Genomic DNA, 72,089 nt, shown 5'->3' on the forward strand with positions numbered 1-72,089 from the left:
AGAGATCTGAAATTTGGTACAGAGTTAGGGTTTAATGACCACATAAAGAGAAAACTATAAAAACTAGGATAATCGAAGATCTGGAGTACCTGGTGACCCTGATTAGAAAACACAAGAGCCCAACCAAACGATGAGAGATCGACATACCGCCTTTACAAAAATTATTTAACTTGGTAGGCCGCTTCATTTAATGTCCAAAATCGAAGGACTGAAGTATCTGATTTTCATATTTATATTATTATTATTATTTAAATTTTTAATTTTTATTTTATTTTATCTGATGAAGAACTTACAGCTGGTCTCAGATGTATAAGAGATATGATAACGCCCCTTCTACTATTGGTACATAAAAAAATCGACTGTCATTGCAAAAATCCAGCGTAATTACATCATCTAATCTAATTTAACCTAGCCTATAGCGTTTTACTGCTGGGCGAATGACTCCTCTTCTGCTTTTAATACGCATATAAATAAAATTAAAGAAAAACTCTAGATAAGACTAGACTAGCTTTTATACTTATACTTACAAGTTTATAAAAAAATAGTCGAACGATTAACTTTATATATGCCCACGTTTCTACAAAAAGAAGTGAAATCCCACCAAAAACATTCTGTCAAAACTAGTCAAGTCTCGATGCAGCTGCTTGTTTATTTCTAAAAAGTATTAAAATCTAGATAAAGTTGTACCAAGTCTTTCAATTTCACACAGTTTCTGATGAAGAGTTATGCAGATAGACAACGCAGCTCTTCAAAATATGACAGCAAATCAACCGCAATTGCTGCTAACGCATAAACGCATTGTTTACCCAATCACACAACATAACACGTACTTACGCTCGAAATGGCTACGCAGACGTTTTCAATATATTAGGTACACCCGCATAATTATTTAGTAAATTTTTTTTGTTTGATGATTTAATCGCAGATGGTAGTGGGCTAACCTGTTTGGGTTATGGCACCCCCAATTCAAGTCCACCAATCCGAATTTGGTCAGGTGGTGAACTACGGCCCTTCTCATTCTGAGAGGAGACCCGTGCCCTTTAGTAGACCGGTAATAGGTAAATGAAATTGATGATGATGATGAAAACTTACTTTACACTATTTTCCACTTTATTCTCTTTAGAGTTAAGTGTGATTTACGCGACAACATCATAGAACAATTTTACTGTATTTAATAAGTTTAGAAAATGTAACAATTCCTCTCGTACTGCGCATTATGAACGTTTTCATTAACTACCTACTTACTGCAGCTGAGCGTGATATTTTACTGCAGCTTTACAATTTTCATTATGTCATTTCTGCTGCGCATAAAATTAAATGACGATTTAATATCGATTCTCATAGTTCTATTTATCATGAAAACTTATGTACAATATAACCTTGACCTCATCGTCCTCTTCGAACGACACATGTATGGGAGGGAATGAGATAGAATACATTACACATTGTGTGTGTCCTATTAGAGCCATAGCACACGGCGTATTTTATACGCGCAGGCGACGCACAGATGACGCGCGTATACGCGCTTCATACGAGATTTGAACGCAACCTTCTAACCTTAAGCACACGGGGCGATCGTGAAACGCGCCTCTACTGCGCGTATACGCGCTGTAGTCGCTCGTAGCTTTTGCGTTTTGATCAGAAACTCCTCGAATTCAGTGTTATCGAATGTCATATCCGTCATTCCAAGAACTTTTTTTGTATCTAAAACCGGAGTTAACTCGCCAAAATACAGTAATGAGATCATGTATATCGGCAGAAGAACGTTTACTCATCACATTGAGGTAAGAAAACAACCAGTATTTATTTATTTATTATGTACCTATTTATTTATTGACCAGTTACAGTTCTAAATCAATCTTAAAAAGACAAGTGCACTTTGATTATTAATAAGAGAATAAGATTTATTTATTCAATATCATCATACATGTCAGATATGATATCGGAGTCATTTGTAACCGATTCATTGCTATCCCCATTTAGGAGTGAACTGCCAGATTCATTTCTTGACGCTGATTGATTACTAGGATATTGTATAATGTAAACGCAACAATCAGCGTCTACGGCGCTGAAGACGCGCGTTCCTAATACGCGCGTCGTCTGCGCGTTAAAAATACGCCGTGTGCTTACGCTCCTAAAGTAACCAAGGAAACCGAATAATATCTAGATAAAGAAACAAACACAAAAATGTATAGGACAGAGTGAGATAGAGAACATTGTAATTTTTTTTACCTATTCTAGTTACCATGGAAACTAAATAATAAACCTTACATTTATTCTAATAGTTCTGATACTCTACATCCACTTCAATCTCTCGTAGGCTACTTTTCAGAAGTTACACTTCACAATAAATTGCAAAGGATTTTTTTTTAAGTAATAGTTGACCGACCATGCTAATGGCCCATCTGGTGGTAAGTGTAAAATAATAGTAATAACTAATAATACTAGTATTACACTCTCTGGCTAGCTATATCCATAAGCATACACCGCACGATTCGTTCCCCAAACTCAGATCCCCAGTTCCCAGTTGAAAGTCGACGTCGACAGCTGACAGCTGGCATTTGACTCTCGTCTACTAGAACCTTTTTCTACAACCTATACACTAAAGTAAGTGCCCTGTGTCCATCTACCTTAGGCGTTAAGCCTTAATTATACGATATTTAAGAACGGATAGATGAAAAAGGATGTAGATATTAAAGCTCAAAGAAAGTATACATGCAAGCGAAGCCGTAGTTCATATCTAGTATTATATACTAGATATGCACTACATATCTTGCATGAACAGATACCTTAATAAAACAAACATCAACAAATGGTAAAGTTTTTTTCGTACTGAAAGTGCTAAATTACATACCTATGATATTAAGATAGTATTTCAACATATTTAAACACACGACTGGGGTGACAACGAATATTAAATATATTTTCTTGCTCTTGGAGCTTTAATCACCCACTATTTGATAACGTTAATCTAAATCAGTAGATGGATGGATCCGTGTTTAGAAGTTTGAAAGAAAATTTGATATCCATCAGTCTTAACTCTTATGATTAACAAAAGACAAAATTCGAGCCGTAACAATTTTATTGTAAGTATGGATAGATTATACTTGTATAATTAAGTATCATAAATATATTATTTAACTTGTCTAACTGTGTGAAATCTAACAGGTGCTACGCATTAATATTCAACTACTCCCATATACACCTTATTGTGTGGCCTGGTATCATAATCTACTTAGTACACTCTATTAAACAAAGATGTATTAAGATTAGGTACAATAAGTAGATTATGTAGGGACATCATGCATATACCATGAACGAGTTTACTATAGCACATGCTATGAACGTTTTACTAACCTATAATATCATAGAAGAGTAAAGAGTAACAGCATCTATATACGAGTAAGTAAATTAGTATAGAAGATATAGTTTTAAAATACAGTGGTGTGATAATATAATCAAATATGGACGTACTAATTCGTAAGTAGACGAGTTAGTGAACTAGTGTGAAAACGTCCAAATTTGATTTATTAGGCAGCAAAAGTTTTCTTATGTTTGTTATACTTAACACAGTTTTTCTTTTAATAAGAAACACTATCTCTTTTAGGAAAAAAAGTAAAACAGTAGTAATGTTTCGTTGTAGTATCCAACGAAAGTTATTGTTGCCGCCAGGCAAATTTTAAATTCAAGCTTGGCTAAAGCCCAATTTTTTAGGGCATACATAGCCTTCACAAGGCGTTTGACAAAGTAAAATATTGTATCAGAATACAATACAGTTTATAAAACTTGGTATTTGAAACAATATACCGTTTGAATGAATTAATAAAACTAAATAATCTAAATTTAACAATGTTTTATTAACGACATCTGAAATGTTTATTCCGATTGCCGCTCGGGTAAACGTTTTCTGGACTGGTATCAAGGTGTAGGCAAACTCTGACCTGACTTACAAATAACTAACCAATAGTGAGAACCAGATAGATGTGGATTGCAAAGGTATATTAAGGTTATATTGGGTAAATGATCATAAGTCCTACAAGCAAGTACTCATACAGCCGCATAGCTTGGAAAGGACTTTGTTTTATCTTTCATAATTATTTACTAGCTGCACCCCGCGGTGTTTTCCGCGGTGAATCAATTGTTAAATTGCTTTGTTGGGATAATGTTTGAACGTATTTAGTGTAACTCTGTAAGTGTGTAACCTTTGAGTAGAATGATTTTTCAGGAGCAAAAATAGCCTATGTTACTCTCCGTAATTTCAAGTAACTATAGCTACGCCAAAAACCAAGTTGATTGGCTGCTTAGGTAAGGTGTGAATAAAGGACAAACAAACGAACTAACGAACAAACACACTTTCACATTTATATTATTATATATAAGTATTATAGTAATCTCGTAGTTATTTCTTAGATTTATAACACCAAGCAGTGCAATGATCAAGTAAAAATAGCAAAATTTAACTTGATCATAGCACTAGAAGTTAGTCAATATTTACAAAATGTAAGAAAAAATTCTGTTTCAACTTTACAATGCTTACAAGCTAATTTATAAAACCATTAAAGCAATCTGGGCCAGGGGCATTCATGGTAATTTATAGGAACATGAGAACATTAAAAACGCATTACGAAAACATGACTTTGTGCGGAAAATTGAGCAGGCTGTATAACCTCGAGTAAAATAATATAGATATATAGTTAAAATATTTTTTTGCAACAATTAAGTTATACGAACTGCTACTCGTGTCTTTGTCCACGTTTGTTTAATATTTTTAAATTCCCGCAGCAAAATGTTTCCTATGCTCATCTCCGGGATGCAGACTACTAATATGCAGAATTTAACAAAAAAAAGCTGTAAAGCCATGCGCAGGTAATAAATGGACTTCTGTCAAAAAAAAATGCGACAAGTAGTTTTATCAGTTCTCCTAACACTGCCTAAAGAATTCTGAAAAGATCAAAGCAGATGGAAATCTGAAGGCGCATGGTATATGGTGGATGCATTAGCACTTCCTAGCCAAACTCTCCCAATTTTTGCTGAGTGGCTAAAGATGTAAGTGGTCTAGCGTTGTCGTGATGATTTTTAGAAAAATTCAAAAAATTCTAAATTTATTTATTGCAAGTAGGCCTAATATTTTTAGGCCTTCCTATAGCTTTTAAAACGTCAAGTATGTCTGTTTGTAGTGGCTCTACCACTGGTTGGGAAGGCAGATTCTACCTAGAAGAACCTGGCAAGAAACTCAGTAGTTGCACGTTTCCAACATCACTTTATAATTTAACAATAATTGGTTCAATCAAGATTTTCCTTACTTTCCTAAAACGTTATGCTTATATAACTAATTTATGACCGTTTCTATTAAGTCGATTGTTAATATCTGCTTTTTTTAAATAAAGATTAATGTTTTGTTTTACAAAGATTAAACTGTTAGAAATATATTGCGAAGCTACTGTAAGTATACCTATTTCTTTGAATATTTCACGGAGATATTTGCGTGATCTAAGTTTGTATATTGATCAGACAGCTCTTTTTTTGTAATAAGTATAAATATAGTATCTGTCAGCTGCTTTGCCCCATAGCAAGATCCTGTATGACATAACACTATGAAGGCACGCAAAATAGACAAGCCTAGCAGTTTCAACGTTTGTAAACTGTCTAATTTTTCGGACTTCATAGGCAGCTTAGCTAAGTTTACCGTCTAATGTCTCTATATGGGCACCCAACTGAAGCTTATAATCCAAGGTCACTCCTAGAAAACCTGTGGAATACTCCATTTTAATCGATTCTCCATTAACCATTATATTTTTATCAATCTTCCTCACATTTGGTAAAATAAATTCTACACACCTAGTTTTTTAAGCATTTAAAAGTAAGTTATTGACAGTAAACCAGTGAGACACATGCGACATTTAGACGTTTACATCGTCAGAATTGTCTTTACTCCTATCAGTCTTAAAAATGAGTAATGTATCATCTGCAAACAGTACAATGTCACACGTGTTCACAAAGAGACCCAAAATGGTGGACTGTGGGAAACCCATTAAGAAAGGCAAACCCTGCCACTTTATGTCTTTTTATGCATACCCTTTGGGTTCTATCACTGAGGTAAGAGGCAATCAAATCAAGTGCAAACTTATTGATTTCATAATGGCTTAGCTTAAGTAACAAGGTTTAATGTTCAACGCAATCAAATGCTTTGGATGGTTCACAAAACACACCAATAGCATTCTGTGAATGTTCCCAGGCATCGTAAACATGCTTTATCATCCGTTGTGCTACGGCCTATAGTAAAGCCTATATAATAGCCTAATATATATATAGACTAATATATATAGCCTAATATTAGACTTTAAAATGTTGTATAATATATTTATTTCTTGCTTTTTAGTTGTTTTAAAAAGTCGGTTCTCTTTTGTGAATTTTCCTTTAGTGTCACCCTTTCAATGTCATCAAAACCAGCCAGATACAAATAGTAGATACAACAAAAGAGAGATTTTATTACAATCATATGCGAAAATACTTTTAGCCCTGATCTAATTTTATCTAATATAAATATCTGGATTCGCACCGGAGTCTTCTAGTGTCTAAAAAAAAAGGGGAAAAAAAATTATCTGGACTTAAACTGGGGTCTTCTGGTTTGGGGACCGAACCGAGTTCTAATGATATTGTAGCAGTTTTTCATTGCCTGGACAGTAAAATAATCTTTGAAACACATTTTATAATCATTTAAATGAATTATAAGGTGTCGTTGTGATTTAAAAGATAAGTGAGAATATGGATTGAGTGACCTACAAAATGTCTCGTGTGACATAATATCAAGTATGCGGTATCCCTTGTGTGACTTACCAATCAATGTTTGTGACCTACCCAAAACGTCTTTGTGACCTACTAATATTTGTGTGACTTCTTAAGTAGCCTCTGTGATCTATGACAGTGTTGCATAAATTTAATTAGTTAGTTAAAAGTAAAAATAAAACCGTCATATACCCTGACAAAAGCCCTGTTACTGCTGGACTTCATTCTGTTTCCAGGTTACTGATATTGAGCAAACAGAGATGTTGCTAGAGCGTTGCGCTGCCGTGGAACGCGGCTGTTTCAGGATTGCCGAGTATTAGCAATTGAACCTACGCTACGCCATATTTCATGTTGTGACGTCTCTATAAGATTAATTGAACTTTACTTTCTTTAATGATTTGCTTTGTATAATTTGTTATAATTCTAAAACTTCTCTTCACACTTCACTTCTTAGAATAATTATAATAATATAGTTTGTTAAATAACTTACCGGAAACTAATATCGTAAAATGTTATTATGGGATCGTTTTGTGCTTAACATTATGAAAGGTATCTGAGCCGTATGAAAGTACAAGCATTGCATTGCCGGACTTTGATTTGTAATAAATATTTGTTGAGAAAACTGTCTAATGTGTCAATCCAAGCTATAAGTACCTGCAGCATATGAATAATGTAATCATGTACTTTCATGGCACTAAATCAATCTCTGGTCACTCAAACAAAGGTAAAAGGTTACATGTAGCAATAAGGGCCTGGCATGCCTAAAATGTTTTGTTTTTTTGCGTTGTCAGTATTTTGTATTTTTTGCGTGCAATGGAGTATTTCTGCTTCTTAATCACTACGTTAGTAGTTAATCTTTATGCGGCCTGTGGCTATGCGGATAAGCTTATTCTGTAAGGATTGAAAGCTCTTGTAAGAGCTGTGAGGGCGATGGGTGATTACTACACTAGCGTATATCATGATTGGACGTTTGCACGTTTTATACCAGGTTAATTTGTGAAGGAGGGATATAGTCCATAATCAATAGTCAAATATTTCTTAATTCAAATAGGCACATAGATGGCATTTTTGATGCGTTGATTATATACAAAATGTGTACATAGCAGTGAGTAGAGATGGCGATAACTACATTCGTAAACATAAAAGTAAAGCTACGAGGGTTCCAAGCGCTCCCTGTTCTAAGAAGAAGCCCACTACTGACTTAGCCGGGTGTTATTTTTGTTATCACCATCTCACATGGTCATTTGAAAATATGTAAGAAGCAACCTGGTTAGAGAAATTGTTCACACCCAAGCTTATTATCGTTTACGTATTTAATCCTTAATACTATAATAGGACTTTTCTATGAGCTTACGCTTGATACAAACTTTGAACTTTTTTTAAGACATCTCAAATATATCAACCGGCAATTGATTGTAAAATTGTACTAGTGTACTGCACTGCAAATTTATTTTTGCTTCTAACGATCAAATTATTGCAGTCACATTTTCTCTTCAATTTTGATATATTTTTGAGAACATACATTAAATTTTCAAATATGTTTTGGTCATAGACTGTAATTATTTTAAAATCTTTAAATTTATCTCTTAAAGAGATAAATTTAAAGATCCATTTTATAGATTGCATGAACAGCCTTCTTCTGAAACAAGAATAATGCCAATATCAGGAGCAATACCCCGTAAATTCCATATGACAAAATGCTATGAAAGTAGCTAAAATGGACTAGCCTAGCCGTTTCTATGTCTGTCAGGTGGCGTATCTTCTTTACAGCATAGGCAGCTGAACTAAGCATGTTTGATAAATTATTTACATGAGGGTCCCATAGTTTTCTTTGTAGGCATCGGACAGAGATGACAAACCACAACACGGCCTTGTTATTGGCCTTGCGAATGTACGCGCTATAGCTCATCGTATTATGAAACGTTACACCCAGGTAGTTGGCTTTGTCTTGCCAAAGGATAGGATGCCCGTAAAGGGTTACCTCTGCGGGATTTATCGAAAAGCGGGTTTTCGGTTTTGCTCGTCAAGAGCACTACTGCGAACTCGTAGGGGTTTACCTCGATCCTCCAGAGACAACTTGCCCAGCAGGTGGATCGCCTTTTGGAGTCGACTGGCAATGTTGCCCATTATTGAAGTGTATCGCACCGTTATTTATATCAAAATATCCACCAACAAAATGTCTTGAAAACTTGCTCAAATATAATTTAAAAAATAAATAAAAAAATGTGAAACTCTGTAACATACTTTGTAGTTAATTTAATAAAGTATCTGGGGCATATCAAGTTATAGTTACCAAAAATTTTATTATTTACCCACTTTTTAAAATAACTGTAACCATTACAGTCTGACACATGTTCATTTAAGACAATTGGGACATAACAAAGTCCTCATAATTATCGATTATACGTAGCTAAGTAGGTACAAGCGACTAAGTTATTGGACCACATAACGCACCTTTTTATAAATCCTTTTATGTAAAATACCCGTTCGTGTTTAACTTATACTAGTTAATGAGTTAAGCGAAATTGGACCCTAAAACAAACCGTCAGGGTAGGATTTTATTTGTTTACTTAAAAGATCGCGTGCTGCCTCTCCAATTAAGGGGCAGGCAAAGTGCGACGAGTGCACGTAAGCAGGTCGACGTTATGATGGCTTCAAAACAAGACTGGCTAGTTTCATGAGGTTTTAGTATTATTTATATTACACACGAAACAATATCAAATCCTAAACTGAACCTCGAATTAGTGGTATAGGCTATTAACGACTGAACTGCAAATCAGTCGATTGCGCAAATAAACGCTTGTCAGAATCGGTAACTATGTAGGTACCCACAGAATACGTTAATACCATTCTCTGTAGATACCCTGAAAAAGTGTCGCATTTCACACCAAGTGTAAACACACTGATGAAGAAGCCTTTCAGCCTGACTCCTTTTTAGATTTTAGCAAAATTCGCCCCTAATCGGATATCGAAGTGCACTTGTGCGACCGACGTGGCGGCGTGTGTCAATGCTCTGATTCAACAGCCAAAATATATTAATAAGTATTAATATTAATGTATATTAATTTATATTATGAAGATATCTCCTCAAACCTTACACTCCAGATCAAACAGATCGTCGGCAATGTATCGCACGTTTCGCTCCGAAACCGGAGCATCTTCACATGTTGACTTGACAATGAATATTTGTTATGTGAAAAATTTGCCAAATGTGTCGCCTTTTATAGCCTTCTTAATACGATCAATAGATTCACAGGCACTTATGGGGTGGGAGGGGCTGAGATAGATTACGTGGCGTTAAGAAAGGCGACACATTTGGAAATTTTTCACTCAACAATTATTGATTGTAAAATCAACATCACCTTGGAGGATTCTTGGATTCGGAGCAAAACGTGTGTAGAGGGTACATTGCCAATAATCTGTTTGGTGTGGAGTATGGAGTTTAAGGATCGAGGGGATTATAAATTACACCGTACAGATTCTCCTGCTTTTCGCGGAGTGTAGCAAATTAAGCTTAATTATCATAATATATCATAGACTAGCTGACCCGTGCAACTTCGTCTGCACCAAATCGGTTAATACAGGTTTGGACAGAAACAGAGAGTGATTTAAGGTCTGTTAATAAAGGGACAAATGGATTCTTTGACACGTAGCTTAGGTATAGCAATAACCCGCAATATAATAATATAACTATAAATGCCAAAGTGAGCTATCTTAAAGAAATTTGTCCGTATCTTTCTTTCTGGAGAAGGGCATAGGAACCAACGGGATATTTTCAAGCTCACAGGAAATACGAAATTCTGCGCTAACAAGGAGACGAGCATTCGTTTAAGTCACCCTGAGGTGCACACTACTAATACACATTATTTCGGAGTTTTTCAATCAAAATGAAAGTATTAAGCCATTAATGTTTGTTACACCACACATTTTTTTATCGAAAATAACAATTAATACTTTTCATACAAATATTAACAATATTTTAATATTATTATTACCACCTAAGTATTTTGTCACGTACGATGTTCCAAACGTACGCTACCGCGACAAGCGCGCGAGGATACCTACCAACTAAGCAAGGCGAGTTAGATCTAAAACGCGATTAGGTGACGAACGCGCAAACCTCCCAAATCTTCGACTTAAAAGTCGAAGATTAATTTGATTAATGTGTTCAATAACAAAACATGATTTTATAACTTTTCCTCGCCTGTTTGTTCGTTCATTAATTCTGATTTACCATTTTGTAATCCGAACTACTGGATTTTTTTTTCATCAGTACTGTGACTAAACATTCCATTGAGTTCAAGAAACTTCTCTAGTTTATGTCTTAAATACCAGTAGCTCTGTACAACTATTTTAGACACTTTGCCTATTAACAGAGCAACATTTGGATAGGCATGCCAGGAACACGCCCTGCAACGTGCCGCCCTGTGTCTGTCAACCTAAGGCGTAGGTAGTCAGCCTTCATCATATCAACCATTTACCACTACAAGGCACGTGTCTCCTCCCACAATGAGTAGTGTTTAAGGCCATAGTCCAACACCACCACTGGCCCAGTGTTCTGGTTGGTTGGTTGGTTCTCTAAATGTTTCAAAACTACACCAAAGTTACATAAATATGATATTCAGGTCATGATTTCCAGTATTTGTTTGTAAAAGTCCTATTGAAAAATACTTTTTGCCACAATTTTTGTACCTAAAGCGTTTAACATGAATAACCAAAGTCAATAGGACGAGGTTCAGCCACGGTTCGTTGCGGTCTACATTCAATTTACGATTGTGCTTTGTATGCAAAAGCTTTGAATAAATAAAGCAATATTTTAGTACAAAGTTTCTTGTAACAAGGTCCCAATTAGTTGAATCATGTATTCCGGTTTGTACAATTAATACGTATTGTGACCGAAAATAGTCACACAACTAATTAATTATTTTCTTCACTCAATTTTCTTTGCAATTATAAGTTTAAATTAAACGTATAATTCCAAAGAAAATTGTGTGAAGAAAATAATTAATTAGATTATTTATTTACGGAATTTCGCGGATTCTTAGGAACCATCGAGTCGCTGGGATGCGCTGGAAACAAGCATCCCAGGACCGTGGATCTTGTAAATCCCTACAAAAGACCTATGTCCAGCACTCGACGTCACTCGGTTGAAGTTTTGATAAAGGTGGTAAGTAAATTAATTCAACATGAGTGTTCACGCTTCCTCTCAATGGCGACTCCCGCCTCCAGTCCACACCTCTGCACCAAAGAGGTACATAGCAACCTTTATTAACGTTCAAATTCTATAATGTTCTCAATGGCGACTTCCGCCTCCAGTCCACACCTCTGCACCAAAGAGGTACATAGCAAACTTTATTAACGTTCAAATTCTATAATGTTGCCAGCGACAACATCCGGCCGTCCTGGTCACGCATTCCTAATGTCCATGTGCCTTAATAGTTACTATATACTCGCATTAATCCCCCACATGCCAACATATCAGCATAACATGACATTTAAGTCCAAAATAATACAAAACTATTAATTTAATTGATTTTATAAATTTATTTTCGTAGCTCAGTAAATCCAGTCTTAAAGTGTCCAAAAAAATCAATGTAAAATTATACAAATGCATGTATTTTTTTAAATTTACATGCTGTGTTTCAAAAGACATATGACTCATAAGTGGTGATGACCTAGTTGGTTAGGCTTCGGATTTCCTATCGTGGAGACCGAGTTTGACTCCCGGCACACACTGACTTTTCGGAGTTTATGCGTTTTTTACTTTAAGCTATTTAACTATCACTTGCTTCAACGGTGAATGAAAACATTGTGAGGAAACCTGCTTACCAGAGAGTTCTCAACATTTATTGATACATATATTGTTGCATTTACGCTCCCCTATCATGTCCTGTAAGGAATACGTCGAGCTACCAGTATTTCTGTATAAGTTGTGTGTTTCTTTATAGTAATTGCTTCGATTGTAGTGCTCAACTTAGCCGTCCGATGCCAGCATTTGATGTCTAATAAGGGATCATGCTGGGATCACGAAGTTTTACTTAGCTATAAAGCTAAATGATCTTAAATTGTAGCAGAAATATTTGTAAACCACTCACTGAATCGAGGTGTTTCTAATTAAATGCCTACCACGGTATATAATATCATATATATAATATATATATCTATATATATATTATTCTATGTTGTAATGATATAATAACATATCAATAACTAAAATCTAACTATTATTTCCGTTATAGGGCTTTCATTTTGTTTCATAACAACGAAACCCGCAGTGAGGCGGAGCGCTGCAAAGTTTATAAATCTGTGATGAGAGAGCAAAGTTAGAACCACGGCGCGAGGGTTCACAGGCAGTCTTTTATTATGATTTTTCGCATAAAAAAGTACGTCTTTTAACCATAAGGCAGTCTAAGTACATATTTTAATGAATTTGAAGTATGAAATTAAGGAGATGAATTAAAATATATTCTGTACGCCTCTTTTTTTTATACTCGCAAGTAGGTAGTTACTAATTTCACTAAATAATACAACAAACTAAATAATTGATCATGATTACATTTGGTACAGTGTTATCCTGCAGTAAAACATAAACTCATTGTGAACGAAGTTACGGGCGACAAGTATGTGTACGTAAGTTTAATCATGATTAGGGTATATCTGAACAAATAGGAGCCGCGACGGAACGAAGACTCGTGCTATTGAATGTCTTCATATAAATAATAATATACAAGCATATAAGTAATACTTTTGCGAAAAAATATGTAACTCGTCATTTTGTGGCGGCGGCCATCTTGACCAATTCACCTTTCAAACAAAAAACAAATAAATCAAAATCAGTTCAGCCGTACGGAAATCCGATTCCACAGATAGACACACATACTTACGCACATACACACACTCATACACACACTCTAACACACACACACACATATACAAACACTCGACATTCATCGATTTAGATAGATCGTGGACTGAGCGTGGAGTGGTACGGCCGTAAGCATGATGGAGCCACGACATAAAGAGAGCGATGGAAGGTAAATGGGTGGAAAAGAGTAAGGACCAGGCTAAAAGGCTAGGCTAAAGTATGGGGCTGGTTGTTACTTGTCATACAGAAGAACGAACTCAAAACCCCCTTGTTACTTTGTTGATTTTTGCTAATTAGGTGAAAATAGACCATTTTTTTGTGTTCCATGTACTGTCATGAAGTGAAATAAAAGAAACTCGAGTTAGCACATATTATGACCTGCGCGATTTCTTTATTTTACGCTGGCAATATCGGTCCCATAATATAATTCGACCAAATATGAATGAGTGAACTATGAGTGGAACAATTTTATACGTCTCTATTGCCCTACAACACTTTGTGTATTACTGTCTCATATATTTTGTGTTTTAGATTCGTTTCGAAAGACATTGCAATGTCAACTTGCAACAAAGGCTCTCCAATACTAATTATTTTTTGACATTACTAATCCTGAGTTAGTAATTTACCCTCAAATATTGGTGGGTTAAAAATTTAAAAATATAACTTATTAGTTTCTAAGGCTGGCCGCAGACACTCGTTTTTCGTATTCAATTCCCAAATGCGTAAATTCGATTTGGTTTTCCGTAAGACTAGCGCAGACTTTAGTTTTTGACACCGGTCAGAAAAGTGAATATGTGATTCAGTTAATGTATTTTATATTGATTCTATGTATCCGAAATTCAAATTCTAAATTCTAAATTCATTTATTTCAAGTAGGCCTACTTTATAAACACTTTTGAAACGTCGAGTATGTTTGTTTGTAGTGACTCTACCACCGGTTCGGAAAGCAGATTCTACCGAGAAGAGCCGGCAAGAAACTAAGTAGTTGCTCTTTTCCAACATCAACATTTATAATCATTTTTCTATATTGCGGGAGATGAGAGCGAAGCTGGCTGCTTCCAATCTACCTTGTCATTAAGAAATTGATCAAATGTATAGTAACCTCGCTGGATTAGATGTGGTTTTACACATTTTATAAATGTATGTATTGGTAGATTTTGTAAAAGCGTATACTCAACCCAACAAAGGAGTTCTGCACCTTTCGCAGACGATATGCAGATATCACTAATTTATGACCGTTTCTGGTAAGTCGATTGTTAATATCAGCTTTTTTTTTATAAAGAGTAATATTTTGTGTCACAAAGACTATATTATCATGAATATATTGCGAAACTACTGTAAGGATATTTTATTTATTTATTTAAACATCTTTATTGCGTAATAAAGGAGAAATAACAAATATACTTAAAAAAAAATTTAAAGCAAAAGGCGACCTTATCACTAAAAGTGATCTCTGCCAGGTAACCTTAACGATAGTACACAATAATACATGAGAGACGGGAAATCGCAATTAAAATAAACAATACATACATTTACACACTTAAGTACATACTACTTATAACTAATATAATAAATTATTAAAAGAGATAAATAAAATAAGATATAAATATATATACAATAATAAATGTTTATATATATTTACTATAGATACATAAGTACACATATACGAACAACAAATTTATAATGACAAATAGTGATGTCTAACACGGCTTTTGAAAATAGCTAGGGATTTAGAGCGACGAATATCGTCAGGGAGTGCATTCCACAGCGTTGCAGCTTTTATTGTGAAGGATTCCGAGTAACTTTGAGACTTACATTTCATGATTCGGAGAATATTCTCCCTAGCAATATTCTCCCTGCTTTCTGAGTCCAAGGCCGTGGGTTCGATTCCCACAACTGGAGAGTGTTTGTGTGATGAACATGAATGTTCTTCAGTGTCTGGGTGTTTATCTGTATATTATAAGTATTTATGTGTATTATATTTAGTGTATTCATCAGCTATCTCAGTACCCATAACACAAGCTACGCTTACTTTGGGGCTAGATGGCGATGTGTGTATTGTCGTAGTATATTTATTTATTTATTTATTTATTTAGCAGAACGCTGAGATCCTTGAGACGGATACGGGCCAAGGAAATTAAAGCGTTGTTTAAGGTAGAGTGGTGTCCAAGGATGAAAAAGAGTAGAATACAGGATTGAAAGGACATGCAGATTACCTATTTGCTTAAATTTTTCACAAAGCGATCCGTGTGATCCAAGTTTATATATTGATTGTACAGCTCTTTTCTGTAGGAAAAATTTTCAATATCGGCAGCTTTTCCACACAACAAGATTCCATATGACATAATACTGTGATAGTATGCAAAATAAACAGGCCGAGCTATTTAAACATCGGTAAGCTGTCTAATTTTCGTAATTGCAGATTCAGATGTCCGAACATGAAAAACAAATTCGGAAATCGAATACGGAAAACGAGTGTCTGCGGCCAGCCTAACGTAAGGCATAGTTGTAATTTATATCTACAATTTTTTTTTTCACTTATATACACCATGTGGTTTGTTTCAGAGGCAAGTTCTATAAAATGGAAAGAGCATGCATTGGAAGAGCAATTGTAACTAACGAATGCCCTCCGTGAACTCAAGTCATTCAAACAAGTAAATGCAAAACCACTGTGTGTAAAAGATGACAGTGAAGTGGAATTGAGAGTAATTATTGCCAGAACTCCCAGCTGAAGGGCGTACTAGCATACTAAAACAAAACAGTGCACGCACTCTGGTCATAGAGGAGCGCGATTTTGTACTATAGAGGTCATAATATGTGTTTAATTTTGCCCAAACTGTGGTTGGAGATAGAGCACAGAACTCCTCAGCGGATAGCGGCAAACCCCTCATTTAAGGTTTAGCGATAATGAAACTTAATTTTTTTTTAGATCTACAACTAAATTTAATGTCACATAAAAAAACAAAATCAAACGCAGACGAAGTCGCGGGCAACAGCTAGTTAAATATAATATTAAATATAAAACCTTGCTTCTTAAACTAGCCCACTATGGTATCAAAAACGTTGCACTAAATTTGGTTGCCTCTTATCTCAGTTTCCATAAAAGACATTAAGTCGCAGGGGTCAGCTACGTCAATGGATGTCCCACAGGGTTCAATTTTGGGTCCCTTTCTATTTTTGGTGTATATAAATGATCTACCACACCATGTCAGTGAAACCTTTGACATTGTACTGTTTGCAGATGATACATCTCTAATTTTTAAAACTGATAGAGGTAGAGATAACTCTGACGATGTAAGCCGTTCTTTGTCGCATGTGTCGCACTGGTTTACGGCCAATAATTTACTTTTAAATTCAAAAAAATTGCAAAATGCAAAAGAATTTATTTTACCAAATGTAAAGGTAGTTAATAAAAATATAATAATAAATGGAGAATCACTAAAAATGGAAGATTCCACAGTTTTTCTGGGCATGACCTTAGCTTGTAAGGTAAACTAAGCTCGGCTGCCTATCGCCGTCAGGAAAATTAGACAGATTACTGACGTAGAAACAGCAAGACTTGTTTACTTTGCGTACTTTCATAGTGTGATGTCTTATGGGATCTTATTATGGGGCAAAGCAGATAATATTGAAACTATATTTATATTGCAGAACAGAGCTGTACAGTCAATTTATAAACTTAAATCACGTGAATCCCTCCGTGAAAAATTTAAAGAAATATGTATACTTACGGAAACCTCACAATATATTTATAACAATATAGTATTTGTAAGACAACATATTAGTCTATATAAACAAAAGTGGATATAAACAGTCGACTTACAAGAAATGGTCATAAATTAGTGACATCTGCATCTGCAAGTCATTTGTGGGATTGATTATTGAGTAGTAGCTTTTATAATATGATTCCTAAGGTAATTTTGGACCTAACAATGCATAAGTTTAAATAATGTGTTAAAACACATTTATAACAGCGAGGTTATTATACAATCGATGAATTTCTTAATAACAAGGTTGTTTGGAAGCATCCGGCTCCGCTTTCATCTCTCACAAGATAGAAAAATGAATTTTAAAATGTAAATTGTTTATATTGGAAAAGAGCAACTGCTGAGTTTCTTGCCGGCTTCTTCTCGGTAGAATCTGCCTTCCGAACCGGTGGTCGAGTCACTACACACAGACAGACTTGACGTTTCGAAAGTGCTTAGAAAGTGCCTACTTGCAATAAATGAATTTTGATATTTTTTTTTTGTGCCCTGTGTACTGTACTTTTTAGCCCTAGGTACCTACAACATGGCTCGCTTTGAGTTATTAGGAAATAAATGCAACTGTACTCAGGAGATACTTATGGCTGGCTAACCGAAAATTAATAAATGTATTATCTTCCAACAAGTTAGAGAAATGCCTCTAGCAGTGCACAACTGTCATACCAACCCCTTCACCCTTATATTTTACCTTAACAAGTTAGCCTTAATTACAAACAATTATGATTTCTGACAAGTTAGGTAGAGGCTTCGGTCCTATTTTGAACCGTTACTTTGATCACTCGGGGACTAATAGATGTTCACCGGGGGCTGCTTAGATTATCTTATTAGGTAATAATTTGAATAGTGAAAATGTTATATTTGCCTAACCCAAATATGAAACGAATGCTGATATTTTAAAGTCTCTCAAGTTTATTAAACTGGTCTTCAGTTAAGTTAACATAGCTTGCGTCAGCGTTATCAAGAATAGGAAGGATGAGAGTCTGTGCTAACCTAATCTTGATAAGAATAGGAGTTATTGTTCATAACATAAGTAAGTATAAAAATATATAACTAGAATTATAGGTACATCTGACCTCTAATTCCCGTTTCTTTATAGGGACTTAATCGAAACTGTATCAAATGCTCTGGGGAGGTCTCCTATACAATGTTTATTAGATAAGCTACTGAGGTTGAAAGTAGCAGATTAGCTACTGGGGTTGAAGGTAGAAGAGTGGCGTTATCTGCCGATTTATTTCTTCTGAAACCGAATTGATACTTTGAGATGATTGTTCAAGATTATTAATTAGTCTTTTATTTACAACCATCTCCAATGAATTTGGTAAAACTCCAAGCAGTGAATTTAGGCAACAGTTCTAAGGTGTGTCCTTCGGTCACGATTTGTTTACTAGGCATATGAATACGGTTTTCCAAATTTCGGGAAAAGCTCCGGTTGAGATGCTTATTGCTTACGTTTAATATAATAGTTCGAGGTTTTATGATTTCATTTATAATTTGTTCGACAAAGTCAATATCAACGTTATTAATAATAATGATAATATTTTTTTTTATTTGGTAACCCATCTACACTATTCTACAGAATTAGAAATATTCTAGAGAATCACTATTCTCTAGAACACTTAAAAACTAAACTTAATCAAATTTTGAATTGAATTAGAATTCTTGAATTTTTTTGAATTTTTTGAATTTTGAATTTTGAACTTATATGAAATATTAATATAAAATATACAAAAAGTTACAAATTAAAATTTCTGCCTCCAGGCAGCCCTACGTGGAGTTTAATATAAAGCTTGTGAATCGGAGAGTCGTATCTATTTATTAATGCTTTCAGAAACGTTATTTTTATCAAGGATGCTATTCGTATGAGCCCTCGCGAACATTTCTGATACACTACGATAACGTGGTAAGCCCAACAGTATTCTGAAACCATCGTTATTATTTCCCGGGGCTTTTTTGTTACAAATTTGCACGATTAATGCTTCTCTTGGGCGTTTGGCTAACTATAGAAAAAAAGTTAATGTTTTGCTAAAAAAAGGTAAGCTAATTTTATTGGGGTTTTTTTTTTAAATCTTTTCTCTCATTTGTGCCTTAATGTAGCATAACATTCACCACTCTTAGTCAGTGAGTGCATCCTGTCTCCAGATTTTTCAGGTTTAGTAGTTCTACTGGCTCTGACCTAGCTTTTTTTGTATAGCTTAAAATTGGCTTTTAGGTTACGTAGAACCCTGTTAGAGAAGTTGATTTTGCTGTTATATATCGCATAAGACCAGGTGTTGTCCACGGTCTTATGTTATTTTTAAAACAGCATAAGTTTGTCATCATATTGTGGTTATTAATTACGCCCATCAGCAGATTAAAGGATAGTGACTGCCTCATTAATGTAATTGTAGCTTGCAATTTCGGACCAGTTTGTATTGAAATGTTCGTTTTTATTTGCACCTATTTTTCTTTTACACCTTTTGCGGACTGTGAGCAACTATGCCAGAAACTTGAAACTAGTTTTGACCATACTGGACCAAACTAGGGCCCACCCTCTTTGGCAGTATAATACATGTTCTGCCTTGAGGCATAAATACTATGGATTGATTGCAAAGCTAGGTGATAAAATGTTTATGTTAATGACGCCGCATAGAACTCAGTTTGGTTGGTCTTTTACCGAATTTATCGAGAATCCGCATCCAAGGATCTAAGGATTCTAGAAATTTGACAGATTGTTAGTCATAGTTAGCATTACGCGTCCTGCATAGACTCACTGTATGAATATACTATGCATATAACTGCTCCACTATTTTGATTCCTAATCATGCTGGTATTATTCGAGGTATTATAGCCAGTGATTTGATGTATGATGGAGAAGAAAAAGTAAAAATTAAATATGGAAAATTGACAATTCAATTTAACATTTATCAAAACGCTCTTCGAAACGATTATTTAGAGATTTAAATAGAGTTCGAAATCTCAGATTAGAGACTATTAAGTCTCGTGGAAGTGTGACCCCAAAGATCGTTATGCGGGATAATGAGCTGTCCACTCAGCCTCCCTTGTAATATGTAAATTGAATTCGGCTTTCTCCGTACATACGGTCGTTCTTGTCAGCAATTCCTTTATTGTTTGATATTTGCATTTTTAATTTATGCAAGCACACTTTCACCGTGTTCAGCCAGTATTAAATACCTACGGTGTGAAAATAAATGATAAACGAAGATTTTAACAAAGCTTTTATGCTATCTGTTACCTGTGACTTAACCGCACAATATATATTATACTCAACCTACGCTGTCTGTCTGTCTAGAATCGTTAAATTCAAAAGTGCTCAATAACTTTTATTTGAAGATGTTTATAATAGATGGAAGTTTTATCATCATGATTATCAACACACAAGGGAGCACGGGTTTTTTTAGAATAAGAAGCAATTAGGCTGTAGACCACCACGTTGATTAAGAACTCAGGCATGCAGGTTTAAATACCATGTTTTTCATTACTGTCAAATCAAATTATATTTAACGCACATTACTCCGAAAATTAAGAAGGTTTATGCCGGACGTTACACGTTACACCGGACGACACAAAACTTTTTCATAGGAGATTCATAGCGCGAACGCCGGTTTTAGTTATTTGGGCTATAAAAAATTACACACCTTACAATATTTCGGACAGACCCGATTCGAGCCCGTCCGTAGCCGAATATGCCAAACCGTGGGGAAGTCAAATCTGAAATATAATATAGCTAACAATTATTTCGCTTCTCTCTTGAGAGATTTGACTGACAGTAGGTATCACATGTTCGTGTATTATATCAGCGATATAGGTGTCGTCCAGATTTGGACGCTGTTGGCGACATGCGACAAGGACGCGGTTGTGTCGCTCTATCGGATACTTGTTCACCGAAGCTGGAGGTTGTTACTTGAACGCTGAACATTCTAAAATACGAAATGCCCTTAAATATTAACATATACCATCTTACCTTGAATTTAATCTGTTCTATATGAAAAATAATGTTGGAATTTAAAAGTTAACATATAATAGTATCTTTATATTAAATAATATAAACTAATTTTTAAATAGTTAGTAATACTTTATAAAAATGTTCTATCCAGTCTTACCGACTTTAAGTGACGGACTTTGTTCTTCCTCTTCTTTCCCTGGGCTTGTCTTCATACTTGGTCGGCTGGAACCTTCCGTTGTAGTAGTGCCACTGATACGGCTCCCGGCTGGGTCACTCCAGCCAGCCGAGCTCACTCCAGAAGCTTAGCAGATCGCCAAGCGATTCAGGCAGTGATGCTGGGAAGGCAAGGTATACTGCGTGTTGGTCTGCTACTCCTCTTCATCGGAGCATTACGTGTGTCGATGTTTCATCTGCTTCCATACATGCTCTGCACAGAGGACTGTCGGTTATACCTAAAATGAAAAGGTATTTATTTAATTGGCAATTGGCAATGCCATGCTTACTGCCGTCCTTAGTTTGTTCCGACTTAGTTTTAGTAGTTTGGTTGTCAGTCGTGTGCTAAGGTTTGGAAAAGTCTCCTTTGTGTGTTTTGCACTCGTTTGCTTTAATCCATAGCTCTGATTGTGTGGATTATTGGACGGACCTTTTTATTTTCGGTACTGTTGAATATATGTATTTTAACAAGCGCAACAATGTGCAGTTAAATTTGTTCGCCAACGAATCCACGTGTTAAAAAAACGAAATTCTAATTAAGTAGTTCGTTTGTAGATACAATTGTAAAAGTAGCTTTTATAACATTAAATTAAAGACAAATATTGACGCCGCAAAAAAACTCCGCAGGCTTCGCAGCTAAGTGGTTTCCTGGAAGATTATGCTAATTCTATTAATTAGTGTCGAGTCGCACAGTGGAGAAAAATACGTCGGCTGGCGGTGAGTTATGGATGACATTAATATTGTCAGCACTTCCCTCGCTAACCGCCTATTTACCAGCGTGGAACTAATCCCAACAGTTAGGTAGCACAAAGGTTTCAGACGTCTGGTCTTGGGAAATATTATTAGCTTATTATGACGTGTATGGTTAGTGTTTATGCATACACAAACACTGAACGATATATAAACGCACAACCTAAACCGCTGGGCATATAACCTCGAAACTTTGAGAATAGATTTCTTTATAACCTACTAAAAAAGTTTATTTTTAAAATTCATCCCCATGGATGTTAAATAGGGGTTGGAAGCTCGACATTTTTCAAGTTGTATCCATGACACTTGGTTCTTTGACTTTTTATTTAAAATAATTAAGAAATGTGTTTTGCACGGTTTTTATGTATCCCGAAGGGCAATATTGCATGGTGTAAGCTGGAATTTGATGAGTTTGTCAGTGTTTCTTCCTTTTCATCTGTATACAAAGCGCCCCAATTCGCAATATAGAATATTTAGAAATTACACCCCTAAAAGAGTGAAAAAATACAACCCCCCATGGTGGTATTTTTTGCGAAAGTTGGTTGACTCGAAACTTGGTACACATACTTCAATTAAAATTATAAGAAATGGGTATCACAGTTTTTTTCAAAGTCATCACCTGTATATAATACTAATATGTATTATATAGGGTCATTATGTTATGTTCAATTACCATTCGGTACCATACAACTACATTCACATTGTAAATATAGGTATATCCATGTAATTGGGATTTGGGCTTTTGGTTAGAAGTAAAGAATGGTATTCCAGTTTTTCACAGTTAATTATTTTAAATAAAACAAGTAGTCAACTTCAAAAACTACTAGTAAGTAGCTAACTTCAAAAACTCAAAAAGTTCTGCAATGATCGGGCTGAAATTTTAGCATGATATATAATGCGCATCAAGGATTGTTTTTATCTATTTTTCTCAACCATTCAATCACAATGTGCCACAGCGAAGCGTGGCAGGGTACAACTAGTAATATTATAAAACTAAGAATTGAATTGAGAGGATTGTAAGGAATTCCGACTATTATTAAGAACAGGAACATCGCTTCAAATCAAACATTGCTTTTATCTTTGACCAGCTTGTTCACGCAAATTCGTCCGAGTTTTAAAGAATCGTCGTCGAGTCATTATGCAATGTCTATCTCCAGGGTTCAAGGTATATTGGTGCAAAACTTTCTCAAGATCGGTCTTGCAGCGAAGCTGTTTAAAAATAGCACTTTTTTAACCATCTAGACGAAGGATATGTCCTTATTCTATGTTTGTGCCTAATTCCAACAAGGTCGACGAAGGTTGAGCCTTACATACATAATAAACAACAAACAGACAAGTTTTCGCAATCTAGATTACTACGGTGTCATCTTACCTGTTATACGTTTCACTTCCTATCACATTATTTACTATTTATTTTAATTCTATAGTTTGAGGTATGTGTGAGAGTTTAGCGTACTTCAGTTTGAACGTCGAACACCAAATACTAATCATTTAACCAAGACAATACCTGCAATTTTCTTATAAAGATTTGCGGAAATGTTTTTTTATAATATGTGGCATGTGTGTACATATTATAAAGCAACGTTTATTCTTAAGTCATTGCGTTGCTGCGGTCTGCTGAGGATTTCTGTACTCTGCATTTTATAATATCGAGTAGATTTTCAAAATATTTGGGCAGAACTAAACTGATGATACAACCTTGCCAATAGAAAATATATTTTATAAAATCAGTTGAGATATGGCTGACTTATGGTGTAATATCGTCTACGGTGGGTCGCCGACCCGTATATAAGTCGAGGTGATGGCGAGGCCCAGGCACATAAGTAGCGCGCCACATCTAACTTTTCTATAGAATAAACAGGCAGGGCGCTCACTAACAGCGTCCCGGCACGGGCGTCGTAAAGTCGAAGAGGTGGTGTGGTGCCTCTTCTTAGATTATGGGTGTAAGTACCCAAAATCGGTCAGTAACTTGTATAAGTGCAAGTGATTCTTCATCCTAATGACGACATGTTGAATGTAACTTCTAAAGCAAGCATAACCGCTGGCGACTCGATTCGGTCTAAAAACTGCGCTCTGAGAGTACCGTCGCGACGTTCCATCGACTGAGTATGAAAGCTGAAGCGTCGTAAAGTCTTTCATCCCTTATCCCGCAGAAACCCTACTTTTTGGCATAAAAATAGCATAATAAAGTGTTGACTGGGCGTATCAGCTATACTGAAATCCATTCAGTAGTTTCCAAAAATGCGCTAACAGACAGACTAAAATAAAAAAAAATCGGCTGGTCTATCGATACTTAAGCCTCTCCTGAATCTCCCCTGATTAAAATATTCCAATAAATATCGACGATAGACAGTTTTATTATAAGTATTCAACCCCACATTTCACTCTCTTAGGGGTGGAATCCAGAACAAGCCGATTTCCTAAAGGGTTTCATACCACATATATACGCTGCGGCAAGTTATACAGAAGGTATAACCAGCCACTGCTTAGCATTTGTTGACTATGAGAAAGCCTTTGATTCAATGAAAACTTGGGCTGTGTTAAGGTCTCTGCAGAGATGCCGAAATGACTACCGGTATATCCAATGATGAAACAATTTAGGCCCGTCTTGGAAATTGAATCCAGTACATGGTAATCCATAGTAGAACATCCTTACCATTATACCAATAAGGCAGTTATCCTGTTAATTAGCCTCTGCCATGTTTAGTTAATGCCGTGGAGAAAAATACGTCAGCTGGTGGTGAGTTATAGAAGACATTAATATCAACCGCACTTCCTCTCACTTACCGCCCTGCACCGACTTGGCTGTTTACTCCAGCCGCTGAAACAAATATTAAAAACATCTCCGACAAAATAAATTGTAATGAAAGTCCTCATTTGTAATCTTTTTTTTTATTTAAGTTGTGCCAATATTATTCATGAACAAATAATCAAAATTGGTATTCTATATAGTAGAAACTAATAACTAGTTACAATAAATAGTTTTTATGGGCTAGTTCTTTTAAAATTTCATCATCTTCATAATAAAATAAAAATATGGAAGTCAACTGTCCTAGGTTAATAAAATCCCAACAAGCTAAAAAATCTGTAAAATTGTTCAAAACATAATCTATACTTATAATAAAACTGTAACTGGAAGTTTTCTGTACATTTAATATATTTTGAAAAATTTGATTGTGGGATGCTTTATAATCGATACCGAGTCCAAAAAAAATTTTTGTCTGTCTGTCTGTCTGTCTGTCCGAGCATCACGTGAAAACTACTGAACGGATTTTAATTAAATTTGGTGTCACACAACATTAAATAAAGAAATCGCAGTAAGGATCTTAGTCTTGGCACGACTTTATCTAGATTTTATTACTTTTTAGAGCGAGAACACTAACATATATAAAGCTAATCGTTCGACTATTTCTTCTTGTAAACTTGTAAGTGTAAGTATAAAAGCCAGTCTAGTCTTATCCAGAGTTTTCCTTTAATTTTATATTAAAAGCAGAAGGGAAGGCATTTGCCCAGCAGTGGGACGCTATAGGCTAGATTAAAGAAGATGTATCCCTACGTTGGATTTTTGCAATGACAGTCGATTTTTTTATGTACCAATTAGATAATGGGACGTCTAAACAAGCTATATTTTACAACAATTTGTGGCTGCAATTATTGGCAAACATTGCCCAGCCATCAAAAAAACATTTTAGTGCATTTTATGGCTGAGCAATCAATTGCAGGCTACATGTTGCAATATGGCTGCAATAGTATGGCCTTTGAATCAGAACCCTTTAATGAGCCACACAATCCAGCAACAATGGCCGACGAAATGACGCTCATCGCAGCCGCTTACATTGTTTTGGCAGAAAAACGAAAAAAAATGACACGAATGTGGATTCGACCCTACCTAAGTAGTATTTTACAAGAATGTCTAAGAGCGACTTCGAATGTGACTTGTGAACAGAATTGGACCAAACATACAAAGGCAAGATACAAACATGAGGAATGCAATACCTGTAACTACAAGATTAGCAATAACTCTACGGTGTTTAGCGACTGGAGATTCTTTCAAGAGTTTAATGTACCTTTTCAGAGTGTCCGCTAATTCAATTTCAACTATTGTCCCAGAGTCCACGTCTCGCAGAAAGTGAAACGCAAAGTACTTCACGTCGCAAGGGAGAAAGGGACGCGCATATGTAGTAAAACAGAACAACAATATAGATGGCCCAGATATATTGCAGTATTTTCGATTGCGACGCGATCGTTCGGCCACACTCCGGCTACACATAAAAACATTTTGACATACCAAAAAATAGGTGTTATTAGTCTTTTCTAATACATACCAACCCTCGCAAAAAATAAATAAATAGTAGCGTATATTTTATGTTCAAGGATTAGTTTATTTCAATAGAAGATGAATATTCAGCTCATTTGAACATGCATTTAAACTGAATTCGGGTTGTTGCGTGACATTCGAAAAAAATACGAGTATTTCTTTTTAATGGAAAACTTACATGATTGCAATTCTTTGCTAAAACATAATGTAACTGCACAAATTTTGAAAATACTGACTTTACTTTTGATGTGAAGTTTATTATTTACCATACAGATGCGCAAGTACAAGATCCAAAGTGTGATCAAGATTGTCAAACTCTGGCGAAACCCTGACAATAAAAATATCTACGATGGGGTGGTCTTTGTTTATCTTTTAGGGTTGTACCACTTAGCGAAACTATAATTATATTCGTATGTACGTTTTTACAAGTGCATCAAAAGTACCAAGTTCCATAAATATAACATTAAAATTCGTAGAGTATCATACCAACTTTCAATCCCTGTTAAACCCTCTTGGGGATGGATTTTTAAAAGATCCTTTCTTAATGCGAGTTTACGTCATAAAATAAATCTACTGTCAAAATTTCAAAGACTTAACCCCATCGGTTAAGGCTTTACGTTGATATTTCTGACAGTGAGAGTCCTATGTATTATATCGTTTTTTTTGTGTAGTGGGAGGCTACGGCCGTGGTTATATACAACCCCACCGACAAAGACGTGCCGCTAAGCGATTAAGCGTTCCGGTACGATATCTCGTAGAAACAAACCGAATAGGGGTTTAATATAACTGCCACATAACAGGTTAGCCTGCAACCATGTTAAACTGCATCATACTTATTATCAGGTGAGAGTGCAGTAAAGGGCTAACTTGTAGTAGAATAAAAAAAAAGATTTTAGTTTTCATAATAGCGAACGCTTAACTTTCGCCATTCAAAAAATGTTCTACCAATGAGGGAGAATTTTCACGTAGTATTGTAATAATAAACATAACAATCAAATTAACACTGTAACACCTGCCATGGTTTACAAATTTATTGGTTTATATCGAATTCCGGTACATTTTCAAATTATATTGTTTTAAATAAGTACTTCGCGGTATAACCAAATTGTATTTAAATTAGCCTATGGCTACTTGTATATACAGTGATCGGACTACATACATACAAATATTAATATATATATGTGGTAGTGCCAGAAAAAAATTGGTCTCCTGGTTAGAATGTGTGACTAAATAAGATTCTCAGGTTGAACCCAAACTATTTATTATTTAAAAACATTTTAAGTAGCTACTCTGTGATGTCAACCCTATTGGCCAGCACGATTTTATTCAGAAAGCTTTTGTTCACTGTTATAATTACTAAGATATTATTATTCTGAAAGCGATTAATTGTTAAAGTTTTCAATCCGTAACGTGCTGGATTTTTATTTATTTATAGTCTTTATTTTTACACCACCAGACAGACACCTCATCTACGTAGTAGGATACAAAGGGTAGCCTTATCACTAAGTAGCGAACTATGCCAGGATTAGGATTAGGAAAACTAAAAAGAAAACGAAAAGGGGGGGATGCACTTGTAAAAACGTACATACGAATAACTAGATATAATAATAATATATAAACCAGGCTACACATATACAACAATACTATTGATAAATATAAAAAAACAACCTATACATATACTTTATCATACCTTAAATATTTAAATATGAGTAAGAGTAAATAAATAAAAGTAGTCTTTATTGAGCGTGATAATGAACAGAATTTTTAAATATGTTATTCATTGCACAATTCACAATTCAGTACCTTTAACAGTGAAAAATTGCTTGTAAAACAAAAAAAAACTCTCTATATGGGCCTATATTCATATATTTGAGTTACGTTATTGTTCACAAAAAAAGAGTGCCGTGTAAAGCTAATAAATTACAATGACGGATTTTGTTTTTAAGTGTGGTACATCATTGTTGGAAAGTTGAAGCCCATTTTTAGGTGGGTTTGCCTCACTGTCCTCTCATATAATTTAGAGCCATCTCTTCTTTTAGAATGTGTGACTAAATAAGATTCTCAGGTTGAACCCAAACTATTTATTATTTAAAAACATTTTAAGTAGCTACTCTGTGATGTCAACCCTATTGGCCAGCACGATTTTATTCAGAAAGCTTTTGTTCACTGTTATAATTACTAAGATATTATTATTCTGAAAGCGATTAATTGTTAAAGTTTTCAATCCGTAACGTGCTGGATTTTTATTTATTTATAGTCTTTATTTTTACACCACCAGACAGACACCTCATCTACGTAGTAGGATACAAAGGGTAGCCTTATCACTAAGTAGCGAACTATGCCAGGATTAGGATTAGGAAAACTAAAAAGAAAACGAAAAGGGGGGGATGCACTTGTAAAAACGTACATACGAATAACTAGATATAATAATAATATATAAACCAGGCTACACATATACAACAATACTATTGATAAATATAAAAAAACAACCTATACATATACTTTATCATACCTTAAATATTTAAATATGAGTAAGAGTAAATAAATAAAAGTAGTCTTTATTGAGCGTGATAATGAACAGAATTTTTAAATATGTTATTCATTGCACAATTCACAATTCAGTACCTTTAACAGTGAAAAATTGCTTGTAAAACAAAAAAAAACTCTCTATATGGGCCTATATTCATATATTTGAGTTACGTTATTGTTCACAAAAAAAGAGTGCCGTGTAAAGCTAATAAATTACAATGACGGATTTTGTTTTTAAGTGTGGTACATCATTGTTGGAAAGTTGAAGCCCATTTTTAGGTGGGTTTGCCTCACTGTCCTCTCATATAATTTAGAGCCATCTCTTCTTTTAATTATTTAATAATTTATAATTGTAAATAATGTTCAGAGTTTTGTAAATCTTGAAGTAGGTAACTATCGCGGTCGCATGCACTTTAACGCCCCGACGCGAACGTGAGGAAACCTGCATGCCTGAGAGTTCTCCATAATGTTCTCAAAAGCGTGTGGATCATTCAATCCGCACTGGGCCAGCGTAGTGGACTAAGGATTATTTATTAGGGATTATTAAGATTTGAGGTGAAGGGAAATATCGTTGGGAAACCTGCTGGGTTGGTAATTGGTTGATAGTATGACTAATAACAAACCAACCCTTGAAAGGTAGGACGGTATCTTCTATCCAAAAATAATCTTGACAGACTTTTATAGTTTTTGTTGTTTTAGAAAGCAAGAAATAAGTAAAATTTAACATATCTAGTATAAATATACTTTGTATAAAGTATCTACTAATCTTATACAAATGTATAAGATTACTTAAAATGACGGATTATTTTATACAAATGTATAAGATTACTTACCAACTTAAAAATGTTGGAGAAAATATTTTTTTCTTGCTTTTTAATTGTTGGTTTTTATGTCAAAAATGTTGTCATTAAGTGTAACTTATACTTTATTATATAGTTCCAGTGGCCAGCCGTGGTCTTAATTTTTTTTATTCGAAAGTTATTCGTAGTAAGTCGAGAGTGTACTTAGTTATGTTTGATAAAAATCGGTCCAATATGGCCCCCGCCACAAAATGACGATTTACATTTTTTTTACGCAACTCAATATGGGTTTCAAACGAAAGGGCTTAACTAGTAGAATTATGTACACTATATTAAAAGTCAGAGGTTTTTAAATATTAATTTATTTTTTTCAAATTAAAATACTTTTGTAGTTTCAATAACTACCTACTATCCCAAATTAACACGAATTAAATAGAGGTTCAAAGTACATATTACATCGTATTTTAACGCACACTATAACCGTGACTGTGAAGTCACGGTTATAATTAGACAGTATTTGAATATTTGTGAAGTCTCAGCCGGTCACCTTGAAGACCGGACCTTGTTTACTATGGACTATTTGATGGTCATTGATGGATGACTAAAACTTACTTTGAATCACATTTTTATATTATAATTTACTATCTTCTCTGTTTCTTTCCAAAGTCTCGTTGCAATGTCTGGATCTTGAGATGTTTTAGATGGCTTATTTTCTTGACAATTACTAAAATATCTACCGGTTACGTCTTGCACTTCTGATGACACAGCTAAGTAGATAGACGTCTGTGATGCTTCCCAAACACTCTGGTAAATAAAATTAAGACACATTTCCACTAGATACCGAATTATGCTATTGTTAATGTTCCTAAATATATTTGTTACTGCGACACCGGGATGTAGAGCATTAACTGTGACACCATTACCTTTTAACCTTTGACTTAGCTCAAGTGTCATTAAATTTAAATACAACTTGCTGTTTGCGTATACTAAATAATCACTCCAGTATTTTTCCATGTTTAAATTTTCGTAGTCTATTTCCCCATATTTATGAATAGCAGAAGAAACATTCACTATTCTACTCGGAGCGGATGATTTCAAAAGTGGCAATAATAGATTTGTTAACAAAAATGGTCCAAAATAATTCACTTGCATTCCCAAATGATTTCCATCTTCAGTCTTCCTGTTTCCAAGTCCACCAGCACCGGCATTGTTGATAAGAACATCTAAACGTGATTCGGTTTTATAAATACCATCACAAAATTCACGCACAGAACGGAACCTAGATAAGTCAAGATGGCGATACAAAACATTTTTATTTCCAGTGCACTCGATGATTTCTTCTGCCGCTTTTGTACCTCTTGAAATGCTTCGGCATGCAATGATTACTCGAGCGCCACGGTCTGCCAAATTTTTAGCCGTCTCAAACCCTATACCACTATTACCACCCGTCACAATTACTACTTTTCCCACCATATGAGCACTTGAACGACAAACACCACAAGTTATTTTTTGATATAACTTTAATGTGAAAACCACTAACACAAAAACAAATACGACTGTCCATATGATCATATTAACTAATATCACTTTTCAAGTGCACCGATTTAAACTTGTCACACTATTGATTTGTTTCAATTTATAATAAATATATCTAACTAACGTTATCACGTAGCGAGGTCGTATAGTCATAAATATTATGTCACGATCAGTAGCAACCGCGTATCTTTTCGTGGAGCAGCATTTTATAAGATAAGACGATCGTTTATCTGTGTAGATAGTAAGAAACAACGACGACTATTAAATTATGAAAGTGTCCGAGTAACGTGTGCTCATTATTTACGGCACCAATAGTAGCCAAGAATGCGTACGCGACGCAGTCTTCCGTGTGTATAACAGCTATCACTGTTTTTGTAATAAAACTCGATAACATGATTTATTTCTTATAATTTTGTCAGATTTTTTGACCCTGATCTAACTTTGATAAGTACCGTCTCGTGACTCTACTCTACTCTTTGTGTTGCGTGTGTGTGTATGCGTAACGAATAGTAGATGTGCTTCAATTTATTATATAATGCGCTTAAAAAGGATTTCCACACCTTCGTAACTAAGAGATGAGAGGTACTCAACGATATTTTTTGCAGGCTTGTACGTTTAAGGGATTTATATTGAGCTTCTTATAAATCTAATTATCCCGAACTTGATTACCGTTGGAATTAATTACGGGCAAATTTAGTCCTGGCAGGATGTGTTTTGGCTACAATATCTTTACGAAGACTGTCTGACTGTGAAGAGTATGGCAGAGTAGTAGTAAAGTAAGGGAGTATGCTTTTTTAAAAATGTTCAGCTTTCTTACTGAAAGCAGCTCAGATATGCTGTACAGCTGTGTAGTGGGAAACATATAATTTTTAAAAAGCATTAATTTTAGAAGAGAACGTTGAGCTCTCTCTAGATCTAAAAACGTTGTTTTAGCAGCCCCGCCCCACGCAGGAGGCTGTATGTTCAATGATCTTTCAGTCTTTGTAATTGTTTTAATGAGCTTTATTTATTATATTATTGGTATAATATCATAATAGTAACACATATCAATGTATTAGTAAAATTATAAAAACATAATTTTTATTTAAAAAAGAGAAAAAATAATAAATTTCTACTTTTTTGCCAGTTCCTCTTAGTTCTCGGAGTCTTAAGTATAGCTTTATATTTTAATTCATATGTGAATTTTTAATAAGAATAATAATAAGAAAGTGTCCATAAATCCGCACTGGGCCAGCGTGGTTGACTAATTTTTACCCTCTATCTACGTTTACTTAAGTAACTTCGAAACAAGGACCATGATGAAGTAACTCCTATTGATTCAATTTTGCGTAGAAGAATGGGGACAGAAACAGTATCGAAGGCCTTTTTGAGGTCTAGAAATACTGTGAGTCATTTGTTTTTTTTATCTAACTGTTCTGTTATCAAACCACTGAGAGCTAGGCAGGATAGCATCTTCAGTAGATTTTCCACGTCTGAAACCATATTGGGAATAAGATATAATTTTACGTTGGTCCAGATAAAGAGTTGTTATTTATTTTTTCTAATATTTTTGAGATAACAGGCAAGACCTAGATGGGTCCATACTCATTCGCTCTCATCATCACTGTTCCCACCTTATACATCGTTTTCAGCGCAGCAGGAAATATACCCCTGTTAAAATAAAGATTAGCAAGATATGCAGTGATAGGAGAAATGAGCCTATTAGCATTTTTCACATATTCTATTTGAGTGTTATCCCAACCAAATGCACTTCCCGTTCTTAGGTTCATAATAATGACACTGACTTTATGAGAATCAGTTTCAAAGATGTCAAAAGTATCGGGTATAGGTTTACTGAAGTTAGCAAAACAGTAATTATATAATTATTTTGTATGTAAAATGTGTATATCGTGTTTTGTTTCAAGCTGATTGGAGTGATTTTTCGTTAAGTGTGATTGTGTATGTTATTTTAACAATGAGTTGCAGTTATATCTAGAATTCATTAAAGCGTCGCATTTCTATATTTATGACAAATTAGATTAATGGTGTCTCAAAAGGCAAACAGTCATATTTTTTGTAGGTGTGGTTTTTGGGATTTACTTTTTATTGCAATTTTCAGGGAATTCTTCCATCAAATTCAGAGATACAACAAGTAAAACTCTATGCATTGCCAGCTAAGTACCTTCAACCTAAAGGTGATCTAGAGGTTTTCTTATACGAAGTTATGTATTTGAGTGGGTCCCTAAAGTCCATATAGTTTGGAAATAAAACTAGACCCCGTAGGTGGCGCTACAATTAGGTTCTAGGTTTTTCAACATATTAAAAACGGCAATAACCGATTTGGTGATAACAAGTCATGTGATTGATTAAAATTTTTTATTAAGTTGATATGACCTTGTGCACATGCCTACCGTACCTACCGTCGTGTTTGACTCGAAGTGGACACGGTGACGGAAGAAAGTATCATAGTAAATTATCATAGTAAAGTATCATAGTTAATTTTTTTTAGCTAGCAGCTAAGCAGATGTGTAGATAAACCAATATTTCTTTTTTTTCATCTATAGTCCGAGCAGTTACAATACATAATTATATTATTAAAAAGAAAACAAATCAATAGTTATGAGATACGCAAATGTGTATATATGTGTAATTGCTCTCAAAAATTACCAAGGCACTCAAAGATTCTGTTTGCCATATCATAATACTTTTTGACGCCCCAAGGAATAAAGTAGTAAAGTGCTATTTCCACTATTTTAATGTTTTTTTTATTTTCGGCATCTGATTTTTTGAGGGTCATATAACTCTAGCCACTGCTGGGTGCCCCCTTGTAGAATATGCTGCGCAATCGCTGACTTATGTGCTTCATTGTCTCTAACCGCTTTTATATGTTCGGTGACACGTGTGGCTATGGATCTATAAGGATTCCTTGGCTTGGCAAATAAGGAGCTTCAACTGCATACCAACAAAGAGAACAAGAAAGCGGGTAGTTAGATTTTCCCCGTAACGTCCAATTCGACATCTCGCACCTCTGCAGTCGCATTATGGTTCACATACTGATGGTATTACCCGTTGAACTTTTTTTAGAAAGACACTAACATGCTTCAGTACACTTATTTTGGGCTCTGGATTCATGTGATACCTCGCGAAAAAAGTCAAGAAACAAGACTATTTTTTTTTTATTTCTGGACACTCTATTTCTCTAGTGCCTATTTTAAAATATCCTTATATAAAATTAGCATTGTCTAAAATAGTTTTATATCATGATCATATGAACCCATTAACAACCCACGGCACGGATCTGCTCCAACAGTGAGAAGGGGTTAAGGCCGTAAACCACGCTGGCCCAGTGCGGATTTATGGACACCAAACACCTTTGTGAACATTATGCAGAGCTTTCTGGCATACCGGTTTCCTCACGATGTTTTCCTTTACCGTTGGAGTAAGTCATATTGGAATTGCTTAAAACTTTAAAGGTTTAACATTTATTTTCACTGCGTTAGATAGCATAACATTCAGCAGCAGCAATATAGATGAAGAAAGCCAATATTCAATAAATTCGATAAAGATAGAAAACTCCCAAGGTTTCATTCAATTCACGTCCTACAAAAACAAATAACCGACTTTGCAGCCTATGTTACTCTCCTTCCTCCTCTGGACTAATAAGTAGAGATTGTTGAAATGACGCAGAGAAACATGTGATTCCCAAGTTATTGTACCTACTGTACTTACTGTAGTACAAGTATTTTTTTTTATTTCAGTAACGAGACTTATTCACCGCGGTAACACAACGAGCTTAACTACTGACTGAATAAAAACATCGATCCAAAAAAACCCGGAAGTTACAATTTCAGTTTAGGCTGCTTTTTAGGTATGGATACTTATAAGTTAAATGATTACATCAAATGGCTTATGTACATGTGGTATCTTATATAAATAGCGTTTGCATTGAATTTTCCTGTACATTTAAAAGTAACCTTTATAACTTTAAAAGCCTATTTAAAAAACTCACTCAGCAGTGTCCACTTAGTCCTGTCGAGCGCTCTGCCACTATCGTGTTGCAGATGCAAGCTCAATCTATCTTAACAAAAAAATAATGAGACATTGATTAATTATTACATCAGTTCCGTTAATGGTATGACGCGTTAAATCATTACTTATTAGTTGCAGCTCGCAATTCCACAATGTTTCTAGTGTTATTTGTCGTAATTTTATTAATTATTATTCTCGTAATAATTTTATGGACTTACTGCAAAGTCTCGTGTGGAATTTGCAAGTACAGCAATATTTTAGTGGGACAGGTAGTGATCGTGACCGGTGCTAATTCAGGAATAGGCTTTGAAACAGCCAAAGACCTCGCTCAGAGAGGTGCTCGGGTTATTTTAGCCTGCAGAAATTTAGAGCGAGCCACAAATGCAAAGCAGAGAATAATAACCTCTTCGAGAAATAAAGAAGTTCATATTATTCAACTAGATCTGGAATCATTGACATCGATAAGAAAGTTTGTGGATAATATTTATGCGACCGAGAAACGACTCGATATACTGGTAAACAACGCAGGAATTTATTCAACTGAGAATAAAAGAACAGTTGATGGTTTGCTTTTAGGAATGCAAGTAAATTATTTTGGACCATTTTTGTTGACTTCCCTTTTACTGCCACTGTTAAAAAAGTCTGCACCAAGTCGCATAATTAATGTTTCATCATTTTTGTACGGTTTAGGAAGAATAGATTTCGGAAACATGAACATGGAAAGATGTTTTACAAAACATCAAGTTTATCGAAATGCAAAACTTTGTACTATGCTTATGACTATTGAACTAAATCGAAGACTCAAGGGCACCGGAGTTACAGCGAACTGTTTACATCCTGGTGTAGTTAACACGGAGATGGTAAACAATCTTAATAATATTTTGATAAGAACATTCTTAAGAGGACTTAAATCATTTTTTAAGAGTTCGTGGGAAGGAGCTCAAACGACTATATATTTAGCTGTGTCACCTGAGGTAGAAAAAGTAAGTGGAAGATATTTTAAAGATTGTCATTTAGCACAACTTAGTTCCAAAGCACTGAATTTGGATGTTGCTCGAAAGTTGTGGGATGAAACAGAAAAAATTACTAAATTCAAATAATGATTTCAAGATTGCGTGTGTGATATTTTAAATACTTTATCAAACAAGTAATTACTTTATATTGGGTAACTGGTATTTTCAACCATTGATTCAATGACGGATCGTTTTTGGCAAACTTTTTTTTCATTGGCACGTCAGATCACCTGTCATTGAATCAATGGAAGGTTGATAATCGGGTTCTATCGGATTTTGAATATAAATGTTAACATATCCTCATACAAAAATAATTATGCAAAGAGGACAGGAGACACACAAAAATATATCTATAGATAGAACATCTGTCAGTTATCTTTAGGTATATTCTTGGATTCAATGTTTTACTTTGGTATCCTCGGAACGCTTAATCGCTACGCGGCACGTCGTTTAAGATAGGCTGTTAACTGGCAACTTTTACATAAAAAAGGGCCGAAGCCTACCCAGATAAAATCTGAGCCTTTAAATCAATTTTTAGAGTTTTTATACGACAAACTCTTTTAAAGTTTGGCATTGTCTAACTATAAAAACATGCTAATGAAGAATAATTTAATATTCATATAACTGGCTCGTTAGGAAAATAAACGTTTTTTAATGTTTTTATGTTCTACGTCAAGAAAACTTAAAAAAACGCGCGCGGCACTTTCGTTGAAGCACAGCACTAGTACAGACATTATTATTGTGCTACGGTTCGAAGATTTGGAATAAGAGCACCTGATGACTGTTATAAGACTTTATTCTTCACATTAATTTCAAGTTTACAGGACACACTTCCAATCGCAGGTGACTGATAGCTGAGGTCACTAGGATTCACAATAAGGACCACTTGTCTCGTTTTTAAACTTGTTTCGTTTTTAAACTTGATGTGTGTCCGCTTTAATACCTTATGGGAGGCCTAGAACCTTCTTAACTCGGAAATCATAAACAAAAGGAAAGTTCCAGGAACGTTTCGAATTATGACTATCTCGGAATTACTTTACTGTTGTAGGAGTAGTATACATGTTTAAATTGTATTATTGTTTTATCAGTGTCATAGCAGACATGTTTACAGTAAAATATTGTATATTAACACCCATATTTGCATTTTTATTTACCTCTTCCCGAGTGGACCCGTGAAGTAAGAAAAATCAATTGTCAGCAATAAATTGTTGGTAACACAGTTCGTTGTAATGAAGATGAGAAAGAGTGTTGGTCCTAAATCTGCCTTCCTTATGAAACGTTCAACTCTCATCTATTAGATTATAATGATCTGGTAGTCGGACGACCGATTATACCTGTGACAATCCTTTTATTTCAAGTTCTCCAAACGAGGCAGAAATATTGGGGTAAAATAAAAGAAAGTTTTTTCTAAATTTAAGAATACGCCTAATAGGAGAATGTATCCTTGTTGTTTTGACTCAATTGATGTATGGTTGAAGAAGTAATTTTAAGACATCAGACTTTTATTGATTTAATCTTTAAACATATATAATATACATAAAACAATATTTGTAACTAAAGACAAATAATGTTTGTGAGATGAACCTTAATGTTTTTAGTATCTGGGTGTTTATCGTATATTATAAGTATTTGTGTATATTATATTTATAAAACTAACTACTAAGTTAGCTGATGAATAAACTTACTTAATGCTTACTTTGGGGCTATATGTGTGTAATACCGTAATATATTTATTTTATATCCCTTTAAAAGAGTACGATTTTCGATTTCAAATATCTTGGCCCACAAATATACGGGTTAGTCAGTTACGATAATTACGGTCAAGTTACGATAAAGTTAATGTCTTTATGACATTATTCTGATTTCAGTTCACTGACCTCTATTGTTATTAATGGACAGGCTGTTACGACTCTGTTTTTCTCTTCATCTGATTGAAGCCATTTGGCGCTGTACGCTATGAAGCTGCTTTATTACGGGCGTTCGAGGTACTAAAATTTTAAATAATAAATACATCCTCATAATATTATATTAAACATGTCGAATTTGGCGCTTCAAACGGGGACAAGAGTACAGCTATCATTAGGTCAGCCAGACTAGTTGTTATGATAGAGTTCAATAGCTTAATTGATATGGATGAAAAGTGTATCAGTGCATTAGTATTTATATTATCATTGTAGATAAAATGATAATAATAATAAATAAATAAATATACTACGACAATACACACATCGCCATCTAGCCCCAAAGTAAGCGTAGCTTGTGTTATGGATACTGAGATAGCTGATGAATATTTTTTTATGAATATAATACACATAAGTACTTATAATATACAGATAAACACCCAGACACTGAAAAACATTCATGTTCATCACACCAACATTTTCCAGTTGTGGGAATCGAACCCACGCCCTTGGACTCAGAAAGCAGGGTCGCTGCCCACTGCGCCACTCGGCCGTCAAAATGAACATGACATGAGGCATAATTAAATTATCACAACGTAGTGCTTATAATTTACATCCTCTTCGATTGTGACATTGTAAATGTTGTCTTTGTCTTTGATTCAATTAATGCCATTTGAATGACATAAACGAAAATTTTCTGTTTTATATTTTCAAAATGCAGTCTATAAAATCTGAATATTTACTATCACGTTCATATTTCTGGGACTGCCTCACATTCAGCAAGGATTGTCCATTTTTTACACTGAATTTCAAGTTACTGTATTTTGGTATTGCGTTGGCTGGCTTATATAGCGCATTCATACTTATGATCCTGACTGATCTTAAATTCTATTGGTCTTTGGATCAATTTCAACAGCAGATTGGTTACTGCATGAACTATGTAAGAAAAAAAGTGAGGTATGTACAACTGAATCAGCAAAGACTAATGAGTACAAAAGAGAGAACCGAAAAGCAGTTGAAAAGAAGTGAAGAATGCAGACGCATAGTTAATGTACTCCGACGTACTCTGTCTTCTACCGCTAATAATATTGGATTTCTCACTAGTCGCAAACCCGAAACGGAGAAATCACCACAATCTAGTGTTATTTTGCAAGACAGTCGTTTAACTGACGATTTAAGTAATCATTTTAAGATTAATAATAACTTTTAAATAATCTCAGAGTAATAGAGGAAATCGTGAATATTATGCATAAATAATATCTACGTTCCACATATTTAAATAACATTATATAATAATCTAATATGGGCTTAATTTATTTACATTTCAATATATATCTATAATATTCATACATGTGTTTTATTCTAATATTCGTTTTTGTACATTTCTTAATCATAATCGTACAGTGGATGAGGTACTTGCTACGCATTGTTTGATAACATTTATTGGTGTCTATTGCTTGTTATTTAATGCGTCATTCTTCAATTTGTTTATAGTGTTGTGTATCTGCAATGGTATAAAATAGCAAATGTAGCAAATAAAAAACAGAAGGTCAAGTTAAAAATGCGACTCCACTGAACATCAAATTGTTACCAGAAACGAGATACTCTTTTGATTCTACTGATTTTTGGTCGAAAGTAAAAAAGAACACCAGGATTCCAACTTCCATAGATTAGGTTAGAACAGTTACCAAAATGCACGAACCGGCCGGTCCGATCCAAATTCCATACAAAAAAGTTATACGAAAATTTTACTCATACATAAATAAAAAATATATATTTTTGTGGCTCTGTGTGCTCCTTAGAAAAGGAATCATAGACGTGATAGTACTAATGTATGTATTAATTTCAAAATTCTGAATAATTACGTTATGAGTTGAAGTATATTTTTTAGTAACAACATTATTAATTAAAGCAATATGATCATTGAATATTAATAAGAAAAAAGTTCTAAAAAAAAAAAAAAATTTTTAACTGGTATGAAAAGTATAATACCGGTAGCCGGTAGTAAGACTAAGAATAGGATTTACAATTATAGTGACCCATTATGGACCCATAGCATTCTAACACGGAACTCCTCATTACTAATTTAATCAGGATTTAATGTTCGACCGAATTTATCATCAGGTACCTAGTTAATAGACCAGTTAGACCAGTAGGTACGCACTATAAGATAATAATATTTTTATTATTGAGGAAATTTTCAGACGACTACTTAACTATAATGAACAATTTAATCGTTTGTTCTTGAGCCTTTGTCATTATACTTGAACTCTTCGTCATAGGTAAATTTCCGAAATGTTCAGTTTTATGCAATATTCGCCCTCGAGCCTTCGATGTTTTATTTTGTTCCTAGTTGAAGTATGCGTGAAGTTTAAATGAATTTGGATACAGGACGAGGAACTGAGTAAAGTTAACCAATTAAGAAGACTTCAAGCCAGAACTCTAGCTAAGTTCAGTTTTCCGTTGCTGAAACTATTGCCATTACAGCCACAACATACTGAGTGGCGTGAAGAACGTTTTGAAACCGCAGGGCACCAGTTTGTACTTATAGTTCAATAAAGTAAATATTCCTTGATGGAACTTCTAAAGTATAAATACAATCTTAACTACAGTCCTAACTGACCCGAGTTCAAACGCTATTAGCGGTAGCCGGTAGGTACAAGTTATATATGTAATGTAATGGTCTTTAGCGTAAGAGTAGGTACATCGCGTACAAATCTTCGGAGTGTTATAAATTTCACGTGTCTGTGTGTGTCTGTTTGTTTATGTTTGTCTGCCTACAGCACTGTATTTTCCGAACGGATTAACCAATTTTTATTTTGTTTTTTTCGTGTGAAAATTAGTCGGTAGTGTTCTCAGCTACATTTGATGAATATCAGTTCAAGATGGCCACCGCCCCAAATACCCGTAACAAGCTTAAAACATTTTATAATTGCAGTATAACAGCTTCTTAACAAATACTTCAAAAGCCTTGACAATAATACTACTACGACAACACTAGCGCAATACACACATCGCCATCTAGCCCCAGAGTAAGCGTAGCTTGTGTTATGAGTACTGAGATAGCTGATGAATATTTTTTATGAATATAATACACATAAATACTTATAATATACAGATAAACACCCAGACACTGAAAAATATTCATGTTCATCACACAAACATTTTCCAGCTGTGGGAATCGAACCCACGACCTTGGACTCGCTGCAGTGTCGATGCCCATTATAAGCAGTGTCGCTGCCCACTGCGTCACTCGGCCGTCAAATACAAATAATGTCAAGAACAATTATATGATTAAATTCACTGACCTCTAGCGTACTATCGTTTAATAAGAGGTCAGTGCTATCTTCCAAACTCCTCTTCAATCTGTATTCAGAAACGTTGAATTTCTTTATGTTTAAGACGCTTTGTGGGCAAAATTGATTGTACCGGGATTAAGGGACCTAGCAAAGACGACCTCATTTGTTACAACATAACTGGTAGCGATGCACTTGGCCATCCTCCAACCGCTTCCGACCGGATTAGCTTTTTTGGTTTCCGTATCAAAAAGTGAATGAATGACAGTGCCATACTGCGTTGTATTACAAATCCTTCACCATCTATCCGTCCGTCCGTACATCTGTTCGTACTTCTATCCCCCCGTCTGTTCCTCTATCCTACTATTTACCCTGCGCGTATTCTTATATCCGCTAATAGAACTGGAGAAACCATTTGAAACTATAATCTATATCTTTACTTATAATAAAACTGTAACTAAAAGATTTCTGTACATTTAATCTATATAAATAAAAAGTTCTGCACCGATCGAGCTGAAATTTTACCATGGTATATAATACGCATCAAGGATTGTTTTTATCTATTTTTCTCAACACACAATGTGCCACAGCGAAGCGTGGCAGGGTACAGCTAGTATATTATGAAAATTTTGACCGGGGGATAGCTTTATAATCGATACTGAGTCCAAAACAGATTTTTATTTAATTTTTGTCTGTTTGTCTGTCGGTTTTTCTGTCTGTCTGTCTGTCTGTCTGTCCGGGCATCACGTGAAACTACTGAATGGATTTAAATAAAATTTGGTATAAGTGGTAGCTTATATTTCGGGTCAACATATGGGATACCTTTTATCCCTATAAACAATAAGTTTCCTTCGGGAAATGGTATGATTTTTTTATTAATTTTACTTCATAGCTCCGTTAAAATTGAACCGATTAATAGTATCGGAAATAAAGGATAATGAATGCGTATCATTCTACTAATAATATAAATGCGAAAGTTTGTGAGGATGGATTTATGTATGGATGGATGGATGGATGTTTGTTACGCTTTAACGCCACAACGAATTAACCGATTTGGCTTAAATTTGGCAGAGACATACAATATAGTCAGATTTTTAACAATAAATTCCACGGCCATAATGATGTCCCATAATGGCTGTGTGTTGTCTGTTTAAAAAATGAAATAAATCACAACCTCCCTGGATAGATTATAAATTTTTGGTTTATTTTTCTGTTCTATGGTTATTACATTATTAGGTATATATATCCGGGCTAGTCACACACGATACTATAGTAATCCAAATTGTGGAATAGCCTTCCCTCTGAAATTCGCAATTCCAAATCACTACCCATCTTCAAAAGCAGATTGTTTAAGTATTACCTAGCAGATTGTGTTTATGAGTAGGTAATATTTTTTGTACAATAGATTGTATTACTATGAGGTACACACATTTGTTTATTTGTGTATATGTATTTATATATATATTTATTTATTTTTTCTTGCCTGTGTATGTTTCATTGTTTGCAGTGTCCCTCTTTCATGACTTCTATTATTACTTTCACCAAGAGAAAGTCTGTAAGAGATTGCTTTTGCAATAAGGCCGCCTTTGCACACAACTGTATTTAACTTTTCTTTTTTTTTTTTTAATTGTTTTTAATTTTACTTATTTTTTGTTTTCTTGTGTGTTTCTTGTATTGTTTCTAAGTTTGTGCAATAAAGTATTCTAAATAAATAAAAAAATTAAAATGTCCCCAGCCGCGTCTGTCTTTCTGTCTGGGCGCGATATTTTCATACGGTTTTCACTAATGCACAAAGTGGCTCATGCGGAAGGTTTTAGTGTATATTTTACTATAGTTTTCTGTAAATTGGCTGAAATTTAACAATGTTTTATAAGATGTCATACCGACTTGGAGCTTTACTGGCGTACGCCGCGAAAATGATTGATGGTACATAAAAATAATGAACTGCATGTTTAATGTAATTTACTGCACGATTATCTACAAAAAAATCCACGAGGCTAAAAAATGGCAAACTGTTATGGTTCATATCATCATATAAGTATCAATAACTGCTTTTTTTTTTAATTTGTCATTCAAAACACGGGCACAATCGAAATTCCTGCATAATATTAACCCTTATCCAAATAAATAGTTTTATAATTATTAAATTTGATTGTATAACTGCAAATACCTTTCAAAATTATTCGAATTGAACGTATCGCGGCTGCTGCGGTGCGACGAGTATAGAAATGCAAAAAGCTAAATGCCGCGAGCCGCCCGGCCGCGAATAATATAGTTTGGAAATGAAACAGGACCTAATGGCGCTGCAATTCGTTTCTAGGTTTTTTAAGATATTAAAACCTGTAATAGCCGATTTGGTGCAGACAAAGTTACGAGGGTCAGCTAGTGTATTAAAACATTAGAGATATTAGGCCGCTCATATAACAAATGTGCTCTAATCCATTAAATCAGCTATCTTATTGTAGTTTGTTGTGTTTTTTGACATAAATACATTGGGGAGGCATTGGGGGCTTGCGTGCAGTGATGCAAGAAGAGCAAGGTTTCTCGCGCTGCGGCATATTATGTTGAAAACACGAAATACTTAGTTTATAATTTATATAAGGCTAAATCCCACGCAATTAAATTGCATGGTATTGTATCTACCCGTCTCATAAAACATTTTTTAATATACTTTATTTACATTTAACTAGAGTATGTAGGTACCATTTTATTCGATAACTTTTTGCCATCTTGTAGGTAGGGACATAATCCCATTGCTATAGAAATTTGGGGGCTTCTGATCAAAAAACCGCGACTAGTAGTTTTGGCAGTCCTCTCGTGATGTTAAACTGACACTGCCTAAAGAATTCTGAAGAAACCGAAACAGGTGGAATTCTGAAGGTGCAAGGTCAGGACTATACGGCGAATTAACACCTCCCAGCCAAACTCTCTTAATTTCTGCTGAATGGCTAAAGACGTGTGAGGTCGTTATCATGATGAAAAATCACAGCCCTTCTGTTGATTCATTCCGGCCGCTTTCTATCAACTTCTAGCTTTAACGTCATCAGTTATTTCGCAATAGAGCTTAGAATCTATGGTCCTGCCTGTTGGTGGCTCATAATGAATAATGCTCTTCCAATCCCACCACACACACAGCATCACCTTGTTGCGAGTTAACCCGGGTTTCGCCACATTCTGTGAAGCCTGACCGGCCTTTGACCACGACCTTTTTCGCACGTTCTTGTCGTACATGATCCACTTCTCATCACCAGTTATCATCTTCTTCAAAAATAGTTCGGTTTCATTACGTCGTAATAAACAATCGAAAATGAGTACACGGTTCATTAGGTTCCTTTCAGTGAGCTCGTGAGGTACCCATTTTTTTTTAAATGTGCCAAAACTATTTTGTCAATTCCCAGTTCTTCAGCTACGTTGTAACTACTAATATGCCGATCTTACTCCACTTTTTCAAAAATGGAATTCATTTTATCCGTAATAGGGCGACCAGAGCGAGGTGCATCTTTGACATCAAAATTTCCGGATTTAAAACGCTTACACCAAATGTGTACTACTAATATTTTTGCGGCTTGCATTGCATTTTTACCTTTTTTATAGTAAAATTTTAATTTTCTTTATTAGTTTCACTTATCTTCACATTACGTAAAACAAATAAAAATCACACACTTTCCTAATTTGAATTTGGAATTATCTTCTTTAAAATTTAAACTTTTAATGATACCAAAACCAGCCAGATACAAATAGTATCTTTAGCCAAAGAAATTTTATTACAAGTTCATACATACTATAATGCGAAAAGACTTTTTCCCCGGCCTATTATGTACTCGTACCGTTTAACACTATCTTCGCGCTGCCATGCCCACAGTACGAAATATTATAGAAATTCTGATTGGCCGCAGGAACGCACGAAACATGCTGGGAAACCAGAAGTAAACTTCAAGACTAGTAATGTCTGAGTCAGTTTTTTCCTAAATAAATTATTATTTGGTGCATCTCTTATGCTACATGGTATCCTATTAAAAACTTCTGGGCCCATGCCTGCTGCAGTCTTTGTAGCTTTTTTAAGGCTGTGATATTTGGATAGAAGTCTATGAGGGTATCGTAAGTAACAATGACTCCTTTTGGAAAACTCGTTTCTGTGCTGCTCTACGTATACTGCTACATTATAAATGAGTAGGCAAGGTAGCGTTAAAATACCTAGTTCAATAAAGTAGGGTCGAGCTGGGGTGTCTTGCGATACGTGAGCAAGTATCCTGACTGCCCGCTTCTGCAATTTAAAGACACGTTCTCAATCGGCACCGCGTCCCCACAAATCAATTCCATACTGAAGAAGGCTTTGAACAGAAGCAAAGTAGCAAGCATACGTTGCCTCTGCTGACAAAGTATGTGTCACGCGCTTTAAAGCGAAACAAGCTGTAGAAATTTTTCCACATAATTTGTCGATATGCAAATTCCATTTTAAGCCTTGATCTATCTGGAAGCCCAAAAAAGTAGCTTTATCGACCTGCTCAACTTTTTGGGCTTTAATGGAAACAGCCAGGCACCGACGCTTCCGACCGGCTAGATTAAATTGCATAAACAGTTTATGCAATTTAATCTAGCCGGTCTTTGTGATGTTGAGGGCTAGACCATTTGTCAGAAACCATTTAAAAGTAAGTTCAGCTGTTCTGTTTAATTTATTTTCAAGGTCATCTAACGTTAATGCTGTTATAAGAATTGCTACATATAAATTTCACAATTTTCTATACCGAGAGGGAGGTCATTCAGCAGCAGCGTGAATGCAAGGTTCGACAGAGACGATCCTTGTGGAATGCCATTGTACGCGGTTTGGCTCATTGATTTTAACGATCCGGCTTTACTTACAACTGTTTGTTTTCTCTCTGAAAGAAAGTCAACTAGTAGGTCCAAAGCGGGACCATCTATTCCATAGTGCTGTAACTTCATTTTTAAGATGTTATGATCCGCAACGTCAAATGCTTTTGAGAGGTCGCAGAAGAGGACTGCGACCTCGTTCTTCCTCTCTCGAGCTTCCAATACCTTTTGTACTACCTCGCGTACCAACATAGTGGTTGAGCGTCCCGCGCGATACGCATATTGCCGGTCTGAGAGTGCATTCGTTACGTTTAGAAACTCCGTTATCCGTGTGGTCAATCCATTTTCTAATATTTTAGCCACCGCAGGGATAATTGCTATCGGTCGGTAGCACCTTGGGTCCGTTTTACTACCTTTTCCTTTGTATTGGGGACATACTTTAACCTCTTTTAGTGGCTTGGGATAAACACCTTCCCGTAAACATCTATTAAATAATATTTGCAACGAGAGGCATATTATGAACGCTATAGATATAAGTAGGTTGGTTGAGATTTCGTAAATATCCTTGGTTGGTTTATTGGCAACCTTTGTATTTATGATGGTAAATATTTCCAAGGCCGTGAAAGGAGGAAAACGCAAGGATCTATCAGCACTCGGTAGAGCGTTGGCTAAACTCATTCTCGAGAGGTCAATATTGGGGGAAAGCAGTCCGCACTCGGAGGCTGCATTAATAAATTGTGCGTTGATATAATTGACAACCTCAAGCTTGGACTCGAATTCGCAGCCATCAATATTCTTTAGTATATCTACAAAATAATTTATATAATATAACAATGTGGCATATAATTTACTATACGCCACATTGTTTTAGTAGTATTCGAGTGTGTGAGTGAATATACTATCAATTAATATACAAACTATGGTTTGTTTAATTTAGCCGTCGGGCTTATCATAGTAGCTTAATACAAAAATACATATAAAAAAACACAGTTTGGCACAAACATAATACAGAAACACATTTTAATTAATTATAATATAATTTTTTTTTTGACTGTATATGATTTATACATTGTATCCAACTGTATCCATCAAACATTTACCATCAAACTTATACCTAAGGATATACCTTGTATTCTGTGTGAACAGGATAACTAACAACACCTGACTTGACATATAATAACATCTACACCAGTCGGTTATTTTAGTCCAGCATAATTAGTGTGTCAGCCAAGCTCCAGACAAGAATAAGGAACTGGAGATGCACCTACCGTGTGTTACCCGAACCGTTTAGAGGCACTTTTGCCTTCTTAATAATTGAAAATCTATTTAACATAAACCGCGAAATTCTGTTTATTTATTGAAACCCCTCAGATTAACCAGAACCCCAAATTTCTGAATTACAGATCATCATTGAGATATTAACGTCTAAAAATCAGCATATGTAGTATTGACTGATATATTCCGCAAACCTGACCTTTTTCCTGATAACCTAGAAAGTTCAAATTTGGCGTAGGATTTAGCTTGGTAGTTGTGCAATGCAAAGGAAAGCATCAGAAATCAATGAATTTTACGATTTTGTAAAACTATTTTCCGAACAATTGAATTTTAATAACACCTAGCGCCTGCCAAAGTTTCATAGCCAAAATCTTACTTACTTACGTGTTAAATTATTCACATATCATTTACAGTTAAGTAGGTATATATAGTTAATAATGGACCGAGCGAAGCGAGGGTTAGCTTCGGAGAAATCGCATTTTGTCCGTCCGTCCGTCTGTCCGTCCGTGTGTAACCCTTGTAACTTCCAAATTAAGGAACGTAGTACGGCGAGGCGTACCAAAGGGTTTTCAATTTTCTCTTTGAAAGGAGCACAATTCTATTTTTTATTTTAAATCAATCTTGATAATTAACTATCTTGATAATATATAAGAGGCTATCAACGTAGCTGTATTGAGAGGCTTTTCAATACATTCAAAAATGGCTTTATTTCAAACGCTGTAACTTTTGTAGAATATTTGTTATAGCTTTTAGTTAAACTGAAAATACTAATATCATTCAATTGTTCAATGGAAATATAAAATAACACTCATTTCTCAAAAAAGTTCCTTCCTTTCGGACACTCTACAAAAAGTAATGAAATCATCATCCATTAAAAACATAATTCAGGTAAAAATTTAAAGCCAAATTCCATATGAAGAATATGAGTGATGGTCGGTTTCACTGACAAAAGATTTGAGATCCAAACGGGTGACAAGTTCTGTATATAATCCTGAAATTTATTTATATATAATTTATTTATATATATCATCTAAAAATTTTATTTCAAACACAAAATTTTCTTCTTTCCATGTTTGCTTGCATGTTTGTTTCAAAAATTTGAAATAAACCAATCAACTAATCACGAAATCTCAGGAAGTATAAAGCCTACAAACTTGATTGGATTTGAAAGGTAAGTTCCTGTTAAGGCGTAGATGTCAGCTAAAAAACGGTTTTGAGAAACTACCCCTTAAAGGACTAAAAGTGGGGTTGGATATCACCTTTAAAGGCTGTACTATGTTTTTGAAGTAAGAGACGCCATAATTCGCAGTTAGGTTAGTAATTATGAATAGGTACAAAATACAAACAAAAACGTTTTTTTTAGATATCACTTTTAGGGGTGTTAAAAGAGGAGATGCACGCATATGCTGCATTTTGTTATAACTGAGCCTCCAGACATACCCCAGTAAAACTTTGATAAACTATAACAAACATAGAAGCAAGACACTTCAGACCCTTTTGGTCTTGTATCCTTAATATCTTCTTATTTTTATTAGTGCCAGCCACTATCAACTATTACGTAATAACGGTTTCCCTTTGTAGAAAGTAGGTACCTATTAAGAAATGATAAGAAAAATTTTCATCATTAAATAAAAACCGCAATTCATTGTTATTAGTTTATTTCACACTCAACCCTCACAATGTCTTTCTTACATCCCTTAAAGAATAATAAGTAACCTATTTGTTAATTTTATACAAAGCTTCAGTTTTAACCTTACACAACTTAAAATAAACTTACTCGATAATACACACATAAATGCAATACTTATCCAATGGGCAATTTGAAAATTGGCAGGCCTTAATGTCGGTGCAGAAAAAAAAACAAAACGAACAAATTGAACAGTTAAAACGAAAACTTAACATAAAACTAACAAACACAGCCATTTCAAACAACAACATAAACGTTTATAACTTAACAACAACTCAACGCTTAAAATTACTTAACATGAACAGAATTTAATAACCAACGAGTTATGAAACAAGCAACAATGGCAGCATAATGAGTATTTATCCCCCAATCGTTAAATTAATACTTTTTATTTAATAAATGTTAAAGCTGCGTTAAATTTAAACCAGTGACGATGACGTTGACGTTTATCTGTGAGTGTGCCAAAATTATAATAATAATATTCAGTAGTACTTACTATTTATATGAACTTGTATTACACTGTAATTTGAAATGTGGGGAAAAAATATTCACCAGGCAAAGCTTAACAGTTTTAATTACCTTGTCGGAAGTATCTAAGAAAATTCTTAGAATTTTGCAACTTTGTAGTTTAAAAACTTATACTAAGTATAAGTACGTACTATATAAAACTTGCTAGACACGGTAATTTTAAAACTTTACAAAGCATCCTGATAAAGTTTTAATATCAAAACTCTAACAGAAGGCGCTACAATATCTTACAAGCGGTAACAACAATAATTAGGCACTTTCGGTTAGTAAGGCACTTCTTAATTACTAAATTGAACGTCTATTATGCAATTACAGCTAAAAACTAATAAGTACTTTGATTGATGTTTTTCACCAACACAACTTTGTTATTGTACAAACAATGAAAATTTGTGTGCTATTTTCAGTACGTGACAAAAGATACATAACAAAACTTAACTGTTTCAAAGAACAACTTTAACAAACGACATAACGGCGCCAACAGGAAACAAAACGAAACTATTTAACAGTAACAAGCATTTGAAATTAAGATGTTTTCTATAAACTAAGCAACAGAACTGAAATTAAATATTAATAAACAAAATAGGGTTTAAATTTCCAGACCAGCTGGATTTTTTTAAAAGTATGGTTTAAACTTAACAATGTAACTGACAACAAGTATTAACGATAACATTTACAAAACTAACCAGTTATATAACAGAAAACGCTAATGAATGTCGTGTACCTGATAGTTAATAATGTTTCAAAATAGTGAAGAGGCTTCAACAATTTTAACTGTATTTGGCAAATTTAATTAATAAAATTTAACTAACCATAACTTTTCACATGTAACCTCACAAAAAATACGATATCTGGTTGTTAACAACAAAACGTAAATAAGAAATGAATTGTTTTTTATTAACAACTTAATTAAACATTTACACCGAATTTTAAAAGTAACAATTACGATGTCAACAATGTAAACAAAGGAAACCAAAAACTTGAAACTTATTAAACAAGACCGTACATTAAGGCACTTCTAAACGAAAAGAGTATTCATTGAAAAGTTTTCATAATTAAGTTACTACAAGACAGAAAATCCCTACATCTAAGTTACCAACCTAACCGAAAAAAACCTTACCTAATATCCTTAACCTATCTTTGCGCACTTACAAAAAGAAGGATTCCCCTAGTATCAACCATTTTGCTTCTTGTCCCACTGACACGGCATAGTAACAGTGTGATTTGTAGGTTTCTAAAAATCTTCCCTCTTCTATTTGCTTTTCACGGGATATTTCCACAGGAAAGACATCTGTAACAATTAAAGAAGATAATAAATAATAGGCCCCCGGCTACAATGTTCTGAAGTCGGTAAAGTAGAACTTGGAAGTAATAAAAGTTAACTTACCCATAAATATTCGAAAATGGTGCTGCTGCTACAATCGTGCGGCGAACTTCTCCAAGATGTTTTTCACGAAACGAAACTGCTTTTAGTTACGTAAACATTAATTAACTTCACTTCTGCTTCCGAGTCTTAATTGACAACCTAGCGATAAAAACTTTAAAGGAGTGCGTTTGTACGGTGAAAGTATAGATTGTGCATTGGGATACCCAGGGGACCCTTGGGGTCCCCGGTGCTCTACACTGTTGCTCGAGATATTTGATAATGATATCTCAGCAATGAAGTGGAGCCGTTATATACGAGTCCCGAAAACCCCTCCCCATACGGCCGTGGGAGCGATTGCGCACGTGTTCTTCTTGCGTAAACGCACACAAAAGCACCCGTTTCTTTGTCCCATTGATTTCGACCCTCTAAGCGTCTTACCTATCCATGTTTTACCTGTACTTATGCTAGGGGAGAAATCTCACTCGGTGGGAAAGTACGTAATCGTTACTGAAATGGAATTATTATTCACCATAATCATATAAATTAAAAGAAGGGTCGGGAAGGAACTGCTTCGTTCACACGATATTCTTTCGGCATAATGTAATGTATTATTATTTTAACGTAATACCTATTATGATAATAACTAAAAAAATATTTTTTAGTTATTATCATAATACAATTTAAAAAATTCTATGTGTTTTAAAATGACAAATGGACTTGAACTATTAAATAATACGAATCCAATTTAACTTTAGATACAGACACACTATTCCAATAATGTTGCACGAAAGTCAAAGAAGTCAAAAGAAAGCAAAAAGTCAAACTCCGAACTCATTAATTTGCGAACTTCCAAAGCTTTAAGACCGATCGACTTGCTGTTTTACAGCAACAAAAGATCCTTTCAGCGATACAAGAGAACGTGCTTTGGGTAAAATAATGAGACCTTTTTGTATTTACTAAGTCAATAGCTAAACGGTATTGCGCAATGTGCAAGCCCTACGATAGCTTTTAAAAATCGTAGCATGATACGAAATTAAGGGAATAAAATTCTTTTCATAAGATTAATTTCATCTACATTGTCATTGTTACTGATGATGACATTTTCATTTGAAATTTTTGGTGATAATTGAACTTTTATGTGTTACACAATTATTATATATTGTTTTAGAGATCTCTTTCAAATTATTTATTTTTATTTTTAATATCCAAATTACAGTGTCGATACCTACCTACTTAGAAATCGCAACAATTATAGCTATTCAAAATTGCTAATTTAGTTTAAAGAAATCCTATGGACCTTCATGCATACCACGAATTTGTTCCTTTTTGCGTCGGAAAATGAAAATAGCGTAGGGGATTATATGAAGTAGGTAAGACCTCATCTCGGTATTGCGTCCACGTGTCACGTGCAAAGAGTTTTCATGTAAATGAGGTTCGAATTTCGTCGGCGCGGCACGGCACCTATATCTGTTATATAATATTATCTACAAAACTGAAGCAAAGAATCCCTATCAAATTCTTTTATCCTACCGGTGTGATTGAATGTAGATATTTTTATAGCTCGGATACAGTAATGTAGTTCAGGTGTTCTCCCAATATCCCCACGTAAAGACCGCATATATATATTTATTCCAGTTTCATTGCTTATACTCACATAAAGAGCCTCACATAAATTTTTCATCCTATTATGACATATAATGATATGATGAGAGATTCCCAGAGAGATGGGGGCTCGAATCCCAGCCGTTCGCAAATTTAATATGTATTTTAATACGTTTATGACATAACATTGTTATGATAAACTTTTGAGATGAAGCCGTTTTTGAAATTAAACCCAATTTCTTCAAATAAAATAAAAACATACATATAAAATAACTTTCAGTTATATAAATGAAAAGCAATGTAGAAAATTATTGTGTATATAATCATTCCAGTACTTCGTATTCTCTTTCATATAGAAGCAAGGAAAGTAGCAGTCATTTTAAATTACTGGTTTTTAGTTGTAAAACAACTAACGCAACGATTTATGTTTAAATGCACTGTTTACAAATGAGTAATTTCAGTTCAATTGATTTGTTGATTTTGCACTTCAAAGGATTTTATTGACTTTTCCAAAAAACACTGTAGTTTTTTACAATATCAATTATTATCGCGCAAGCAATAGGATTTGTGTTTTAATGCACTTTTATCGGCAATAATCGCTGATTTTTATAACTTTTTCTTGTAAAAACTAGGGACACTGTTATAGACACGTAATTTACTTGACAGGGCGAAACCGGAAGTCAATGTATTATTAACTTATGTTATATATATCTATATACTATGGCAAAAAAAATATTATGGCAAAAGACGTAATTTTTTAAGGTAATCACATATTTTTACAAGTTACGGTTAAAGTTAAAATTTTTACTGAAAGCCAAGGACTTGGAAGTTTAAAGCGATGAGGGTTGAATGCACAAAAATAGATAAGGGTTATCAAAACATATATTGTGTAATGTGTATACTTAAAGTCTGCCATTGACTGCTATCAAAACGCTACTTTCCGATGAATCATGCAAGGGCAATGCTGTTCACAGTTGGTGGCAAAGTACAAATATCTTCTAAGTATTTTAATAATATTATTCTAGACTTTTAAAATGTTATTAATTCCGCTACTATTACCAAATTTTTTTTTTATTTTTGTACCAATGAAAAAAGTATACTTTTTTATTCATATAAATCAATATTAGTTGTTATCCAGAAATGTATAATTGCAATTGGAAGATGTCGATCTTTTAATACATCCTGCTGCCGACTAATAGTAGGAGCTGCATGATTTGAGTTCATTTTAATTAAAAAAATTATAAGCAAATTAATGAATATGCACCTATTATATGCTAAGTAGGTATATTCTAGAGGTATAATCACGTGCATGAAGCTTGACGCACTTTCAACTTTCAATGAAATCTTCATTGTACAGTAGGCAGGAGTGCTAGTCGTCAATTATTAACGTATACATTCACTCATGGGCGGGGTTCTTTACATAAAGGACAAAAGAAAATACAGGCTGCGATAAGCACGAAAATATTACAAAGAACGTACCTTACATGTAGGCAAGATTACGGTTTGAACAGTTGATGGTGCGGGAATCTGGAGAATATTGCTGCGCGAAAAATCTAACCCAAGTATAAAGCACATACCGATTAATAAAATAAGACGAACTTTAGGGTTCCGTACCAAAAGTTTGCAACGGGACCCTATTAATAAATCTCCGCAGTCCTTCAGTGCGTACGTCCATCGGGCTATCTTCTAGCGGGCTGTATCTCAGATTTTTTTTAATTATAGTTTTCACAGAATGTTCTATTGCCTCTACAATAACAAACAATAAAAGAGTTCAAAATTAAGTGGGCGTCCCAACACGATTGACAATTAATTTCCACCATGTCTGTCTGATTGTGGATCTACCACAGGAAGGCAAATTCTACCGAGAAAACGGCAAAAAAAACAACAGTTCCTCTTTTCAAACATCACCACTTTTACAATAATTATTATTACGAGACATGATAGCGAAGCGATGTTCCCAAACTTTTTTGCCATTAATATCTTCATCGCAAAAAAGTAACAAATATGTTTTGTTTTACAGCATTAATATCATTAATTCAGAATTCAAACAATTCTAAATTCGTTTGTTTTAAGTAGGCCTAATATAAGCACTTTTGAAACGTCAAGTATGTCTGTTTATAGTGACTCTACCACCGGTTCAGAAGGCAGATTCTACCGAGAAGAAGCCGGCAGAAGGACTCTGCAGTTGCTCTTTTCCAACTTCATTTTACAATTTAACAATCATTCTTCTATCTTGTGTGAGATGAAAGCGGAGCGGCTTGCTTCCAGGCAACCTTGTCATTAAGAAATTCATCACTAGTATAGTAACCTCGATGTATTAAATGTGTGTTTATACATTCTTTAAACTTATACTGTAATTCTAAATCTAATATTACCTCGGTAATCGGTAAATTGTTGTAAAAGCATATACTCAGCCTGACAAAGGTTTTCTGTACTTTCCTATGACGAAAGTTCGGAAATGGAATCCCATGTCCGAACTAATTTTAAAAGAAATGTATTGCCTATTGATATGATTACTTTGTAGTGTTTCATATTGCATCTTAGTACTACGGAATTGCGTCCGAGAACCAACTGGTACAGAGGTTGATAAGGGCCTAAGGATGCTATATTACCTGGACGAAACGAACTTCTTATATTACCTGAGGGATTCACAATCACATTTATTAATCATCCTCTCAACATTTTTGACTCCCAGTGAAAAGGACTTTTACTTGATACGTTTGTAAGAGGTAATGTAATCAAAACTTTTGAATAAAAAATAAACGAACGATACAAGACAGAAACAAATCGAAAAGAAACGTTTCGGGTTTAGATTATAAAAGTACCTAAATCGGCAACCAAAAAACATTAATCATTAGAATTACTACAAAGAAATCTATAGAAACTTATAAGTTGTTATTACATCAAAAGTGATAATGCAATGAAGAGTTCCCGCAATTAACAAATAAGGCAATCCAGAAAATTATGCATTTTTACAATGTTATTATTTATTGCTGGCAGTGAGGTAGAGAAGAACCGAGACGACGCGACGCGACGAAGGCTGATATTAAAGGATAAACAGGGCAATACATCGTTTGGCAATCCGTCTCAAAACATGGATATGACTTGTTTGTTCGAATATCTACATCGCCGGCGATCTCCACGATCGCATGTAGTGTTGCCCAAATGCAAGAACAAGACGAGACTTAGCCAGTCTTGGTCTTGGTCTTGCGCCAATACACCTGGTCTTGGTCTTGGTCTTGGTCTTGCGCTCCCAGTCTTGGTCTTGGTCTTGGTCTTGCAGCAAGAGTCTTGCAAGTCTTGCAATTACCTATTAGTCTATTACTATTTATTAAAGTTTACTTTAAATCTTAGAAAAACGTATTAGAATTGGAACATTGTGAGCTTGAATTAACATAGCCATAGTAAAGATCAAGCAGATTAATAAATAACTGAAGATTTGATAAGAAATTCGAAAAATCAACTGACCTATATGTCGTTTTCCATGGAAGTAACTGTTTCTTAATAAACATTTATGATTTATAAGCTTACATTTGCTAAAACATGTAAAAAAACAAATTAATTACAATAACTTGACTGTATTTTAAAGAACAATACTTATCTGTCTAGAAAGAGATTGAACCCTCAACTTATAAGAAATTTAATAAAAGAGTTTTACGATTTATCATTTATTTGAATAAAAAATAAAATACAACACAAATCAACAGCTTTATCATTAGGTTATGATACTTTATATCAATTCTTTTGACCAAGAATTAATACAAAGTAACCATCTGGCTGACTCATCACTTAACCTATTTCTATGTTTTCTAATTACTAATGATGCTTTAGAAAATAACCTCTCAGCAGGTACTGAAGTTGCAGGTATTGAGAGAAAATCACGGGCCATTTTCGATAAAATCGGATACTCTGTCTCATGCGTCCTCCACCAATCTAAAATCACCAATCTGAAACTTATTTATTCTTTGGAACACCTGTAGGTACTCTTAAAATTCGAAATTATTTTGCATGAATAGTGTCAAATGTTATGATTTCGGCGCGGCGGCAACGATTGTTTTAGATTTCAAAAGAAGCCGCCGGCGCGTGTATCATAACCATGTACTTCCGAAAAGCGGCAAATTTCTTTGAGAAGTAAGTACAAAACCTTTGATGCCGCATTATCAAAGTGCCGATGGTTAAAACATAACTATGCATGCACTCAGTTTGATTTTAATAGATATTTTTTTATTCGCTATGTTTATGGTATTAGTCGTAATGCGCATAGGTCCAGTTTTTCATATTCTTTGATATAGTTTTTTGCGTCTCATAGAATTCCTAAGCGTACCTACCTACCTATACACCGAACTGTTACACCTAACTACTCCGTGAAATAGCGCTAAGTCCTAGCTGCAAGACGCAAGAGTCTTGCAGGCTATGTCTTGTTCTTGCTCAAGTCTTGCACGGTCAGTCTTGGTCTTGGTCTTGCTAAAAATACGCGGTCTTGTTCTTGGTCTTGGTCTTGCAAAAACGCAAGAACAAGACCAAGACTGCAAGACCAAGACTGAATTTGGGCAACACTAATCGCATGCAATCTGCGTTTCCACCTGCAAGTGGTTATACTTGCGTAAGTTTATCGTGTATTACAAGATCCTTGCTACCGTTACACATCGTCCGTTGTTATATTATATTGAAAGTGACATGCACTCAAATTCAATTCAATGACTCTACCACCGCGACCGGTACGGAAGCCAGATTCTACGGAAGAGAGCCAGCAAGAAATTCTTTTTTAATATAATTTATAGTTTAACAATCTCTATATACACAAATTACTGAAGTTGATGTAAACGAGTCAGCGACCAATTGCATTTGTATGGACGGATGTTTAAAAATGATCGCTGCGGTCTTCATGCATTCGATCGCTCCGACAGATTGTCTGTGGCTGTTACGAAAGGAACTCATAATCACATTTACAAAAAATCTTAACGAAATAGATACCAGATAATGTAAACTTAAAATATTAAAAGACTTATTACATAACTGCGAATGGTCTAAGCACTAGGTTAAAAAGTGCCACTGACTGCTAAACGTTTTAAGAGCACCAGCCACCGTACGAGATAACCTCGTATATATTGGCAACTTGGCAGTTTTGACAATTAAACTAAACATAACACGCGATTCCTGACCTGCCGATAAGTATTTTGTATGGCCTTTTTAAACAAGGTATGCCATATTTACTAATATATAGCAAAACAGTAGTAGTTAAAGTAATAATATTTCCCTTTAATACGTATTTTACATGGGAACATTTTCATGTAAATTAAGTTTAAATCATTTTACCGCTTCAACATTTTATACAAAACCGGTACGAAAGGGTCCTTTTCAAACCCCTTTTATCCTTCTCACCGTCGGGTCCGATTGAATGTGGATTTTTTATGTTTCGAATAGGTTCAGTAATCTATTTCAGGTGGGGTCTCGAGAACCCAATAGATTTTAGGTCTTACCAGTGATATTAATGAATGCCCGCGACTTCGCCCGCGTACTATTTCTGATTCCCCATGAGATTAAGAATATCTGCAGGTTGCTTAAAAACAGAACTGCTTAGAACAAGCTACTAAGTACATACTACTACCAGCTAATATATTTATGCACAATTTGGCACCCCAAAAAAGATTAAAAAGTGGATATGTGTAGGTAGGTGTATGCATGGAACTACCAGGCAAATATTTAAAAAAAATGACCGTACCGTTTGTAGGTTTTAAGCTACCAACACGGTACAGCTAGATACAATTTATGGATATTAAATATACCTCATCATCATCCTCATCCATTACTGGTCCGCTACAGGGCACGGCAAAGTGATTATGCATCGCACAACAAGCTTGCGACAGGCGTAAATCACGCGATATTTGCTATCAAACGTCACATTTGCATTAAAAAAATACATAAAAGTGACGTTTGACAGCAAATATTGCAATATTTACGCCTGTTGAAAGTCTGTCTTGAGATACCTAATCACCCAGCGGGTCTCCTCTCAGAATAAGAAGGATTTAGGCCATACTACGCTGGCTAATAAAATAAAAATATTATTAAATTTATGAATATAATACTCGAGTCAACGAGAGGTTATATTTATAAAGTTTCATAGCGTTGTATGTATTGGAAGTTGTTTTCTTTAATTTGGCAACTTTATCCGAAGAATTAAATTTGTAAGTAATCTTTTTTTTACATATATTAATTAATGAAAACAATAATTGTTATTTTAAATATATTATAAACTAAATTATGATGTTTTTTAAAATTTATTGAAGCATAAATTAAACCAAAAAGTTTTTTTTAAAGTGAATACATCATCGTCCTACATATTATTTATAGACGTAGATTGCCTATTATAAAAAATTGTTACGCCTGAATGACGTATGGCTGTATGGTCAATGATCTTTGCCTGTACTGAAGGTGACGAGTAGTAATCTTATAAAATGTAAGTAATTGACGTGTATCTTTCACTAAAAATTACTTCATCATGTATCTAAACTTTCAACTATTGAAGGTTCAGTTAAAAAAAATCTTTTTTGCTACAGACAATAAGCATTTGTAACTACAGGTTTGTTCCGGTTTATAAAGGACACCGTGGGAATTGAAAGAGGCGCACAATGTGAGTCCGCAATTTAACTCTACCATCTGCCTGCAATATGCAATTGCATGATTTTGGCACCGCGCTGTAACCGAAAAAGTTCCGCCATTACTAGGCGAGAGAAGATTGCTTTGGAAAGAACTTACCGCTTATTTTTATTCGTAACACACTTTTTATAGAGGGTATCAAGTATACCACACGAGTCATTTTTGCACGAGCTGTACAAACTGGTAATCTTATATATCCTCTCTATTATCTATAAAACTGTGGCCAGTTTCCGAGGTTCCTGAAAAGCATATAATAGAACATTGACCGATACACAGCACGGCTTTAGTAGAGGTCGGAGCGCAATAACGGCTCGTACCAAACTTGTACATAAAAGTAATTGAAGATGAAGTTTTTTTGCTGTCTTTGTTAGGTTCAACTTTCGCCGATCTCAACGGGCACGGAGATAGCTTGAAAGACATCGGACACTTGGTATCCCGGAAAATGGGATACAGTTTTCGTAAAGTTAAATAAAAGGTTACAAAGCTATGAAGCTACAAATAAAAAAGTATGACTATTGCAGTTTTTAATTTATTTATTTTAATTCCATCCCTAAAGAAATTAAATAAGCGATTTAATTTGTAGAATAGTCGTTAACTTTCAAGTTCTATCGAAAAATGGTATTAGGTATGTTAACATGGTAAAAATACATATTTCAGGTTTTATAAAAATTTTAATCAAAAAGGGGTTTATTTGTAAGAAAGCGCAAAACTCGGAATCTGTATTAAGTAAGTTTTTTCATTCTGCGCTCGAGAATGCATTTACGCATATCTTCCGAGGAAGGGTCTAAATGGCGAGTCACAATATCCACTAAACCCTAGCGAGTGAAATGTGATTAAGGTCGGTTCTAATGGAATAGACATCAGGCGAGTTTCTGGGAGCCACTGGAGGCAAGCGGCCCAGGACCGTGGATTGTGGAACTCCCTACAAAAGACCTATGTCCAGCAGTGGACGTCAATTGGTTGAATTGATGATGATGATAATAATAAAACCTACAAATATCTTACTCACACTGAGCAAATGTACGCCATCGTCTAGACATGATGACAGCAACAAACAATCGCAAAAAATATTGAAGTTATATAATAAAAAACGAATTTTCATTTGTTTTTTAAATGAGATTAGTTTTAAAACTGCAAGGTCTAGATCTAGGTTCTGGATAGCTAGCGATCCGCCATGACAGATGAAACGCCGAATTCAAAATTATGACGTCACGTCTATATAAACCTGATTTTGTACAGCTTGAATTTCAAAGCTCTGCGCATACAACACATCAAGTATTTTTTTATTTCAAAGCATCAGTTGGTAAGTTTTTTGTAATCAATACCAGAATCAAAAATATTTAGCTATGGAACATGGACTTACTACTTTCCAATTTATATAAAAAAACTTCTAAATTTCTGCATAAATAAAATTTATTTTGATAAACCTACTTTCGAACATCATTGGGCAGTTTTACAAAATTATTCATCATGCCTATTGTAATATATGTAAAAGATGGCACTTTTTGCACTCATCAGAAGTGCCATCCTTGTGCCAATTTGAATAAAGAAATATTTTGACTTAAAAAATAAGTAGTCTAAGTCACAAGATTATTAGCTTTCTAAACCTCAAAAACCAGCAAAGTGCGAGACAGATAGCGCACGAAGGGTTTCGACTTCCGTAAACACCTACCTATAAAAACGGCAAAATTTTTATAGTCGTAAAAAAGTGATAGGCCCGTTTCGACATTTGTCATCGCGACGTAACTAGTTATGGAACCATAAGACTCGGGACTCGATACTCACGATAAATCAATTCAAGTTTGTATCAGTACTTGATTGATATTATTATGTATTGTAAAGTGTTCGTTCGTTCAAAGTATTCCTTAAACTTCACAACCAATACGCGTGACTGTAGCTGTTGATTATACGTCCACTTTTCAACATGTTGAAACAGAGTTAGTACTATGTAACAACAAACACAAAAATCGAGTCAAATAACTATGTTTAAATTAATGTCCAAAATAGAAGAGCCATAGTTAACGTAATAGTAAACAATATATATCAAACTTAAACGAGCGCACAGTCAACTTTACAAGATGAGGAACGAAAAACTGCGCAGTGCGCGCGGGGACGCTTCAGTCATGTGCCGCTTGGTCAGATACATCAACTCAGACTCATTATTTAGAACCCATTTTGAGAACCAAGCTCATTCTTTGCAGTAAAGATTACTACACAATATTTAATTTCGATATTCAGTAAAAGAATGGTTACAGCTCTAGTATAAAAAAAAAAAGACTGAGAACGTAATTGTTTTCGGAACGTTTCGCAAGAATAATAAATTGCATGCTACTATAAAATAAGCGCAAAAATAATACTCGCGATATATTCTTTTATATTATTTAACGTCCCAAAAAAAAATTTACGTATTTTTTAAAACACCGTATGTAATTGATTTTTATTTTATTGTTTCTTTCAGTTTAGTTCCAAGTTACATTCTATGGTCTTGCACAAATGTCAAAACGGGCCTATTACATTTTTACGACTATAGTACCTAATTGTTGGTATAGCGACAACAGAAATACATCATTCGTGAAAATTTATCATATGTCAATGCCGCCATATTTTTTATAATTTTGGTTATATTTTGGCTAATTTACAAAATATACTTATAAATTATAAACGCTGTGGTATTCTTAGGTATTAGCTATATTATTACTGTACAGTTTCATCCAAACCCACTCAGAACCGATGCGTGAAAGATTAACAAATCTCTATGCATCTGTACATCGTCAAAAACTTTCAAGTTTATAATATTGGGTTGAGGTTCAGTGTCTACCGACGTGAACTTAGGGTAGGAAGTCCCGGGTTCAATGCCCGAAGGTGAAATTTGGGAATTTATTATTTCTGAATTTTCCCTGATCTGCTCTGGTAGGAAGCTGTGGCTAGTTACCACTGGACCGACAAATACGTGCTGCAAAACCATCTAGCGTTCCGGTACGTAATGTGACATTTTCTCTTGTGAAAATACATTTTTATTGAATAGGGATGTATAATAGGGATATTCGTTACGCACTTAATTAGAGATGTCGCGTGCTACCCGTATTCCCGTATTATATTTATAAGGGTGGCTAGTGTAGGTGGGTACCTATTATAGAGTTCACAGAACCATCTACAATAGATATATACAACAGCTTTGACTCATAATTATCGATAATAATAATCAAGACTGGCTTATAGCCTATAGTTTTTCTCGATAAATGGGCTATCCATACCAGTAGGAGATCATCGCGTTCAAGTAAACAAACAAACGCCTCAGCTTTATATTTAAGTATCAAATATAATGTGAGTAGCTTATTATTTATGTAGGTGTAGTAGGAATTTTATATATTATCCTTTAAAGAAATAGGTAGATACACATTTAGCTGGCGTGATTCATAACGTTTTAAAGCATGTTTAAAACCTTCAATACATCCTGTTTGAGGAGCGCCTTAAGGAAATTTACTCGGTGGAACACGTCATAATTAAACTTATTTAGTTTATTTGACAAAATCCCTGGCCACTCCACCGACCAAGACGTGCCATTAAACGATTTACAGTTCCGGTATGAAGCCGCATAGAAACCAATTAGAGGTATGGGTTTACTAATATAACTGCCACATCCATAACAACCTAACCCGCTACCATCTTAGACTGCATCATCACTTACCACCAGGTGAGTGTAAAGTCAAGGGCTAGCTTTCAGAGGAAGGCACGTGATTCTTTTTTAACATGAAACGATTTCATTCAAAAGTTTAGGGGGTAATGGTTGGCTAGTAATGATCGTCCGATGACACGCGATGAACACACTTGTAGTTCGGAATCACTATACTACCATATTTACAATATTGTTTAGAGTCTATAAGAAATACAATAACATTCGTTTTGCATTGAGTGACACGACTGGTACACGAATCCGATGGCGAACTGACGGCAGGCGCGGTTTTGTGTACCGACTACTACTTTTGTACATGCGAACGAGGTCGTTATAAAACCAGTCGCAGTTACTTCTCCTCTTTTCCTAATTCTAAGTTTGCCTAGCAGAGATCGCTACTAAGCGATAAGGGCGCCTTTTGTATTCTACTTCTATTTTTGTTTCTTTTTTTTTCTTATATAATTCTTAATGTGGTGTACAAATAAAGTTACATACACATACACATACAAATATGACGTTGGTGAAGCTTTATTTTAATATGCCAATCGCTTAAATCGCGGTAGGTAATTATCAAACGAACGTGCGACTTATCTCTAATGCGGGCGCCACGTGCCGCCTCAGACAGCGTTGAGAACTACACGAACATTAGAAATGGGGCCCCTATGATCCATTATACACGACCATGGACGATATACTTAGCAAAATAATAATTCCAATGTGTGGAAACGGTTTTAACGTCGAATTTAGAAAATAGATAGTTTCAATAAATATATAGGTACGCATTACGCATGAAGAAACAATAATTATTATTAATAAACTGCCTTTGCCACCCAAGCTACTATGGAAGGCATGGTAATATTATATTAAGCCTATTTAGATATTAACTTTATTATTCCTTGTTCGTAGCCCAATTACGTATTTAGATTTTATATCAGACTGGTAGTTCTGAGATTAGACTGTTCAAAGAACAAACTCTTTATTTTAATAATATTGCTAAGCAGGTGTTTCCCACGACTTCGTCCGCGATGAAATTTTGATTTGCCCTGAAATTTGAAGAAGGTCCCGGAACCTACGCCTATCTTCAACAGAACATAAGAATCAGAAGCATGATTTATACGTTATCAGGTCACAATCGGACAGAAATTCACTAGTTATAGAATACTCTCCATCGTTTATACTATTATCTACAACTGATTTATAAAAGCAAAGTTTTAAAAATTACAGTTAAAAACTCCTAAATAAGGATATAAGTAACTACTGTGCTTCTTTCTTTCTTTTCGCACTTCGTCGTAGAATTCCTGATTTCCGGACAGCTTGAGAAGTTCCCAGTTGATGTCTATAGGTACCCTTCTCCAGAAATAAAGCTACCGGCAACTTTTAAATTTCCCTAAGAGCACTCCATTAGTTTAAAAGATGGCAACAAACAGACAGAAAGACACATTTTAGCGCTTATAGTTATACTAACTGATTGTAATTATTATAAGCGAAGCTTCCAAGAATCCGTTTATCCCGTATGCCGCTGTCCTGATTATTTGACCATCTTATGTTATCGCTCTCTTTTAAAACTTACCGTCTGTTGTACGTGCATCCCTGACTTATAAGCCCGTTTATTTCTTATCAACCTAATTGCGAATTGCGAAAATTTAAATCTCACTTCAAAAACAGGACATACTTAATACCCCTCTTCTTTTATTCTCCTTTATTGTTTGGATTTGCATAAAATATTTTTTTAAATGGTGATTATGAACTAATTGAAACCTATTTTCAAAATTTCAGGTTTGTATACTTAGTAATAAAAAAAAAAAACTTTCTGAAAAGGTAAAATCGAGAAAAATGTTGGTATAAGTATTTTTTTTTATAATTACTAACCTTACCACCTTTACATTCCAAAGTAATTCATTCAAGTCTATAAAGAAGAAACACGAGAGCTACGAGGTTTCTAAACTAGGACCGTTACGCAATCTTTACAACAAGTTATTTTTTCATTGGGATGAAACCGTTAAATAAATCCGGCTAGAAAGTGTAAGGATCCCCGTGTATTGTCCTGTCATGAATGCCATCATTGTCTGCTGAAGACGGTAAAGATGACGGATTTCGAACCAAGCGACCTTACTTTACTGCGTTTTATACATATCTCTTTTAAATTGAATATAAGGTTTACTTTTGAGTAACGACGTAGGTACCTGGTAGACAAGATTAATCTGTTGAAGAAAATTGTTAAAAGTAAATACTGATATAACGGCCATTTGGTAATTTTGCGCACGTGTGCGGACCGGGTGCGACTCACAACAATGGCTATGCGATTTTTAGTGTTTTATGAAGAAAAAAAAACCGGCAAGTGCGAGTCATACTCGCGAAATCTTAGCCTGAGGGTTCCGTACCCTGGAAAGGAACGTATTTATAGCTATTAGGTTGTTATTCATAAAATTGGCTTCTTTGAAAACGGCCAACTAAATATATTTCACCCATTAAATTAATGGCATAATGATGTTTGCACAAAAGATAGGTCAAATCTTAAATCAGTGCCGTAGATACCTGAGGTAGTTAATCAGTTGGGTAATTTATTGTAGCGTTGTTCAGGGTTAAATTATCGACGTTACTTAATCAAGATACAGCCAACGAAAAATAGCGATTCAGACAATCCTAAAATGGAATATAAATATAAATTGGAAATTAAATAAGATATATTAATTTTCAATGCAATAATTCTATAATATGCAACTCGTATATTAACTATCCACTTAATAATAATATTATGTTCTTTTGCACATTTTTAAACGTATGCAACGGAAGGTTCATTTCATCTCGCATCTAATGAAACTGCACTGAGAAAGAGGATACAAAGAGCTACGAACAAAGAAAACGTGGATTGAAGGTTTAAAAGAGTCTGGTATAGTAACTTATAACCGCAAAGATATCATTAAAATTGCGACTGACTTCTACAAAACCTTATAAAGCGCACCAAAAACGCAAAGCAGTTGCAGTCTGGATCTGAATGAATCCGTTGAATCCGTGGGACCACAACGCTCCATAAAGCCAGTACAAGCTACGGAAATTTTAGGAATTATTAACAAACTTAAACCTGAAAAATGCCCAGAGTCAGACAATTAAACAAACGATGCAATTAAAGCAGCCAGTATTATACTGGCTCTACCACTAGCAAAATTGTTTAATATGATACTTAAAACAACGCATACTCCATCACAATGGTCGGAATCTTATAAAAATATATATGAAAACAGCACTAGTAGAGATTAAGTAGTTCATAATTCACTGTAGTTGTATAAGTTAAGTATAGGAAAGTTATAAGGCTCAAATAAATAAATAAATTATAATATCTTCTCAGCATTCATCATAACAACCCATTATGGGATATATTATCATATCAATCATAAGAACCCATTACCAGTCCACTAAAGGGGCACTGGTTCCTCTCAGAATGAGGAGAGAAATATGGAATGGAAGGAATGGTTTAGAAAGTAGTTACGCCGCGCTGGGTGCTGGCCAAGCGCAGATTGGTAGACACGCCTTTGAAAATGTTATGGATAACTCTCAGGCAGTATTGTTTCCTCACGATGATTTCCATCACCGTTAAAGCAAGTGATATTTTAAATTCCAATCAAAAATCGTGAGTAACTCCGAAAAGTTAGAGAGGCGTGTCGGGGACCCAGCCGAAAAAAAAAACCATGTGTAAATTTAAAACATCTGTAGAATTTTTCTATAGCCCGTTCAACTTAAAATGATGCGTATGAAATTGGTAGCAAGTTCATCGATTTGCCGCCATATCCCATTCGGGATTCAGGACAGGCAACAATGTTTGTGCATACAGCCTATTCAGTCATTTAACTATATTTTAGGTACTCGTCTTAATTTAACAGGTAGTGTTTAATTTTATCTTTGGCGGGAAACGGATTATACTATTTTTTGGCTCTGAATTCCTTTTGTAGTTGAAAAACAATGTAAGAACAAAACAATTTTTTTTCATTTCACTAGTATATGCTAAAATGTGTGCACTGTATCTTAAATTATTTTGTATACTCGTAAATATTAATTTTAAAAAATATATAATAGCTTAAAATTCACGAAGATCGATTAAAATATACGAAGCAATACTTAAGAGGAAATGTTTTAAAGTTTCATTGCGTTCTAGTGTATTCAAAGTTGGAATATAATCTATTTTCTGTGAATTCCCAATATTTTCCAATAATTATTCACTAAGAAGAACTGTAGAAATGAATTTCTACTATTTTTGCCAGGCTATAATATTTACTAATAAGCTTATGTCTGAGAAGCTTACTAGTTATTATTTTTAATTTTAATGTGGATTATTTCGATGCGTTAATTTTAAAATGTTTTTAGCATAAATATAACCGTTAAGTTTTTCTATGTGCCTGTATCATCTGTCTTTGTTTAATTTATTGGCAAACGTAAATCTATTTAAACAAAACATGCGACTTAATAGTCTGCTCATTGATCTTTACCTTTCCTAAAAGGTACAGAAGAAAAAACAACAACAAGAAAAAATAGTAATGTTTGAGACGATGGCTGTTTGAACTTCTCTTTTTGAATAATTTACCACCCTTGTAAAATAATGAGGTACCAACCGCAGTTTAGACAAGGAACGCCAATTTTCCAAACACGAGATAGAAAAATATGTTTGGATTAAAAGATTCGATCATTTACTACCTACCTAATTTGTAACACTGGAAGGGTGGACTATTCAACCCAATTCCAATCAGTTTGCGCGTCAAATTAAGATAAACGGACAATAATACTAGGCTTAATTATGTGTACAATCGGTGTATAACTTAGAGCAGTTTTTGATAGAGACTACGATTTCGCTTTTTAAGTTTTGAATTAAGTAGGTACTCGTTTCTGTCTTGCTTCTTTTCTATATAAAAGGACGCAAAACTCAACGCTTTCTCAAAATGCTAGTTAGCTTTGTGTCTGTATATTTTTAATCTGTGGCCAGTATTTTGTTTTAGAACCAAGAACTACAAACTTGCAAAGCAGAAAAAATTGGGTATACTGCGATGAATATCTTTTGTTTTGATTTTATTTTCGTCTTTTCTAAGATATTTCTAGGAATATTGTAATTCATTTGATAATACAGCCCAGGTAAAAAATATTAAGACTAACGTGCTGTCCACGGGACATTCGCGACTTGCAAAGCGAATTTGACCGAAACATATATATATGAGAATATGCAACGGGTATCGGCGACCGGCAGCGGCGCGCAATGAGATTCAAAATTTTACCTTGTTACTATACTGTATATTATACCTTTTCTGATATTCAGCGAACATGTAAATTTAATTTTCAATTTACCTACTTATTAATTTTGAATTGTTCGCAAGTATCTTTACTGTTGGTATTTAATAAATGTTTTTTATTTCAATTTATATGAACTGTACTTATTATTTATTCAATTTGTAGGTGAATAAAATGCCAAGGAATAGAAAAACTATGAAGTTGATAGCCGAGGCTCTAGGACAGTGTCACATCGCAATTAGTGAAACTACAACGAAAGCTGTTTTACCTACCTCTGTCTCAGAGTGGCCAAAATTAAGGCAAAAGGTACCAGACATTTTTTTACACAAACCAGCAGATTTTGCCCAGCATGTGCACAAACTTTTATCTATGGGCATAAAATTCAATCAACCATATCTTGGTCGGTATTATACTAAAATAACGTGTCCAACATTTAATGACCATAAAGCTCTTGTAATATATTTTGAGAAGAAACAATTACCCTTCAACACCTTTGGAAATCCAGCAAAACGCAAATTGAAAGCTGTTATTAGGGGTCTCCCGAAAGATACTGATTTGAATTTGCTTAAGACTGAATTGAAATCTCTCTCTATACCAATAGTGCGGGTGCATAACATGCAAAGATTTGAAAACGTTAAGAATCGTACATCTCTGGTACTAGCTGTTGTTCCTTATAATGATGATGGAAAGAAATTGTTACAAGTGAAGCATATTATGGGGCATGATGTTACAATGGAGCCACCAAATCCCAAACCAAAACAATGTTACCGATGCCAAATGTGGGGACACACACAACGATATTGCCATGGCCAGGTGAAATGTGTGAAATGTGCTGGTGAACATATCTCTAAAAAATGTGAGCGGAATCCTAACACGGAACAACCTAAGTGTGCTAACTGTGGAGGGGAGCACACTGCAAGCTACAGGAAATGCCCATGCTGCCCAGACTCCCTGGAGCACAAACAAAGCCAACTCATGAAACACAATCGAATGCAAGTCCTGTATAGGAAGCCAGATTTAGTTACTTTGGAGAATTGTGATACTCTTTATAAGAACATTTTGTATAAACCTGATTTTGACTGTTAAACAGTATGACTGGATTTTGTCACTACTACTCCGACTTAATCTTAACTGCAAATTTTGACACCTATTTATAGAAGTATTGTCAACGTTTACATTATAAATTGTGTTTAATACTTAAGCAACTTGTCTTACTATAAAATAAGAGCCTATTTATTTCTTGGATCTGAGTTATAGATGTGCAGAGTTAGTCAGTGATGTTCTATGGAATATCTGTTTTTTATAATAATTACCTATATCATATATATCAGGAAAATGTTACCCAGTTTGTGATAACAAGCAAATAATTGTTGATCATCACTGGAAGCAAGCCACTTAATAGACTAAGAAATGATATTTTCATAGTTTGTGTATCTTAAAGAAATAAAACTTTTGAATTATAAGCATGCTTTTAATATTATTATTTTAATAAAAGTAATCACTTAAAAATATTTATTTATAAAATGCAACATACAAATATCTTATTATACATAATTAAAACACTTATTATTCGATAATACTCTTGAGATGTTTTCTAGATTAAAATGAAACTCCGGTAACATTTTGTAGACTACTATGTGGTAACACCAGATCACTGCTTTCCAATTCTCTTAATGGAGTCACTCGCACCTGTAAATGGAATTAAAATAAAAATGTATTGAAAGTATAGAAGTAGTATCTAAAATAATGCTGAAGCGTTACTGTGGAGGGATATACAATTATTACATGAAAATGAGTATCTTACGAAAGTTTACATATATACATAGATCATAGGTTGCCTGCTTGTGGTATCTATTACCTCTATTTTGCCCGCTACTATCTTACACTGCATCATCACTTACCAGTAGGGCTAGCATGCACACACAAGATAATTATCTCTACCCATTAAATACTCTTATTTCACCTATATATTGACATATATTTACTTTTATTGAAGAGATAATGAATAGACATATCACTTTCGTGGCGCGCATCCTAGCCCTACAGGTGAGAGGTGAGATTGCAGTAAAGAGCTATCTCGTAGTGGAATAAAAAAGGAGATAAGTGAAGGTAATTTTCTGACTTCGAGCATATAAAAATAAAAAGGTAACAGTTCCATCCCATCCTCCAATTCTATATAACTGACATATGCTCTATCCACGGATATAATATGTATACCTTTAACCTATTTACTTTTCTAATCCCTTGTCATCTTAATATCTTCATATCTGGCTAGCCCGCTACCATCGTAAACTGCAACATCGCTTACCACCTGCAGGGTTAGCATAGGCAGGAGACAAAAATTATATCCCCCGATTATATATTCTGACAAGGGATTTAATTAACGTGTCAAGTTTACCCCCGTTTATTATTACACATTCATTATTTGGATATTATTTCACTTGTTCTCCAATGCTCTGAGAGTTGGTAAATATCTTCTGATGATGCTCTGAGCCAGGCAGGTGAGCAGTCAAGGGCTTATATGAATAAAAGGAAACTGATTTAAAATGTATACTGCTTTAAGTGATCCCTCAATTCTAGCTGCTATAAAATCATCATTGCTCATTTGTAACAAACAGTTAGGTACCTTATTTCTAAACTGAAGTCAAAATAATCGAAAAAATTTAAGTTTTAAAAGCTAAATTCGAATCCAAATTCAAAATTTCTTTATTCATGTAGGCCTATCACAGGCACTTATGAAGCGTTCATACATATATAATGTTTACATAATTGTTAGGGAATGGTGATAAATTCGTTCACCAATTTAAACCTAAAGCTACGAGGGATGTTCCAAACGCGCCCTGGTCTAAGAAGAGCCCACAACAAACTTAGCCGGGTATTTTTTTTTGTTGTCACCATCTAAGCTATGAAGTTAGATCAATTCACAAACAAGCTTTTTTATCGTTTAAGCTTGCTAAATATTGTAGGTATAAATAAGTGACATTAGGTACCTCAAGCTGTACTTTCATTGGTAGACTGTTTCTATCCAATTCAGCAAGAATTCGGTCGAGTGTTTCAACTGCTTTGTCAGCATCTTGCGTTGTAAAGACCATAGGGGGTTTAAATTTCAGCACATTACTATCTGGTCCATCTCTACTAATTAGGATCGATTCTTCACGCATCCTGCAATTAAAATATGTATTTAAGTACATACATTAATAATTTCATGTTTGATTTTCTGAAGGTAAGATTAACTAATTAAACATCTTGAGTCATTCACCGCACATATGTTATGTGCCAATTTAGTTTAGAATAAGTTTAGATAGTTTTCTACAACAGAATTGACTAAATTGTATCTATAGATGAAAGGTAAGGTAAAATCTGTTATTATTGAAACGCCTTCAATACAAGCGCGTGGTCTTAGTACGGTCGTCGGTCGGGCCGAACCACTAGCATGAATATGGAAGTATGGGTAGGTACCGATTCACAATGTGCTTTGCCTCCGCCGTCGCTGCTGTCCTGG

The 72,089-nt window shown here is 34.6% G+C and overlaps 3 protein-coding genes across 3 annotated transcripts in view; 1 reads left to right on the forward strand and 2 right to left on the reverse strand.

Annotated features, from left to right (window-relative positions):
• Window positions 1-30,321: 30,321 nt before the first annotated feature.
• On the reverse strand, window positions 30,322-31,771 carry LOC120626280 (retinol dehydrogenase 13-like). Its single transcript, XM_039893726.1, has one exon. The coding sequence runs from the start codon at window positions 31,538-31,540 to the stop codon at window positions 30,587-30,589; it is 954 nt and encodes a 317-aa protein (XP_039749660.1). The 5' UTR covers window positions 31,541-31,771; the 3' UTR covers window positions 30,322-30,586.
• Window positions 31,772-32,840: 1,069 nt separating this feature from the next.
• On the forward strand, window positions 32,841-37,615 carry LOC120626472 (retinol dehydrogenase 11-like). The gene is made up of 4 exons (XM_039893998.1): window positions 32,841-32,888; window positions 33,603-33,678; window positions 33,923-33,969; window positions 35,782-37,615. Exons 1-4 carry the CDS (start codon window positions 32,841-32,843, stop codon window positions 36,610-36,612), a joined length of 1,002 nt encoding a protein of 333 aa, XP_039749932.1. The 3' UTR covers window positions 36,613-37,615.
• A 32,478-nt stretch (window positions 37,616-70,093) lies between these two features.
• The window catches only part of LOC120626249 (alanine--glyoxylate aminotransferase 2-like), an 11,488-nt gene continuing 9,492 nt past the window's right edge, over window positions 70,094-72,089 (reverse strand). Inside the window, exons 8-10 of the mRNA XM_039893661.1 lie at window positions 72,047-72,089; window positions 71,578-71,749; window positions 70,094-70,276 (exon numbers count right to left, since the gene is read on the reverse strand). The exon at window positions 72,047-72,089 is cut by the window's right edge and continues 202 nt beyond it. Of these exons, the coding sequence (XP_039749595.1) occupies window positions 70,187-70,276; window positions 71,578-71,749; window positions 72,047-72,089 (305 nt within the window). The 3' untranslated portion in view covers window positions 70,094-70,186. The remainder of the gene's footprint in view (window positions 70,277-71,577; window positions 71,750-72,046) is intronic.

This window comes from Pararge aegeria, chromosome 9 (assembly GCF_905163445.1).
Source record: "Pararge aegeria chromosome 9, ilParAegt1.1, whole genome shotgun sequence".
Lineage (NCBI taxonomy): Eukaryota > Metazoa > Arthropoda > Insecta > Lepidoptera > Nymphalidae > Pararge > Pararge aegeria.

Excerpts from the sequence above, each read along its gene's own strand:
- LOC120626472 (XM_039893998.1), top strand. The coding sequence starts at position 32,841 with ATGGGGACAGAAACAGTATCGAAGGCCTTTTTGAGGTCTAGAAATACT. Across the intron at positions 32,889-33,602 it reads TTTTGAGGTCTAGAAATACT|GGAATTCTTCCATCAAATTC; the intron begins GTGAGTCATTTG and ends TGCAATTTTCAG. Across the intron at positions 33,679-33,922 it reads TAAGTACCTTCAACCTAAAG|TGGACACGGTGACGGAAGAA; the intron begins GTGATCTAGAGG and ends TTTGACTCGAAG.
- LOC120626280 (XM_039893726.1), bottom strand. The coding sequence starts at position 31,540 with ATGATCATATGGACAGTCGTATTTGTTTTTGTGTTAGTGGTTTTCACA.